Source organism: Heteronotia binoei, chromosome 7, assembly GCF_032191835.1.
Source record: "Heteronotia binoei isolate CCM8104 ecotype False Entrance Well chromosome 7, APGP_CSIRO_Hbin_v1, whole genome shotgun sequence".
NCBI classification, from domain to species: Eukaryota; Metazoa; Chordata; class Lepidosauria; order Squamata; family Gekkonidae; genus Heteronotia; species Heteronotia binoei.
In genome coordinates this window covers 52,536,137-52,608,225 of record NC_083229.1, presented here as the reverse complement: position 1 = coordinate 52,608,225, position 72,089 = coordinate 52,536,137, and positions in this window count along the sequence as shown.

Genomic DNA, 72,089 nt, shown 5'->3' with positions numbered 1-72,089 from the left:
TGATACTTTAAGTACCGTCTAAGCCGCCCAGCCATGGGCCCAGATGACTCGAATGCTGTGCCAACTAATGCAGCCAGCAAACTCAACTCCAACACATAACTGAGAGGGAAATTTAACTGCATGACTTGGGCATTGCTAGGTTTTGGAGCCATGCCAGCTGTCTGGCCAGTGAAAACCCAAGGTGTCCTGGTTGCCCTTTCCAAAGCATCAATCTACTTTATCAATTCATTGACAGTCTCCTCTTTCTCATCAGAAGACAACAGGATAGCAGGCTGTTTAAGAGGTGGTTGTTTGGCCAAGCCTCCCTTCTTCTGTTGAACCTTCTTTGGTGCCATAACCTACAAAAGACTTGACTACTTAAAAAAGGTAAAGGTAATCCCCTGTGCAAGTACCAGTCATTTCCGACTGGGGTGACATTGCTTTCACGTTTTCATGGCAAACTTTTTATGGGGTGGTTTGCCATTGCCTTTCCAGTCATTTACAATTTACCCCCAGCGAGCTGAGTACTATTTTACCAATCTTGGAAGGATGGAAGGCTGAGTCAACCATGAGCCGGCTACCTGAACCCAGCTTCCACTGGAATCAAACTCAGGTCATGAGCAGAGCTTGGACTGTAGTACTGCAGCTTACCACTCTGCTAAACAACATGTTAAACTACATGTTTCTAAACACCATGTTAAACTCCTCAAATCTCTCTCTCTCATTTATTAATATATAGAATATAAAATAATAAAATCAATTCTATATTAATCGAAACAATTATTTACGTAATTATTTACGCAATTATTTATTTATTTATTACTTTAAATTTCTATCCCGCCCTCTCCACAAGCGGACTAGTCTTAAATCCTTCTCTAAATCCTTCTTTAAAAATTTAATTAGTTAATATTACATTTATATCAGTCAATATATATTCAGAATAATATGTATGTATAATTTGAACAGACTCCTTCAATAATCTTATAAACAGGGGAGGGCAGAGCAACTGCAAAAGTCAAATCACTGACAAAATGGCCATCACTCTATCTGATCAAAATGGCAACTGATCCTCCTTGCAAACTGGTGACTGCATGCCAAAGTGAGGACTCTTGTAAGCCTCCTGCAACTGATTCTTTAAGTAATTGCAGAGAAAACTTGCTGTGATAGGGCAAAAGCCTCAACAAAGTCAGGAGCTGCTCTCTCTCTCTTTTTAAACGATGCTGACAACCAGCAATTTTGAAGCAAAATAAAAGGGCGAGGGGATGGAGAAAGGTGGACTGATAACAAATTGGAGTGGGGTTCCTAAAACTAACTTTTTTGAACAAGGTACTTTTAAAAACAGTCTTTCTATTCAACTATCCATCCATCTGATGATATAAACTGATCTTAAAAGATGAGTAGTGAAACAGGATGGCTTCTTCTTATATGGCATTGTCTGTAGTAGAGCCAGGAGATCCTAAGATTGCCTGGCAGCCAAAACTTCTAGCTCAAGGTGGCAAGCTAGACTTGTTTTTTTAAGGTAAGAGATGTTTCAGAGGTTGTTTGCCATTGCCTGCCTCTGCATTACAACTCTGGTATTCCTGGTGGTCACCCTTTCAAATGCTATCCAAGGCCGACCCTGCCTAGCTTTCGAGATCTGATGAGATCAGTCTAGCTTGGGCTATCCAGGACAGGGCAACAGAACAGCTGTGCAAATGCTAAGCCAATGGCAAACACAGAGCCCATGGGGAGAGAGACCAAATGTCCTCGTTAACAAAGGGTGTAAAAGCCAAGAGATGGTGGAGGTGGGAAAGGGAAATGTGTGGTGTCCATATGTGTATGTGGGGAGTGGTGGTCCCTCGTGTTATACCCATGTCTAAACCCTCCTAACATGGGCCCTTTTCACACTTACCAATGGAAACCAGAAGGGAATTGGTATTGTGCCGCTCTGGAGTAATCCGGGACAGGGATGGGAGTTTTCAGACACATTTTTTTTCCCCCAGTAGGGTTCCATGATTGAAGCGAGCCATTTCACACTATTCCGTTTTTATCTCACTTCCAAGAGCACTGGCCGTTTTCGTGCCCTTTTTTGTCCACCAGAGTGTGATCTCCGGCTTTTTTTTGGGGGGGGGGACATCGGGCTAAGATGTTTCAAAACAGCAACACCATTGGGATGCTTGGGCTCTATTGAGATGCCAGAGATTGCTGCCACTGACACTTTCTAACAATAGAACAACAGAACTAATAGAACAGTAGCCTTCCACACAAACCACTCACCAACTACAACCCACAGAAATCTGTGGCTTCCCCCCCCCCCCGACATTTATACCTGCTGCAGCTTGGCACAAATCACTTTCCAGCTAATAGCCTGTGGGAATGGATGGGTGCACATCAGGCTGGTCTAGCAACATCTGTCTCCCACCAAAACCTGCTGCCCTATGGGCAACTCTTCTCCAGGTGGCAACAGCCGCCCCCCCAAAAATGTGCCTCAGAGTCACCTACAAACAAATCACATTCCCCTGCCTCCAGTGTGGGCATGGAAATGATAACAACAGGTGACAGACCAATGCCTGGTGCCCTGATCTCCTGCTTGAACTGTGTATCCAATGGGGCACTTGTTACCAAGTGTCAGCGGCCACAATCTCAGGCATCTCAGTGGAGCCCAGGCATCCCAATGGTGGTGCTGTTTTGAGACATCACTATAGCGCTATAGCGCTATGGCAATCTTAGCCTGACATTCAAAAAAAAAGCCGGAGATCACACGCCCGCTGGCAAAAATGGCATGAAAACAGCACTAATGAAATCACTGCGGGACATTTCACATAGCGTCCCATAGCGATTTCAACCTGGAAGGAGGGGTTGGAAACTGGAGGAAGCTACTCTTTGTTAATAATGACTCAGGCACTCCTCACTGCCGGGACAGCCGTGGGACTGTGTGAAAAGGTAACAGTATTCCTGTAGCAGCCAGTTACTGAGTCGGGTCTGTCTGAAATGACAGCAGAAACTCATTGCTGCTCAGTAACTGACCAGCTACCATACCGGAATACTTAGACTGTGTGAAAAAGATCATGGTAAACCAGTACAATTTTGCTCCACTCTCTTTCCCTCTCTATCACACCCACTTTTCCCATTCACTGCCCAGCAGGGACAAAAGGGAATCCCCTCCCCTGGCTTTCAAAGCAATCTCACTTTCATTCTCCCCTGAGAGAATGGCCACAGTCTCTCAAAGGACACTAATTCAAGCCCTTGACCCACAATCTCACGCACAGTGACTACCAAGCTCCTATCAATAGGCTCCGAGCAGCAACTCAAAAAATAACCATCTTCCTTAGTAGCTGGCAGAAAAGACTGTGTAGTGGAGGCATGGTCAGAAGATATCAGGCCAAATCACTCCTCCTGATTAGCTGCTTCAACAACCCAGTAAGATCTTGTGCCTTCCTTTTGCCCCCCCAGTCGGAATAAAGAGGCTGACACAGTATGTTGGATAAACCGGGCTGCTTTATTAAAGAGAACTTAATCAATTAGAATGGCAAGGGGTATAGGTCTAACAGGACAAGCCCTGGGGTCAACCACAGGACCCCGCCTTGTCCTTAGAGTGTGAGCCACCCTGTCCCCAACATTCTGGCTGATGCTGAGCGGCCAGGCGCAAACTCCACCTCCACCTAGGCCAGCATCAATCCCTCTGGAAAGATCTGCCCCGGTGAGGCTTTGCCATGATCTGCACTCCCCGCATTGAGCCGTACAGCCCATCTGCAGTTCATACAGACCACCTGCACCTACTGGTGCAGGGCCATAGCTGCTCCCCTGAACAAACACTGTAGCCCATACCTCATCCTGCCCAGCGACCAAACTAATAACTCCATCACAACATCCTAACACTATCAGGCAGTACAAGGTAGGTGAAAAAAAAATTCACATAGGCCAATTCTGTGAAAATGAAAAATTCCTACCTTGCCCCTAATAAGGTGACTGGTGATGACCTGTACTGCCACAGGGTGGGTGGGCGGGCCTAGAGCCGAATACCAACTGTGTGGAGTTGGGCGGGTCCGGGGCCCTTATAGCCCTGACCCACGCTCAACAGCCTACCCGGATGACAGGAAACTATGGGGGCCAGCCTTCCCTCCTTCCGGGAGGGCAACAGCGGCCCCCAGGCTCTAGCCGGCAAAGCCGGTCTGGCTGGGAAGGGGCCGATCTTGCCCCCCCAGTCAGAATAAAGAGGCTGACACAGTATATTGAATAAACTGGGCCGCTTTATTAAAGATAACTTAATCAACTAGAACAGCAAGGGGTATAGACATAACAGGACAAGCCCTGGGGTCAACCACAGGACCTTGTCATTAGAGGGCGAGCCACCCTGCCCCCAGCATGAGCCCAACATTCTGGCTGGTGCTGAGAGGCCAGGCCCAAACTCCACCTCCACCTAGGCCAGCATCAATCCCTCTGGAAAGATCTGCCCCGGTGAGGCTTTGCCGTGATCTGCACTCCCCGCATTGAGCTGTACAGCCCATCTGCAGTTCATACAGACCACCTGCATCTACTGGTGCAGGGTCATAGGTGCTCCCCTGAACAAACACTGTAGCCCATACCTCATCCTGCCACCGCCAATGCCAAGCCTCTGCTTAGGCATTAGTGCCCACCGGACGGCCCAGAGCCAACTGCAACCCCCACCTAATCTCTTCCAAAAAGACCCAGTTACCCAATTCAGACAAATGCACCCTATCCAGCCTATACAAGGTGGCATCCTCGACATGTATGGCCGGATGGGGGAGGAATATTCCTATGCCCCCCTCCACGACTTTCTGCAAGGCCCTATTGGCCTTGCGCCTGGCATGTTCTATTCCAGCAGGGGACAAAGCATACCGCCAGACTCTGCGTGGCAGAATTGCTGATCATACCAACAGAACTCCTGGTCATCTCTGCTTAATGGCCCACATATCATCCCGCACCTGCAACAAAAGGGCTTTCCCCTTCATAAACCCAAGGTCATTACCACTGAGGTGGATGACCAAAATGTGCGGAGGAGGCGCACTCCTCCCACAGAACAACAGTGGCATGATCCCTGGCCAACGCAGGCTGCGGCGACCCAGTCACTCCACAGTCACCCACTCACTGAGACCCAGCTGGGTGCCAACCAGCGATCTCATGGCCTGGTGGGCAGCCCAGAAAATCATACTGTGCCTGCAGATGAGGATTCAACGCCTCTCCCTATGATCCATAGCACCTGAAAAACAGAAAAGAGTCACAACCCATAAAATACATGCCAACAGGCAACATAGCAACAACCTGCCCGCCACCCGCAATCTCACTGAAAGGCCAAAGGGCGAACTTATGACCGGTAGGCAGCAGACCCCCAATGCCCCAACTGCTGTATGGTCCGAGGGGTGTAACCCATAGCAGCAGCAGTGGATGCGGCACCAATTCGGAACAAATGTGTAGCGAATTTAACCCCCCCTAACCCCAACTTCACCAGTGCCTTGCTGGTCACTGCCCAAAATTGGTATTTAGTTAGGAGGGAACCCCCACTATGGCAAAACAAGGCGCCATCGTGTCAAGTCTGGCTTTAACTCTGGCTCAAACATAGAGCATGCAGGGTAGAACCAAAGTGTAACCAAATGCTGCTAGCAAACCCTCTCCTGTTCCCCCCCTCCTCTTAGAGACTATCCCTGCTTTGAAATGGTGATGTGTGAAAAGTCTTATCTGAGCCTTCTCAGCCCAGGCTCGGGGGAGAGGAAGGAGCCTGAGAGCATCAAGGCCAACTGGCCTCTAATCAACATGAGAATGTATTTGTAACATCTATGTGTGAATGTCCTCTGCACAATTCCCCTACCCGTAGGAATCCCTTTGAAGTATACCTTATATGCAATGTATCTACTGTATGTCCTTTAGTCTTTTCAAGCCTTGGCTTAGGCCACAAGTATTCAGTATCAATAAAATAGTTTCTTTGTACCTACATGGACTCATCAGTGAATCTGCAGACTTGACATTTTGAAAAGATTCCCTTTCGGAGCTCAACCGCCCTGGCAACTTTGTAACCTGATGGCCGAAAAGATTCCAGGAGACGGAGAACTCCCCAACCTGGAGGAAGAGCTGGCGGCACCTTGGCATGTCTTAGACACCAGGCGAGCCGTGGTTTCCCCTCCACAGTTCCAGCTCATGGTCACCCCTCGGCAGTGGCAACTGCGAACCTCAACCACCACAATGGATGAGGCACCCGCTCGCAGGGAAGCGATCATGACCCGCCACATGAGGAGAGTGCGGATGACCAAGACGGAGCCCGACAACCCAGGTGCCCTAGAGCCGGGCGAGGCTGATGCCACCCTCGATGTCCGAGAGCAGGAGGAAAATCCCGAAGGTGAAGAGAAAGGGGGAGAAGAGCTGCTGCCTAAGGACATGCATGAGGAAGACGCCTGCATGTTTCGGGCCATGGTCCGAAAAGAAGTAGATGGGGTGATCAAGGGCCTGAAGGATGAGATGCAGGCTATGACTGCCCAGATCTCCCACGCCCTGGGGTTAGCTGGGCCACGGAGACCCCCTCAGCCCCCACCGGCACGACTACCCACGGTCCCGCCACAAGCCCCGGTGGCACTGCAAGTGGCGGGGCAAGCACCGCGGCAGGCAGCGCCGGCTGCCCCAAGGGATGGAGGTCGAGGCAGGGAGTTGGAAGCCACCTTTGACGGGAACCCGGACGAGGTGGAATACTTTGCCATCCAGGCGAACAGCTACATGTACTACTGGGGGAACACCTTCCCCGATGAGTTCAGCCGAGTAGACTACCTGTGGTCGAAACTGAAGGGAGCCACAAAGAGATGGTACGTAAGCCTGTATGAGGCAATGAGCCCGGAACTGGACTATGTGCAAACTTTCCTCCAGGCTCTGTTGGCCCAGTATGTGGACCCACTCCAGGAGACGCGAGCTCTAGCTGCCTTGCGGGACATGCAACAGGGTTCCCGAACCATCCGGGAATACGCCGTGGAGTTCTGAGCCAACGCGGCCAAGATGCGGGGATGGAGTGAGCTGATGAAGATTGAGCACTTCACCCGGGGGCTGGACGCAGGTGTTCTGGATCAGGCCCTCACCCAGGCCAGACCCACCACCTTGGTAGGGTGGATACAACTGGCAGGGGAGGTCGAGACCAACATGAAGTGAGTGGCAATGCAGCACCAGCACCAGTCCAGGAAGGGGCCGCAGAAAACTCCCCCCCCCAAGGCCGAGCCCAAGAAAGCCGCCGGGGGGCGCCTGCGGGACCCTGCAAGTGCTTCTGCTGTGCGACCCAAACCACCTCGCCTCCAGCTGCCCAGGTTCCCCCTAAGGTCCCACCGGGGGGGGCGAAGACAAGCACCCCAACTCCCAAGAAACCGACCGGCCGCCCTAAGGAAGCGGCGAAGAGCAGCCTCGCCACAGTGGAGGAGCCGGAGGAGGATGTGCTGCTGTCAGCGGAGCTGAGCAACCTGACTTGAGCATCCGAGCCGGCGGGAAACGAGAATGACCTGCTCTAAAAGGTGCCAACCAGCAGGTCGAGGAGGAGCTGGCACCACTGAGGGTGAGAGTAACTGGACGTTTGTATTTTGTAGTAGTGAGACTGCTGAGCACTAAACTGAAAAGGTTCATGCAGGTTCGGGCCCTAATAGACTCAGGGTGCAATTGGAAACTGATCACCCCCAACCTGGTGGAAGCCCTGGGGCTCGAGAGCTTGCCTTTACCCTGCCCGATGCAGTTCGAGCAGATGGATGGGTCGGTGATGCGAGGGGAGCTGTGCAGACTAGAGACCCAGTTTTTGCCAATGGGGATTGAGGAACACTGGGATCAGGAGTCCTTTGTCATCGCTCCCTCATGCTCCTACCCAGTAGTTCTGGGGGTGGGCTGGTTAGCAAAGCAAGAACCCCGCATAAGGTAGGGGGCACAGACTATCAGGTTTATAGACCCCCTTTGCAAGACACACTTCTGGGATCCGGCCTGGGGCCCGCGGGCTCCGGTGGCCAGGGAAAGGGCGTGCATGTCGGTGGAGGAGATCCACGCCATCCCTAAAGCATACCGGGACTTGATGGGAGTGTTTAGTGAACAAGGAGCGAACCAATTACCTCCCCACTGGGATACAGACTGTGCCATAGAATTGATCCCGGGGGAAACCCTGCCCAGAGCCAAACTGTACCCCATGGGCTGGGCGGAGAAGAAGGAGCTCCACAAATTCTTAGACCATAATTTGGAGAGAGGATTTATCAGACCAGCAATGCCCCCCATGCTGCTCCGGTCCTGTTTAGGAAGAGGAAGGATGGCTCGCTTAGGCTTTGCACGGACTTTCGCGGGATTAATGCCATTTCTACGACCAAAGCCTACCCCATCCCCCTCATCCGAGACTTGTTAAGCACAGTATCTGAGGGCAAGATCTTTACCAAGCTGGACTTGAGAGACGCATATTTCTAAGTGCGCATCAAAGAGGGGGACGAGTGGAAGACCGCGTTTAACACGCCTATGGGACAGTTTGAATACCTAGTCATGCCCTTTAGACTACAGGGGGCCCCGGGGGTATTCATGAACTTTATAAATGATGTAAAGGGGGTGGTGGTATACCTGGATGACATCATTATTTACTCACAAGACGAGAAGTCTCATGTGAAGTTAGTGAGAGAGGTGCTAAGCACCCTGCTGAAACATCAGCTGTATGCCAAGTTGTCTAAGTGTGAATTCCATAAGACCAAACTGGATTATTTGGGATCTCGGGTGTCTGAAAAGGGGTTGGCAATGGACCCAGCCAAGGTGCAGGCAGTGTTGGAATGGGCTCCCCCGAGGACACGTAGACAGCTCCAATCACTCCTCGGGTTCGCAAATTTTTATAGGACCTTCATAGAGGGGTTCGCCCAGATTGCCCTCCCCCTGAATGAGTTGCTAAAAACCAAGGGGAAAGGGCCAGAGGCCAAATGGCCGGGAGCCCGTCTCAATTGGAGTCCGAAGTGCCAGACAGCCTTTGATAAATTACAACGCTTGTTCACTAGTGAGCCGGTCCTGAGCCACCCCGATGAGCAGCGGCCCTTCATTGTACAATGTGACGCTTCCGATGTGGCCGTTGGAGCCATACTCATGCAGAGGGATGGGGAAGGGTGACTGAAACCTTGTGTCTATATCTCCAGAAAATTTTCAGGCAAACAAAGAAACTGGTCAGTCTGGGACAAGGAGGCTTTCGCAATAACTTTTGCCCTGAAAACGTGGCGGTCCTGGCTGGAGGGAGCCAAAGTGCCTTTTGAGAGTTGGACCGACCACAAAGCCCTCACGGGCAAGAGGAAGCTGAGCAAAAAACAAATTAGGTGGGCGGGATTCTTCTCCAAATTTGACATCACTCTAAGGCACATCCCGGGGGCGAAAAACTTCTTAGTGGACGCTCTATCTCGCCTCCCGCAACACAAGAGCCAGAGGGAGGAAGTGGTAGACTCCTTAGTTCCCCCCTCGCAGGTAGCTGCAGTAGTAACCACGCGGTCGCAGAAGAAAAGGGACTTGGGGGGACTAGGAACTGAGAAATTGGCCACGGAGACTGAAAGGGAGGGAGACGACCGCCCAGGAGACATTCAAAAAAGGGGGGACGGGCTGTGGTATAAAGGAGAGAAACTGTATGTCCCCAAGAGCTTAAGGGCGGAGGTATTGCAGTTCTGCCACTCTAACAAACTGGCAGGGCATTTTGGCTACATCAAAACGCTCCACTTAATCAGTAGACAATTCTGGTGGCCGTCCCTCAAAAAGGACGTGTCGGAATTCGTAGCCTCATGCCCCATCTGTATCATGGCAAAGAGAGGGGGTGGCAAAGCCCCGGGGCTACTCAAGCCCCTAGAAACAGCCAAGCGTCCATGGTCAGTAGTGTCAATGGACTTTATTGTGGAGCTGCCGCCCTCTCATGGAAAAACGGTGATATTGGTGGTAGTGGACACTTTTTCCAAACAAGCCCATTTCATTCCTTGTGCCCAACTGCCCACGGCTAAGAAGTTAGTCCTCCTCTTTTTCAATCACGTGGTCTGGCTTCACTCATTCCCCGACAGGGTTATTAGCGACTGCAGCCCGCAATTCGTTGCCAACTTCTGGTGGGAGTTTTGCAAACTAGCCGGAATAGAGCAGGGGTTGAGTTCCGCCTACCACCCTCAGACAGACGGACAGACTGAACATGTAAACAGACTTCTGGAACAATATTTACGTTGTTTCATTAACCATCAGCAGTCCGACTGGGTGGACCTGCTCCCCTTTGCTGAGTATGGGTACAACAACAGCATGCATAGCTCAACCAAGGCTTCTCCCTTTTCCACTGTAAACGGGTATGAGGGGAAGCCAATGCTGCTATTGCCAGGAGGGGACCCCTCCCCTGAATCAACTTCTTTCGAGCAATGGTGGCAAGGGCCGAGCGGAAGCTGGAAAGCAATCCAGGAGAATTTAGAAGCAGCCAAGGAAGCCTACAAAAAACAGTATGACAAGTCCCATGTTCCAGCTTGGGATTTTAAAGTAGGAGACTCAGTGTTTGTGTCCACTAAAAACTTGCCACTCAGTCAACCTTCTAAGAAACTGGCATATAAGTTTTTGGGCCCTTTCAAAATCTCGAGAGTTATTAATCAGGTAACTGTAAAGCTGGAGCTGCCAAAGATGTTTAGTAAAGTGCACCCTGTATTTCATTGCAGCTTACTCTGTCGGGACCCCGGGGCTTCAGTCTGGCACCCTCGATCACCAGCCCCACAACCTATCCTGATTGGGAACCAGAACCACCACGGAGTCCAAGAAATCCTGGACTCTAAAGTCAAAAGGGGGGTCTTGTACTATCTAATAAAATGGAAACATTTCCCCCCCAGCGAAAATGAGTGGGTGGCTGAGAAAGACATATCAGTCCCAGATCTGATCAAGAGGTTCCATCAAAAATGTTCCAACAGGGTGGTGGAGGAGGCTTAGGGGGGGCCAGTATGTCAAGTCTGGCTTTAACTCTGGCTCAAACATAGAGCATGCTGGGTAGAACCAAAGTGTAACCAAATGCTGCTAGCAAACCCTCTCCTGTCCCCCACCTCCTCTTAGAGAATATCCCTGCTTTGAAATGGTGATGTGTGAAAAGTTTTATCTGAGCCTTCTCAGCCCAGGCTCGAGGGAGAGGAAGGAGCCTGAGAGCATCAAGACCAACTGGCCTCTAATCAACATGAGAATGTATTTGTAACATCTATGTGTGAATGTCCTCTGCACAATTCCCCTACCCGTAGGAATCCCTTTGAAGTATACCTTATATGCAATGTATCTACTGTATGTCCTTTAGTCTTTTCAAGCCTTGGCTTAGGCCACAAGTATTCAGTATCAATAAAATAGTTTCTTTGTACCTACATCGACTCATCATTGATTCTGCAGACTTGACACATCGCCCTCTCCGCTGAGCGTTATATACCGCTCCAATGCAGTGACAGGGCACAGCTCCGGTGAAGAACATCGCCCAATTGTAATTACTGTGCCTCTCTGATGCTGGTCCGTCTTGGACCACCTTACTGTCACCCAAGCTTGCCCCCTTCGAATTTGACATCCTTAGCCTGAAGCACCCGTTCAGAGATATCCTTTTTTGACTGCACCACCAACTCACTGATCTGTAGTGTGCCGAAAAAGGCCACCAAAGAGGCAGCATGAAACAGTGCAGCCTCGAAGGAAGATAAACATACGTCAGGCCAAACCCTGTAAAGCCCCGTCAACACTGATGGAGATATGGTCTGTCGGGCATCCACCCGTGGCACGCGTTCCCTTGCCCAACCTTCCAGCATCTTCCTCACTCTGAAGTTGCCAGTGCCCTCAGCCAGGCCAGGCGATTTACTTATAAAGGAAAGTGCCACCAACTGTCCCTTGATTGACTTAAGCCCCAACCCTCTGCCCTTCTGGTGAATGCAGAATTGCAATATGTGCGCCACCAGGACCGGCCAGCTATCCGGAAGCCCAGCCCCACTCCTGAAAACCTCGGAATTGTGCCACCACCTTATCATAAGCCTTCCGAGTGCTTGGTGCTAGAGCTAAACGAATTGCCCTACCGGCTTCAGCTTCCCAAGCTGCCAAAGGTCCTGTGGCATTCGCGCTGGCTGCAGATCTGCTTCCAGAGCGAGCTGGCAAAAACGCTCGATCTGTTGACAAGATAGAGTGTCCGCCACCCCATTGCACACTCCCGGAACATGCCTTGCCAGGAACAGAATGTTCAAACGAAGGCATCGCAACGTGAATGCCCGCACAAGATTCATAACAACTGGAGACTTGGATGACAGGGAGTTAATAACATGTACAACAGCCATGTTATCACACCAGAAATGGACTGTATGGTTGGCCAGCTGCTCTCCCCAAAGTCAAACTGCCACTACAATGGGAAAAAACTCCAAAAAGGTGAGGTCCCAACAGAGACAACTGGCCAACCACGCTGCGGGCCACTGCTCAGCACACCAGTGTCTCCGGAAATATACTCCGAAACCAGTGGCACCAGCTGCATCAGAGGAAATTTGAAGCTCCGCTTCTATCTTCAATTTCTCCCGCCAAAATGAAATCCCATTAAAGAATTCCAAAAATTCTTCCCACACCTCCAGGTCCTTACGTATACCTGTGTTCATCCAAACTCTATGATGAGGAAGCCACAGGGACCCCATGGCATCACATAGCAACCTCAAGAAGGCCCTGCCAGGTGCAACAACCTTGCATGCAAAGTTGAGGTGCCCCACTAACTGCTGCAGCTTCAAAAGCAACACCTTGTGCTGCCTCTTAAGAGAAGCTAAATTATCCCTAAGACCCTCCACTTTATCTGCAGGCAGCCGTGAAGCTTGCCAAATAGTATCCAGCTCGATGCCCAAAAAGGTAATCACCGAGCTGGGCCCCTCAGTTTTTTCATGGGCCAACAGGACCCCTAGCTCCCCTGCCAGGTCCTCAAATGACCATAAAAACCTGGCACACTGCCCCGACCCCACCGGGCCCACAAAAAGATAGTCATCCAGGTAATGCACCATGTTGTTTAGCCCAGCCTTAATCCTAAGCGCCCATTCCACAAAGGAACTAAACCGCTCAAAAACGGCGCAAGATACCAAGCATCCCATGGGTAGTGCCCTATCCATGTAATACTTTCCATAAAAGGAGAAACCCAGGAGGTCAAAATCTTCTGGGTGCACTGGCAACAGGTGAAATGCTGACTTAATGTCGCATTTTGCCATTTCAGCCCCCACACCACAACCCTGCACCACTTTGACCATTTGGTCAAAGGAAGTATACCTGATTGAACATAGAACATCAGGAATGGAATCATTCACTGAGCCGCCCCTGGGGTATGACAAGTGGTGTATCAAACGGTATTCCCCCGGTGCCTTTTTTGGCACCACCCCCAAGGGAGACACCCTTAACGTAGGCACTGGCGGAGCATCAAAGGGGCCAAGAACCTCCCCTCCGAACACTCCTTGGCTATTTTTGCCCTAACCACGTGTTCCATCCCAACCACCAAATGAAGGTTGGGGGCCATACAAGGGACTCTAGGTCCCTGATACGGAATCCTAAATCCAAAACTAAATCCCTCCAGTAAATAGGCCCTATCGGCAACCAAGGGGTAATTATCCAACCATCGTCTAAGTACCTTCAGATGTATGGGGCTGGGTCCCTTTTCCAGGCGGCTGCGAATTGCTCCCACTGCCAGGCCGCTTGGCATTCCCCTTAGTTTTTGACCTGCTGCAAGCTGAGAAGGCATGTGATCCCCCACATAGCAGGCACTCGTGTTTAAATTTACAGGCTTTTCTAGCATACACGCCTTTGGAGGTAAATTCCCAGCATAGCAGCTGGGGTTGAACCGACTGTCCCGACGAACTGCGGGCACCAACCGTATTCTGCTGCCTATGCACCAAATGCCCACTATCTGTCAAGTCTGCTTCAGCTCTGGTCAAGCCTGTGTAACATCTTTGGTTCAGGGGAAAGCATTCTGGGTAAAAGCCATACTGTATGCCAAGGCTGCTAGCTCTATTCTTCCTCCTCCCCCCTTCCTGTCTTTTGTTATGAAGTTTTGCTCTGTAATGGATGCATGTGAAAGAGATAATGGTGCCTTCTCAAACTGGGCAATGGGGGAGAGGCAGCTTGCCCAAGGCCAGCCGGCCTGAGAACGATTTGTAACATCAATGTGTGAATGTGCCCTGCATAGTACCCCCTCCCTAAAGAATTCCTTTGAAGAATACCTTATATGATTATCCTTACTGTATGTTCCTCAGTCTCTCAATCTCTTAGCTGTTGGATACAATGATTTCAATAAACTAGAAACTTTTTATCAAAAGGTCTCATTATTGAATCAGCCGACTTGACACTATCCACCCTATCACCTGTATTAGGCTTTGCTGGGGACATTAACTGCAGCCAGAGCTGCTGATTAATTTGATCCCAGGGAAGACCAGGATTGACTGCAGCCCTCATTCTGAAAGCCTCATCATATTGCAGCCACGCAGCCCCAACCAAGTCTGTATATGTACGGTGGACTATGTCACAATATTGAAAAAGGGCTACAGCCCGTAAAGGTTGCGCCCTTGCTATCACCCCCACTTATATCAGGAAACTTGGCAGCCAATTGGCCCAAGTCCTGTCCACCTTTCTACGCTTCAGCTTCTCCTTCTCCTTGTCGTCTAGCTCCTCTTTATCCATCTTTTCTAGTTCTCTAAATAGGAGACTGAAAACATCCACATATTCACCCCGCAGTATTTTTTCTCGGGTGGCCATTGCCAAATGATCACCCAAGGGCAATGCGCTGTCACCATATGGCAAAACTTGAAACGGTATGGACCCATAAGGATTTGGTGGATAATGCCACACACCCCAAGGGTGCCCTGGCCATGCCCCTTGTTGCAGCAACTGCTGCTGCCCTCCCCATGGCAGCACACCCGGTGTGGAATGTGAAGTAGATGCGCCTTGCGACGCTGGCGTAGCCACTGACTGCAAGGGGGGCTGTGAGGTAGAACCCACCGTATTCTGGCTTTGAAGTGGGGAACCTGGTGCACCCCAAGTCAGGTCCCGCCTGACTGTAATGCCCAGAAGGGGCCACCTGCCCAGGTGGTGACCCCGCCATATACGGTGTATTGTGTATAACCGCTGGGGGAGGCCCCAAGGCCAAGTCGGAAGCTGCTGTTGCAATGGGAAATTACCCGCTACCCCTGAAGGGGTAACAGCAACTGCCACCACCGGGGTTGTTTCCACCACTGCCCCGCCTGCGCCAGGATCCACAGGCTCCCCGCCAGGGGCCTCTCTCATGTCCACCTCTACTTCCTGATCTGATTCCTGCTGCATATCCAAGCCGCCAACCACGCTCTGTAATGCAGAGAGATGAGCCAGCACCTCCTTTTCAAAAGTCAACTTGGACAAACGGCAAGTTGTCCAATGATGGCCTGCTGTAGCTGGGCCTCCTCACCCGAGTCACGAGGCGGCCTAGGTTGCTGCTTTCTCTTCTTAGTGGGCTGTTTTCCCTTAGAGGGGCCTTGACCCTTCCTGGGAGCCATCCCTCCCTTATTAACTACCCCTCGAGTAACCTAGCGCCCCGCTTATTGCCCTACCCCTGGGCAACCAACACTCTTTGACAAAGAGAAAAACCTTGGGCTGCTACTTCAACCCAGCTTCCCCTGGGATCAACTCAGCTCATGAGCAAAGTACAAGGCTGCAGCACTGCAGCTTCACCACTCAGCACCACAGGGCTGTTGTATACGTTGCTCTTTTTTGTTTGTTTGTTTGGGGGGGGCAGTCACTAAGACTAAGGTCCCCCAATACCCTATTAACCACAAGGGGGAGGGGGCGGGTGTGAGCCCACACTCCTGCACCCACGGGGAGAGGGGGTGAACAGGCGCCGGCCTGGCACTCGTGCCCCCACAAAAGCACTCCCATGTCTTCTGAAAAACACCCCCGACTTGCTGTTACAGCTGGACAAACCAGTGCCGCTAGCGCAAGAAGATCGCAGCACCCTGAAGGCCTCACATGCGCTGCCGCACCAAGAGCTGAGCCATGTGATCGCCGTCATCCCAGCTGCTCTCACACCAAGAGCCAAATACCAACTGCATGGAGTTGGGCAGGGCCGGGGCCTTTATAGCCCCTACCCACACCCAACAGCCTACCTGGATGACAGGAAACGACCGGGGGCCAGCCTTCCCTCCTTCTGGGAGGGCAACAGCAGCCCCCAGCTTCTAGCCAGTGAAGCCGGTCCGGCTGGGAAGGGGCCGATCATCTCTAGGAACAAGAGCCAGTTTGGTGTAGTGGTTAAGTGTGCGGACTCTTATTTGGGAGAACCCGATTTGATTTCCACTCCTCCACTTGCACCTGCTGGAATGGCCTTGGGTCAGCCATAGCTCTGGCAGAGGTTGTCCTTGAAAGGGCAGCTGCTGTGAGAATCCCCTCAGCCCCACCCACCTCACAGGGTGCCTGTTGTGGGGGAGAAAGATAAAGGAGATTGTGAGTCACTCTAAGATTTTGATATTCAGAGTGGAGGGAGGGATATAAATCCAATATCTTCTTCTGCTGCTGCTTCTAGGGGGCCAAGGCACACTGATCCTTTCGAACCTAGAATCCTAATCTGACCCTCTAACCACTACAGTGCCAATCCATTAACTGGCTGTCTGATCAGCACTAGTGAACTGGCAGTCTGATCAGACACAAGTGAGGGTACTATGAGGAAAGGGGAAAAAAAGCATAATTCAAAAGGAATCATTTTACAAACATTTCTGGAAGTGAATGATGTGAATTCTTTCATATATTTTCATGTAGAAGTATTTTTTTTCCTTTATAGAGCTTTGGAGCTTCTTGAAGAACTTAATAGAAAATTATGTCTTCATTTAAGAATGAACAGGTCAAAAAGTCTACAGACAATTTCTCTCTTACTATCAAGAGTGGTAGTCTTTTGGAATGGCCTTTGGAAATTCTATTGGATTTCTGTAGAATTTGACTACTGCATCTACTGTACAAGGCTTTCTAAAGGCAAAAACATATTTCTTGCAGTTTCTATTTTATTGCCTGGTAGATGCTAATTCAGTCTCATGGAGAAAGAGAAGGATCACCAGGCCTTGGATTCAGTGGGAGCTCACAGGAGCACAGCTCCTGAACCTTTCTGACAGTTCCGTCTCCTTCTTCCCACTTTGTCCATTGAATAGTAGGTGCAGCTGCATAACAATCTCTGGGTGAGCTCCACCACCTTTTTGTCCACAAAACGACCCCTGCTTAAAGCCAAACTTGTTTCTGTCAGCTATCATTGTTCACTGGGGGAGTAATCATTTGTAACCATCATAAGATTTTAACTGTAACCATAATATGTTCCTTTATTCAATTCACATGTAAGTCCTGGTCATAAATTCTCTCCCCCAACCCTATAAGTGTTTGACGGGGAGACTGAGTTGTTGCCCCCATGCACGTTACATCTTTACCCAGAGGCTGATCAGAGACTGCATGCATACAAAGATTCACAAAAGCTCTGTTCAGTTCTCTGGGTTTGGGGTGAATGAGCGGGACTAATTAGACTGGGGAGGGTAGGGGGAAGGTAGGGACCTCATCACAGTATAATGCCATAGAGTCTACCCTCCAAAGCAGCCATTTTCTCCAGTGTAACTGATTTCTGTTGCCTGGGGATCAGTTGTAATTCCAGGAGATCTCCAGGCCCCACCTAGAGGCTTACAACCCAAGCAGTGATCCATCTGGAAATTTAATGTTAGTTGTACAAAGCTGCAAACGTATTTCTAGAGAAGGAATTTCCAGCAGCCAGCTACATCGCGGTTCAGCGGCTGGGAATCTATTTGCCACCCTGGAGGGAAGGGAGGACTTATCGGGCCTGTTTAGGAGTGCTTTAGAGGGGGCGGAGCTTGGGCATTGTAACGGCCAGGCCTCCGCCCCCATTGTTCAGTCCCTCTGGAAAGCTCGGCCCTACCGCCTGCCCTGTTTGTTATGTAGGCAAGTGCTGGTTGCCTCATAGTTGGGGGGCCAGGTAGGAATTTTTAACTTCCCAGCTGATTGGCTGATGACTGGGGTGTGTTTTTTGCCTACCCTGCATAGCAGATCAGTGGATTGTGGATTTGGCCACAGGTAGGTGCCTTTAAATAGGTCGATCACTTTTGTTGGCAGGTTTTACTGGGTTTGTGGCTAGGGAAGGACCGGAAAGCCTCCCATTTTTGGGGAGTTAGGAGTCTTGCAGGATCAACATTTGGATGTTCATTACCTGGGGTGGGTGAATGCAGACCGACCTGGAGGCGCAACCAGAGGGTGCCTTCCATTGAGACGTGCGTCTGGTGGTTGGGCCCTCTGGGGCGTGCCTCCTCGCTGGGCCGGCCTGGCGGGAGCTGTGACACACAGCTCCAGCTGGGGGGCCCGGGTCTCTCACCCGCTAATGGCAGGGGAGCGGTCTGTTGAGACCCCTGGCCCTGACCAGGACGCAGTTTTTGTTGCCCTTGCTGTTTTGTGTATTCATATAATAAAGTGGCCCTTAGTTTTACCAATACCTTGTGTCCGACTCTTCATTCCGACTTGGGGAGCAAAGGAAAGGCCTATTGGACTTCTTGCATGTCGCTTTTTCACTCCTAACATATATAACCCAGCATTCCTCCCAGGAGTTCAGGATAGCATACCTTGAATGAACCTGTGAGGTGGGGAGGGTTGAGGAAATTACTGCCCTAAGTTTATCATGTGAGCTTCATGTGCCCAGTGGACACCCAGTGCTAGATTTCCCTAATCTAATCTCTTTAGCTGCCCTACTAGACTGGCTCTATATACTTCCTGAAAATTCGATTTTCATTCTCTCTCTCTGACTGCTGAGAAGCTGTCCATTTTTCTCAGCCAGAAGCGTTATGCTCTTAAACAGAATATCTTCTTTGACTAGAATGTGTGTCCCAGTTTATTGTAAATTTGCAGAAGTGTTTAACCTAGTAATAGAAAGGAAGTTTACCATGCTAGTGTACAATTTAAAAATCGGAAATACAAATATATCAATGCATACTGTCTAAAAAAACAGCAAGTTTTGGGTATCTTGAAGATATTTCTGAGTAAGTTTTGATTATGCAGCTTATTTTGGGGTGGGAGCAGGGGGAAATCCCCTGTTCCTTTTCTTAATATGCTGTTCTTTGATTTCTTTAGATGCCCTGTTGTATGCGGAAAGTGAAGCCACATGCCTGCAGTGGTAATGGATAATATGGGCTGTATCTTCCATTGCTGGTAGTGTACAAAATCAATACATAAAACTTATGAGCATTCACTCTGCCCAATTTAATAGAAAATATGTCCTACTTCTACTGCTTTTGCAGCCATGTTTGAGCATCTAGGGCATCAAAGTCTGGATATACCTTTTATTGAATCATATCTTCAACAATGTCTTCATATATATTCTGTGGTGGGGGAGTGAAGTTCCACACTGAAATAAACAGAAAAGAGCATATAAAGTCAGTGTTTTGACTGTTAAAACAGCAGTGGAATATGTGGTCAGACATCTGTGTGAATGTTGAACAGCTGTGTTTCTTTCTGAAAGGGACGTTAATTCCTAATATGAAGCCAGTTTATATCTTTTCTATCAGCTCCATGGAACTTGGTGACAATGTAATTGGCCTAGCTTGCAATAAAGACAATACTACATTGTTAATCCAGACAACAGCTTTTAAGAGATCCTATCAATGCATATTACTTATTTTACTTTCTATTAAAATAGGTCAATGGTGCAAAGATTTTATCTGATTTTTTCTCTCCCTCATTTTCTGGTTGCATTTTTACTAGAGATAATCTTTAAAAACACATCCCATTTTTTAAAAAAATAAGCAAGTTCAATTTGGGTCTGTTTAAAAATTAATGGGCATTCTTGTTCCAAAGTCTATAAGAGTTACGATCAAAACAGCTGTCATTCTGGAGAACTATGCAGAGGAATTTCAGTTAAACAATGGATTTCTATCCCTGATTGCTCCAACATAGGATGATAACCGTCATCATAATTAACATGTCTACAGCCCTTGTAGAAGAAGAAGAAGACGACATTGGATTTATATTCCACCCTCCACTCAGAGTCTCAGAGCATCTCACAATCTCCTTTATCTTCCTCCTCCACAACAAACACCCTATGAGGTGGGTGGGGCTGAGAGGACTCTCACACCAGCTGCCTTTTCAAGGACAACCTCTGCCAGAGCTATGGCTGACCCAAGGCCATTCCAGCAGGTGCAAGTGGAGGAGTGGGGAATCAAACCCGGTTCTCCCAGATAAGAGTCCACGCACTTAACCACTACACCAAACTGGCTCTCAAATGTTCAAAGTGTTTCTTGTGCATTGTTCCCTAATCCTTACAACAGCCCCATAGACCAGTTTTATTATCTCCTTATTACTGAATTCATGTGTGGGTGTGGAAGGGGATGAAGCAGAAAAAATTGGCTTGACCAAGGCTATGTAATGAGTTTGTGGCAGAGACAGTGTTTGACCTGATTCTTTTTTCATTTACACTATACCAAATTAGGCAGCATGAACTATTTAATTTTGCTGCTTCTCTCAACAAGTCTGTATATGTTTGCATCGTCATTATTATATCATTGATGGTCTCCTGAAATGGGAAACTTAATTTGTAATTCACATTCACAAGAAAAAAAATATGCAAAATCTCATGTGCACCCCAGATATCCACCCCCACAGAAAACTGTGTACTCTTCTCTCTGCATTAGATGCTGTCCTGGATTTCCAATCTACTAGAGACAGTGAGTAATTCTCTCATGTCTCTGCATAAGGTTCCACTGATCTTTCAGTCACTCCTAGATACACAGCAGAATTACCTACTCTAATGGAAGGCTACCCATTGTGTGTCTGCATGAGTTCCCTGCTCAGAACATACCTTCCTCTAATCAGAACAGGAGGACTCATGCAGAGATGCATGCCAGTCTTGTCTGATGGCAAGTAAGCCTTTTAAAGTGAGAGAATGAAGCACAAATCTAGTTTTTATTTAGAAATGATATGTGGCAGAATTAGAGTTTTCTGCATTTTTCCCATTAAGAGATTAATCTGATTGTCATCCCTGGCAAGTTATCCATTGATCAGATTGTTCTGTGTATATAATTCAGGAGTGCTTTCTAAGTTACCCCAGAATTGGTTTCTGAATGGAAAAAATGCATGCACAATATCACTTATGAAAGGTACCCACCATGTATAAATCACACAAATGTAGATGTATTTCAAAATGGCAGTTTGAGTTATATATTTTCTACTCTCATCATATCTCGGTGTGTGTGTAGGGGGGAGGTAGATGTGAATTTCCAGCATTGTGTAGGGGGATGGACTAGATCACTGATTCCCATTTGCAGGATTGAGACCCGGTACCGGGCCACGGAAGCCTCACTACCAGGTCACTGGAAAGCAAAAGCTAGCCCCGCCCCCAGCAAAGCATGGCTGCTGCTCTGCTTCCTTCCTTCCACCATCTCTCTGTTGTGCAGAGAAAAGCTAGCCTTGAAGACTGGCACAGGCTGCAAAGCCTGAGTTCCATTTGGCTTCCCTCCTTCCCCCAACTCTGTGTTGTGCAGAGAAAAGCTAGCCTTGAAGACTGACACAGGCTGCAAAACCTGAGCTCTGTTTGGCTTCCTTCCTTCCCCCATCTCTGTGTTGTGCAGAGAGGAGCTGGGCTGTCTCTCCTTCCTTCTCCCCCTCTCCCAGTGTTTGAGAGAAAGGCTGGTGTCCACTGACACTTTAGATCCATTAAGTGTTCTTCACGGTATGAGCTTTCATGTACCTTGCAGTATGTTCTTTTGGGGAGATTTTCCAGGAGGCCTGGGCGGCAAAGAAGAGGTGTGTGTTTTTTTCAACTGGGAGGGGTGGGGAGTTGGCGTTCCAGTATTTTGTTTTTATTTTACCAAACGAAACCCTGAGCAGAATTGTTGCTGGCTCCGGTAATCTGATGGTGAGTAAGGCTTTTTTCCCCTTTGTCCCCCCTTCTTTCTTTTTCCGTCTGCAAGGGAAAAAGTTACTTACTGCAAGTTACTTCAGAAGAAGAGGCAGGTTTGGGGGAGTGCCCTGGAAGCGAGGAAAGGAAAGGTCCCCTGTGCAAGCACCAGTCATTTCTGACTCTGGGGTGACGTTGCTTTCACAACATTTTCACGGCAGACTTTTTTACGGGGTGGTTTGCCATTGCCTTCACCAGTCATCTACACTTTCATCCCAGCAAGCTGGGTACTCATTTTACTGACCTCGGAAGGATGGAAGGCTGAGTCAGCCTAGAGCCGGCTACCTGAAAACCCAGCTTCCGCTGGGGATCGAACTGAGGTCGTGAGCAGAGCTTAGGACTGCAGCACTGCAGCTTTAACACTCTGCACCATGGGGCCCTGAAGTGACATCACAGGAAATGTGGAGTTTTGGTTCAATGTGCCCTGGAAGTGACATCACTTGGCCCTTGACCTGGAAGTGACACCACAGGAAATGACATAATTCCTGTCTCCCAGCTCCTCCCCCGAAGTCTCCTGGCTCCACCCCCAAAATTTAGTGGGCCACAAAGGAGAAGTGTAAAATAATCGGGCTACGGGAAAGAAAAGTTTAGGAAAACCTGGACTAGATGACCAGAGGTTCCTTTCAACTCTTTTATTCTACTCTTGGAATTCTTACCTTACTCTGATGTGGCAAGGGTGCATTTAATGGCAAAAATCACAGTATTTTTAATTAGATATCTGCTCTACAGCACATCTAGTTATTTTAAGCAAGACCTCCAGTGAGTCAGAGTTCTCTTCTTAATATATTTTAAAGAGGAAATCTTTTCCCACAATTTTATAAGGAAGATTGCAGGAGGGGAAAGGAGGACTTAGAGCAACTTCTGTAGCTTTTTTCTTTAAAATGAGGACTTCATAGCATCTGACGAAGTGAATTCTAACTCATGAAAATTGATGTTGGAATAAATGTGGCTAGTCTTTAAGGTGCAACTGGATTTCTGTTTTATTTTGCTATAGTAGACTAAAACAGCTACCCTTCTAAAATGCTTCACAGCACATGAGAGAAACCAGGTCTTCAGCTGGTCACTGTGCAGGCAACTCCACTCAAGTTTAGAACAGTAATATCACTGTTCCTTGGCTTCACAGTCCACACATTTTAATGGCCTTTGGTAGAGGTGGCTTAATCAGTGCATAGAGGGTCAATGAATCCTTCCATGGAGAAGAGATGGCTCCCAATTTCATGCTCCATGAATACTGAGGTTGGTTGGTTTCGATAACCTGCTCCCTTTTCACCATTCTGTTATCTTTGGATGGTCACCAGTTTATATTTCTTCTGAATCAGCCACTCAGGAAAGGCTAACCTTGATTAGTATTCCCACCTCACTTAAAGACTGTAATGCACAATAGTCAGAGGTTTTCAGTGCTGTGTTCTCCTAAATACCCAGAAGATAAGCTAAGTGATAGCAAGACTGCACCCATTTGGAGGTTCCCCACATGCTTGCACGAATCAGGAAAAACAACTGTTATTCATTTTAGATTGCCTGCAGTGGGGAACAAGTGGATTATCTTCTGCTTCCCAACCAGTCATCATCATAAATCTTAAAGCATATAACTACTCAAGCATTAAACTGGAATAACACCACTCATGGTACCACTGAAATACTGTAATGCATTAAATTTCCCATCTGGGACCTAATGAATAAAAAACTATCCTCAAGGGATAACTGGCATTGAAATCAAGCCTCTGGATCTCCATGGTCACCAGCCTTGCAGGTGTTCCAGTGCCTCTCTACTGAATGAGGACTGAAGTTCCTGGACCCCATGCCTGTAGTGTAAAACACAGCTCAGCTACCAGCCAAATAGAGACAAAGCCACCAACAAGGACTAACATGCAATGAAAGCAATCATGCAGTGTTCAGACTATTTCTGTATCACATTCCAGTTGCCATACATACTGTCTCTGAGCTGTGTGTAACTCTTGAATGTGCATATGACTTCTATTTGTTGGTCTTCTGGCTTTTCAGTTCATTTTCTTAGCAAAAATCGTGGTGTAATTTCTACAGCCAAAAGAAGGTGTAGTTACCTTATGGGTGGCTATCCCTGCTCAGAAGCCTACTCTCATATCCCACCTTTGTGTCACCCCTCACTCCTCAAAGAGGAAAAAGAGCTGGAGAAGGAGGAGCAAGAGGAGGCTAACCTATCTCCAGCACAAAATGTGCTAGGAAGAACTGTTCTTCAATGAGACTAGATACAGCTTCCAAGGCTTCTGATCCCAGTGCCACAGGGAAAAAAAATTACTGTTCATTACTGAAATTTATTCATCACATTTGGAAACTGTCAAGATTTAAGTGAAATACCTGATATGTCCTGGGAAGGTGTTGATGCATGAGAAAAAGGTGAAAACTCTCTTTCCCAAGTAAATAATAAGAGAACAAGAAAAGCTCAGCGCTGCAGTTGCCAAGATCATCAAGTGTAGGATTCTTACAGGCATGAGCATTGTCAAAGTTGCCAACTCAAAGCAGCATCTGACTGAATCCACAAGAACATAATCATTCCAGAGTGAGTTGTGTTATATGCTGATTCCATGCATGAGTTATTCAGAGCAGAAATTAGAGGCAGCCCTGAAATGCTTTATAATTGATTTAGGCAACTTTGAAAAGCATTTCCAAAACTTACTGAGGTGTTACATTGTTTTCATGTTTAATGCATTATTTTAGAAGACTGAAAGAACTTCAGAACTGGAAATGCAAATGTAAGTATCAAATAATTCATATGAAAAAATATATTTGGGCTTCTACTGATGTCATTGGGAGACATATAGTCACAACCAGTGTGAATCTGATGTTTCAAAGTATTCACAGGGCTTAGGTCAAGCTACGGTCCCTGATTATTTTGAATTGTTCATATATTCAAATAGCTCCCAGTCCTGAACCTTGTCACTGGCACAGGCAAGAGAGATGCCATCTGAAAGCTGAAAAGGACGGAGGCAGTGATAAGTAGATGATGAGCACATTCTCTTCTGTTTCCACTGTAATGGGTTGCAAATGTCCTCCAACTCACTTTTTATCATTTGAAGCTAATAATATTGTGCTTAGACAAATCCTTGGGTGGACAGCTGCGATGGTCTCTTGGGAACTGTGTTTAGAGAAGGCTTAATGTTGCAGAAGGCAATGTTTTTGTTTATATTCTGCATCATGACATCTTGTTCATGGTTAGCTTTTGGCTAATATTTATTATACTTACTATCAATGTTAACATTCTCATTTGTGATGCCTCTTTTACCCCTGCCTTAGGGAAAGGCAATGGCAAACCACCCCATAACAAAAAGTCTGCCAAGAGAATGCCGTGATGTGATGTCAGTAATGACTCGGTACTTGCACAGGGGACTACCTCTAACTTTACCTTTAGGTAGATACATAGCTTTCCAAGCAATTCAAGCATGGTTCCACAGCAGCAAGTGGGTGGTGCTTGCAACAATGACATTGTTTATTTATTTATTTTATTTATATCTAGTTGAAAAGGCAGAGTCTCATTTTCAATTGTCACTGTATTGGGAATTTGAGATTATGGGACATTATGAACAGGGGAATTCCATTTTCAGGTTTGTAGCATTAATTGTAAAAACAGTGAGCCAAGCATGCTCCCTCACCCAATCGCCAAAGGAACACATGATCAGAGTTCTATTAAAGCAAGAATTGTTTATGTAAGGCTTATCGATATGCCTGGGGAAACACTTCACACTCTCTCTGTATACCAATATCTTATGTGTTCCTGTATTTCTCAAAGAATCAGGTCCATTACAGCAGTTTATATACATTTTGATAAAATATCCACCATGAGACAGATTAATTATAATTGGTTTATCGAAACATGACCCAATAGTTTATCTCTGTTCTCATTGGCCAGTTTCCCCTCGGGTTACTTGAGCCCTTGCGAAAAGCTGCTGGTGCTGTTGTTAAAAGTGTATACCTTAGTATATTAAAAAAAAATGCTAGCCAAGGCCAGTTTGTGGGTTGCTAGAAGTTCAGTTACTAGAGCAACACTAGATTATTCTGATACACCCTGGGCTCTTCCTGATATGCCTAGATCAGCTTGCTTTGTCCCATCTGCAGCTGTATGGAATGTGGAAGTTTTCTTTGAGAATGTTCCTCTTTGTTTAATATTTTCACTGAGATAAAGACCTTTGTTTTGGAACACAGTCTCCTCTCTCTCTTGCTAATACCTGCTGGCTTAAAGTTAGAAAAATAAGGTTTCAGTATAAAATGCTTTAGGTTTAATCAATATATCCCATATTCAAGTATGATTCTCAGTGTAAAGCATAGCTTCTAATTAATCCCTGAAGTGTTAGTGCTAGTTTAATGTGCAAACAGGTTGATTTGTCCGTCAAGCCATTGGTCATCATTCTCCTATCCCCATTTTGTCTTCACAACCGCTTGAAGTAGATTTGGTCGAGAATGTGTGACTAGCCCACAATTGGTCAGCAAGCATGTTTCGTGGCAGAGTGAAGATTTGAACCTGGATCTCCCAGGGCAACACTATAACTACTATATCATGCTGGCTGGTTACATTCTTCCTTGTTTTCTAGAGTACAAAGAAATTCAGTCATGGCCATTAGAGCCGTAGGTGCTGTTGTGCCAGTTAATTCTGTTTAAATGAGACTTGAGGATAATTGGCAGGACTGGAGATTTTCTAGCCTATAGGAATGGTTGCTGCCATACCTTATATAATGTTCCTTCCTGGTGCACACATTAGCCATGTGGTCACCTCCAGGGCTAAGTGAGAATTTTTGGATCTCCTACAATTGGATCATGGACTATCTATCTATCTATCTATCTATCTATCTATCTATCTATCTATCTATCTATCTATCTATCTATCTATCTATCTATCTATCTATCTATCTATCTATCTATCTATAATTTCAAATAGATAGATATTACCTAAATCCCCTTTCCAACTGGATTTTGCCAGTTCTCACAGTAAAGTCCAGTTGAAAAATGCATTGAGAATGGATTGAAAGTCAATTATTTAGTGTGTGTGATTACAGCCTAAATCAGCACTTTGCCTCCCTAGACCTCTGGTAGCTGCACAGAATCTAGCAACTTTATCTGAGGAACTTTGATGAGGTTGTAAATGATTGCTAGTAGTGGGGTAATATTCATGACCTTCAGTGTCTACCATTGAATGACTGTTGGATCCAACCCACTGATTACTTACTAAGATGCTTTGATTAACAATCTAATAGCCAGAGAATGGGCATGGGAGCTTCTCTCTGACAGTCTATTCAACTCCAGTTAGTGTGATTAAGTACATCCAGTCCTACTCACGTAGCTTTTGCCAAAATAGTGGCCAGAAACTGAGAAATATGGAAGCTTGGTGTCAACATATTTCAAAGTCAAACTATTCTCAAACACCAGCCACTTTGGATTGTGTCCTGATTGCCAGTTGTGATCAGGTAGTCAATTTTTCAATAATTGGTTTGCCTCCTTGTGGCTCATAGGCAGATGTCCAAAGGGTTGCTGTACTGCTTCCCAGCACAGCAAAGCATGATTAGCTTTCACTCATGCACAATCACACAGCCAGATGGAGCTCTCTTCATGCCCCCTGACTCACCAATCTGTACTGCTTCACTTCACAGCCAAAATACAGAGTTAAATCAACCATCAAGCAGATAAACTGCTAGGAAATCAACACACTGTTGTTGTTTTTAATCCTACCATTTGCTGTCCCTTTCTGTGTTTCTTAGTGCTAGTAACAGTTGCTGATCTGTTTGGATCAGGAGGATTTTCACATGTGTGTTATTTACAAAGCACTATGGGAGCTGTTGTTTCCCTTATAATGTCCATTTCCTCACATCTTAACAAAATAAAAAGTTTAAAAACAAAATTGTGCAGGACAGTGAAAACCCAGGTTAAAAAAAACTGCCATGAGATTTGTGCAGTGGAGATTTGTGCCATTTGTGCCAAATCTCATTTGTGCCATGAGATTTGTGCCTGTTCCAGAAAAGTTCTTCCTTGCACTTTCTACTGGTCAGTCTGGTGCATTATAAGCAAAGACTGCTCTGATTGGTTGGCTTCATTGCATACAAGCAAATGTAGCTCATATGCAGACACAACCCTGTTCATAAGTTACTTGAGAAGGTTGCTGCCAAACCAAACAAATCTGAGTATCAACTCACCTTGATCTCAGCTGTTGAAACAGATAAAATTGATTGAAGTATTCACCATGAAACATGCAAACCAGAGTTCTACTTTGACTAATTTGTCCTTTTTGGCAACTTTTTAATTTCAACATGGCTTAAATTGATTAGAAACCTTCTTACTGGCTTCAAATTGTACAGCTCTGATAAAATGAAAGGATGCTTATTTGAAATAGTTGTTTGATTTCAATAAACTATTACCTAAATCAATGTTAATAAATTCTATTACACAGTTTTCTTTTATATAGATAAAACAGTTACATAGATAAAACAGTTTTCTTTTATATAGATAAAATAGTGTTTGGGAGAATTTCTTTATCCAACAAGTTCAGTTTACTTTTTTAAAAATCTGAGAGAAATATTCCCCTCACATATATATATTCTTTAGATTTTATGCTAATGTTGCTTTCCAACAATTTCTAAGCATTAGGCTGAACTGATCACTGAAGATGTGTAAAGTTGTGCAAAAACAAAATAGTAATTTGCAAGGAAAATATCTCCCCTTTTCTCCATCTTACTGCAACTTGTCTCTCTTCTTTCAAGGTATTACTTTGATCCTTTTACAGCAGACTATTGTTTGCAATGAACAAGATCATAGTCTTTTAATTTTGCATGCAGAAGACCACAGATAGGTTTTAATGGTGCATTAGTTCTAATGAGTTCATATATATATGGTTGGTGATACACAAGCAATTCTCTGTCTCAGACCAACAGAGATGATTGTTTACACTTCAGAAAGTAGCATACAACTTGAAGTAATGGGTTGCTTTTTCTAACTCGGAGGCATCCTGCTTTTATTTGGTAAATGGAGAGGGCCATCTTCAAGCACAGCCTCTGCAGTCATGTTACCTAATTGATTTGAGAATTTTTCATTTCAATAATGACCTTGAAGCCAGTGATGCCTGGAATGCCCCCAGACCATGTCATGGGTGCTCCAGTAAAAGATGTATCGTCAGATCAATTACTAAAAGCAATGGAACATCTGATCCTACCCTTGAAATTAACCAGGAAAAGTAGGTCAGCACACCTTCAGCTGACACAATGAAGTATTATGCTCTCAATGACCCAGGAAGGAAAGCACTAATGATTGATGGGTAGGGATATTTAAATGAGAAAGTTGAAGCACAATGGAATTAAGTGTATAGAAATGATCAAGCAGCCCTTGGAAGCCACTCTTTAAAGAGCAGAAATTGCAACCAATGCTCACGAAAATTTCTTTGGAAAAAATCACAGGTCAAGATTTCTAGTTGTTGCCATAATAAATGAAAATCTTGCTCCAGTATCCTTGCAAGTACTGTATTGAATAAATTCAACTTTAAGAAAAATTAAGTTCATGTCATTTGATCTCTGTATGATCTTGCAGTAGACAATGCAGCATACATAGCTTTGAAGTAGTTAAACACATTTAATACAATGCACAAATGAATTGTCAAGGGTACCACAGGGTTTCTGTAAACTGCATTTTAAGTGTACTTTTAGATGCATTTTCTCAAGCGAAAAAGGATATGGAGAAAATTAACATGGATTATTTGACAACAAAAAGCTGCATCAAAGCACTGTGCCGAACTTTTAACATTATTTTATGGCCAAGAGAATAATATTATTTAGAAAGGGTTTTAGTGGGTTCAAAGTACTTCATGTGTATTATTCTAGTAATCATGCCAATTGTTTAAGGTTGTGCAATACTATTATTGGCCATATATCCCAGGTGGCAGACCAAGAAAGAAAAGTGGGGCAGGTCTACCATACACAGCAAAATGAAATGGAACAATGGATGGTACCACCTCACACAGCAGGGCGTGGGGTTACTCTTTTTAAATGTTCCTTTTCATATAAAAAATGCAAGAAGGAAACTAGCAGAGCAGAAGCTATACTACAACTTTTCTCACCCATATGTTAGTATTGCTGGAAGCCTTCTTAAGTAAGGGAACATTTGAAAATGGCAGCTCAGAGCTGTACTTGAAAATTCACTCTTTCTGTTCATTCTGCTGGGCATGTAGCTTAGGCATAGTAAGTCCATGGCAAAGATAATAACATCTGAACCAAGTACACACTGGTTCAGAAAGTAGGACTGCCAACTCTGGACTGGAAATTTGGGCACACAGCCTGGGATTATTTGACAACAAAAAGCTGCATCAAAGCAGGTGGGTGTATAACTCAATGGAGCACCTCAGTGGTGTATAACTCAATGGAGTCCATCCTCCAAAGATTTCACTGTCTCCAGGGGAGCTGATCTCTGCAGTCTACTGTGCTATGGAGCAGATGGTCTCAGAACCTACCAGGGGTGGGGCGATCCTAGATTTGGTCCTAAGTAATGCCCAAGACTTGGTGAGAGATGTAAAAGTGATTGCGCCGCTTGGGAGCAGTGACCATAATGTTATTGATTTCACCGTTTGTATAAATAGGGAGTTGTCCAAAAAGACCGCCACAACCACGTTTAACTTTAAAAGGGGTAAATACACTGAGATGAGGAGGCATGTGAGGAGGAAACTGAAAGGAAAGGTACATACGGTCAAAACCCTTGGGGAAGCTTGGACGCTATTTAAAACTATAATCCTAGAAGCTCAGATAAAATACATACCACAAGTTAGGAAAGGCACAAACAGGCATAAGAAAAGGCCTGCATGGTTAACAAACAAAGTAATGGAAGCTGTAAAAGGTAAGAAGGACTCCTTTAAGCGGTGGAAAACCAGTCCAAGTGAGATTAGTAAAAGGGAACACAGGCTGTGGCAAATCAAATGCAAGACTGTGATCAGGCAGGCAAAAAGGGACTATGAGGAGCATATTGCAAAAAACATAAAGACCAACAATAAAACTTTCTTCAAATATATTAGAAGTAGGAAACCAGCCAGGGAGGCAGTGGGGCCCTTGGATGACCATGGGGTAAAAGGATTACTGAAGGAGGATAGGGAAATGGCTGAGAAGCTAAATGAATTTTTTGCCTCCGTCTTCACTGTGGAAGATGAAAACTTTTTGCCCGCCCCAGAACCACTAATTTTGGAAGGGGTGTTGAAAGACCTGAGTCAGATTGAGGTGACAAAAGAGGAGGTCCTACAACTGATAGACAAATTAAAAACTAATAAGTCACCGGGTCCGGATGGCATACATCCGAGAGTTCTGAAAGAACTCAAAGTTGAACTTGTGGATCTTCTAACAAAAATCTGTAATCTTTCATTGAAATCTGCCTCCGTTCCTGAGGACTGGAAGGTAGCAAATGTCACCCCCATCTTTAAAAAGGGTTCCAGAGGAGATCCGGGAAATTACAGGCCAGTCAGTTTGACTTCAATACCGGGAAAGTTGGTAGAAACCATTATCAAGGACAGAATGAGTAGGCACATTGATGAACACGGGTTATTGAGGAAGACTCAGCATGGGTTCTGCAAGGGAAGATCTTGCCTCACTAACCTGTTACATTTCTTTGAGGGGGTGAACAAACATGTGGACAAAGGCGACCCGATAGATGTGGTTTACCTTGACTTCCAGAAAGCTTTTGATAAAGTTCCTCATCAAATGCTCCTTAGAAAACTTGAGAGTCATGGAGTAAAAGGACAGGTCCTCTTGTGGATCAAAAACTGGCTTAGTAATAGGAAGCAGAGAGTCAGTATAAATGGGCAGTCTTCGCAGTGGAGGACGGTAAGCAGTGGGGTGCCACAGGGCTCAGTACTGGGTCCCATGCTCTTTAACTTGTTCATAAATGATTTAGAGTTGGGAGTGAGCAGTGAAGTGGCCAAGTTTGCGGATGACACTAAATTGTTCAGGGTGGTGAGAACCAGAGAGGATTGTGAGGAACTCCAAAGGGATCTGTTGAGGCTGGGTGAATGGGCGTCAACGTGGCAGATGCGGTTCAATGTGGCCAAGTGCAAAGTAATGCACATTGGGGCCAAGAATCCCAGCTACAAATACAAGTTGATGGGGTGTGAACTGCCAGAGACTGACCAAGAGAGAGATCTTGGGGTCGTGGTAGATAACTCACTGAAAATGTCAAGACAGTGTGCGTCTGCAATAAAAAAGGCCAATGCCATGCTGGGAATTATTAGGAAGGGAATTGAAAACAAATCAGCCAGTATCATAATGCCCCTGTATAAATTGATGGTGCAGTCTCATTTGGAGTACTGTGTGCAGTTTAGTCGCCGCACCTCAAAAAGGATATTATAGCATTGGAGAAAGTCCAGAGAAGGGCAACTAGAATGATTAAAGGGCTGGAGCACTTTCCCTATGAAGAAAGGTTGAAACGCTTGGGACTCTTTAGCTTGGAGAAATGTCAACTGCGGGGTGACATGATAGAGGTTTACAAGATAATGCATGGGATGGAGAAAGTAGAGAAAGAAGTACTTTTCTCCCTTTCTCACAATACAAGAACTCGTGGGCATTCGATGAAATTGCTGAGCAGAAAGGTTAAAACGGATAAAAGGAAGTACTTCTTCACCCAAAGGGTGATTAACATGTGGAATTCACTCCCACAGGAGGTGGTGGCGGCCACAAGTATAGCCACCTTCAAGAGGGGTTTAGATAAAAATATGGAGCACAGGTCCATCAGTGGCTATTAGCCACAGTGTATGTGTGTATATAAAATTTTTTGCCACTGTGTGACACAGAGTGTTGGACTTGATGGGCCGTTGGCCTGATCCAACATGGCTTCTCTTATGTTCTTATGCAGTCTGGAGATCAGTTGTAATTTAGGGAGATTTCTATACTCAGGCTTCAGTCCTGTGTGCCCTTGGGAAACTTATCTCCAAGTAACCAGGCACAGTATTGTGTTAATATTTTCACAGCTAGAGATTAAATAAAAAGGCCTTTTAAACATTTTTATATAGAATAAATTTCCTGCAGCCGGCGGCATCGTGACTAGGTTGCGGGAAATCAATTTGCCTCCCTGGAGGGTAAGGAAGGACTTTTATGGCCTGTTTAGGCATGCTTTTGAGGGGATGGGGCTTGGTCGTAGTAATGGCTGGACCTCCGCCCCCTTGCTTCAGTCCCTCTGTGAAGCTTGGTCCTCCCGCCCGCCCTGTTTGTTATGTAGGCAAGTGCTGGTCACCTCATAGTTGGGGGTCCGAGTAGGAATTTTTTACTCTCCAACTGATTGGCTAATGGCTAGGGCTAGCCGCCCTGAGCCTGCCTTGGCGGGGAGGGCAGGATATAAATAGAAATTTATTATTATTATTTTTTCGCCTACCCTGCATAGCAAATCAGAGGATTGTGGATTTGGCTATGGGAAGGTGCCTTTAAATAGGTTGGTCACTTTAATTTGGCAGGTTTTACTGGGTTTATGGTGTTATGCAGCTAGGGGAGGACTGGAAAGCATCCCCCTTTAGGGGAGTTAGGGGTCTTGCAGGATCAACCTTTGGGTTTTCATGACCCGGGGTGGGTGAATGCAGACCGTCCTGGAGGCTCGACTACAGGGTGCCTTCCATTGAGACGTACGTCTGGTGGTTGGGCCCTCTGGGGTGTGCCTCCTTGCTGGGCCGGCCTCACAGGAGCTGTGATACACAGCTCCGGCTGGGGGGCTGGGTCTTTCACCCACTAATGGCAGGGGAGCGGTCTGTTGAGACCCCTGGCCCTGACCAGGCCGCAGTTCTAGTTGCCCTTGCCATTTTTTCTATTCAAATTTAATAAAGTGGTCCTTAGTTATACCAATACCTTGTGTCTGACTCTTCATTCTGACTTGGGGGGCAAGGAGTCTGTAGATTGATCTGGTAGACTTCTGGGCATCTTCATATTGGTTTGCATATGGGTTCAGGGTGAGATTGTACTTCCTCACATGAAAAGCTTCCTGAAAGTAGTAAATGATTGATTTACTACTCAGAGAAAGATTGACATCACAAAGTTGATGTCATCAGGCCCCAGCTGAAACTTGCAGTCTGGCAGAAGGCCCATGACTGACACCTGTCTTCTCTTCTAAAGGAAGAAATTCTTGGTAGTAGTGGAGGAAACAGACCCAGTCTGCTATTATTCCAAGCACCACTTCCCATGAAAAATGAGAGATCACCTCAGATGTCCATGAGAAACAGATCATTCCATAATCTCTCAAAGCCCACCCATTTCCTGTGACATCACAAAGGTCTCTAAACTAATCTCCCATTCCTTAGTGGTAGGAGCACTGCAGGGAGAAAAACATAATTCTTCTCAGGGTTTAGGATTTTTAAAAAATTCCTCTTGGTGCCAGCAAGGCTACAGGGTGCATGAAACTACTCTGCTCCACTCCCTTTAGTTCTCACACCATGAAGGAGCTTCTTAGGTGACTCACTGAGGTGCAAGTCTTTCTTGATCTTTTGTTTGTTTGTTTCATTGAATTTATATATCTTGCCCTTCCCACAAAGTGGGCTCAGAGCAGGTTTCATCAGAAATTCAACATTAAAACAATATTAAAAATTTACAGTATAAAAACAGCTAAAATACACAACTTGCAAAACAATCCCGCAACAGTTGACCAGATCAGGTCCAGTTGGGCCATCAGATCCACAAAGTCTCTCGGAGGGGGGAGGCCTAATAGAAGATGACACCTGCTACCTCAGCTGAAGGCCTGGTAGAATAGGTCTATTTCACAGGCCCTGTGGAGCTGTAACAGGTCCTGCAGGGCCCTGATATTCAATGGAAGCTCATTGCGCCAGGCAGGGGCCAGGGTTGAAAAATCCCTGAACCTAGTTGGGGCAAGTCAGACATCTCTGGGGCTGGGACCACCAGGAAGTGTTGAGTTCCCAATCTTAAAGTCCTACAGGGCTCTTAAAGGAAGAGGCAGCCTTGAAGGTATGCTGGCCCCTAGCTGTACAAGGCTTTAAAGGTAAGTACCAGCACCTTGAAACAGATCCAGTACTCAGTGGGCAGCCAGTGCAATTCACACAGTACAGAGTGGATCTGTGTCTGCATAGATGGTGAGGTCAACATCCATGCTGTTGTGTTCTGCACCAGCTGGAGTTTCTGGAGCAGAGTCAAGGGCAGCCCCATGTAGAGAGAGTTACAATAATCCAATCTGATACTGACTGTTGCATGGGTCACTGTAACCAGGCCATAGAGGGTGAGATACAGGACCAACTGCCTGATCCATCTCAGATGGAAAAAGGCAGACCTGCTATAGGCAGTTACCTGGACCTCCATAGTCAAGGAGGCATCCAGGAGCACCCCCAGGCTCTTTATTGATGCTGGCATCAATGGAGCCCCACTGAAAGATAGGAGCCTGATTCCCAATTACCCTTGCTGATTCTGGTAGGTCTTGGAGATGCATGAGCATTATGCTCCACTGCTAGCAGTCAGCATCTCCATCAAGAAATGAAATATTATTTCATATGCTCCTGTGGGATAACAGAGACTTGGGATATCATCTCCCATTTCCAGATGGAACCAGTTTGGCTGAGTACATCTTGTTGGTGTGTTCATTTTAGATCCATTGAGCTGAAGAAGGTAATAGGCGTGCAGGAAGTATTATGTTCCATCCCCCCTGGAGAAGTTACTTTAGAGTTTGAAGAAGAAGGGAGTTCAAAATGATGGGGGGATGAAGAAGAGAACTGTAATGGGGGTCTAAAACTCTGACTGAGCTATCCCTATATCAGTGCAAAAACAAAATGTGTCTCTCCAACAATTTACTACATGTATGGAGGCTCTTTCCCATATTTACTACATGTATGGAGGCTCTTTCCCATATGACAAACATTCTAGGTATGACCTCCTACCTGAAGCCTGACATGGCAGAGTTCAGAATTCTGCCTTCTCATTCTACCCCATCAAACTCTGTGATAGATCTGAATAATGGTTTTAAGGCTGTATTTGTATTTCCAGATCAGCTGCAACAGCTGCTTTGGTTATACGTAAGGCATCAGGGTATCCAAATAATACCTGAGAATCTCAGAAAAGCCAATATGTAGTTTCTTTCTCTTCAATCAATTGTAAATTAAAATGGACTACACTTGTTAGAAGTGGACTTCTGAGGAAGATACTAGTGCTGTTGAAATTACTGTTTAAAGACTGTGAAAACTGCTTGCCTGCAATGGCCAGAGGATCGCTTTTTAGATCAATAGTGAGATAAATATTGTGTTTTCCCCACTTCTGAAGTATATAATAGGTTATGTAATACTTGTTCAAGCTTTCCAGGAGCAAAGCATAATCAAGGAAAGAGAGGGAAATCTTGACAGACTAGGACTGTGTTGACGATGGCGCATTATCAATATCTGGAAATGAGACTGAATTTGCACAGGCCTCTTTAACTGCAAATGTCAAAAATCCTTCAAACACTACAGTACAATAGTCTTGGTTGTCAAATATCCACACAATGCAATACAAAAAGTTGTTTGTGTTTCAAGTTGTTATATTTAGATATCTAAATTTTTGTATTGATGTGAAAGCTAGGACTGATTTTAAATGTTTCACTCTTCCTGTTTCAAACTGAAAACCTTCCCAATGATTTCACATCTACCTTGTACAAATTAAAGCTTAGGATTCTTTTTATTCTTTATATGTTTTACTGTGTTCTGTTTCCTTGCACCAAAATTTCCCATAAATGTATTCATATTCCAATAAACATATGCATATTCAGGTTTAGACTGGAGAAGTTCTGCACAGGATTGCACTGAAAGTAGGTAATGGCTTATTATATTTAATGCCAGGCCAACAAGTATGAAAATATTGGTTTTTTAAACTCATGCTGACATGTCAAGTGCATGCAGAAGTCATGGACAACTTTGGACAAAGCTGTACAAGTCTCTGCTCCTTTGACCAAGGAATGCAAGAACCCACTGGAATCCCTTTCCCAGCTCCACCTTGCTCTGATGGCATTGTGCATGAGATTGCACTCAGATATTTGCACTTGGAGAGAACGAGAAATTTCAGATGAGCAGTGATTATTTTTGTATTATGCACTTTATTGTAGTGCTTTCTTTTGAGAAAAAAGGGAAAAGAAGAGAAGATCTTTCAAACATAAATGTAATTAAGGATGGTGTCTTTTGAGTACTGATTAATTTCAGGTAATGATTTTCCGGTACACTAGAGACACAGGGCAGTTTTTAGTATAATTAGACTTTGAATGCCTAGGTTGTGATCAATAAGAGTTAAGAGACCATTTGCAAAAGCTGCATTTATGGAATTTAAATAGTCAGATTTCTCCTTTTTGTGAAATACGTCAAGCCTCTAGCTTTAAATTAAAAGTCATCTGAGGCTTTTCTACTAATACTACTATATGATTATTTTTTATAAAGCATTTACAAGACAAGGAGAAATGACTTTAATATTCTGCATAAAGTAAAGATTGGCTGTCTTTAATTTGGCAGGTGTCAATTTAATTAATAATCATCCAAAGGACATTCTAGACTTGCCTCAGATAGCACTTCAGTGCTTTCTATTGATTTTGTATTATTGGTCTAGATGTTGTCATCATTATTATCATTTGGTGACATTCAGGTAGGATTTAAATTAACTAGTCACATATTAGTGTAGGATTTTACTTCATCAAAATTGGTTTAATGGTTCCAAAAGGAGTTTAAAAAATGTTCTCCTGATCAATGTATGAAGTGTGAACAAGTCAAAACTGTGTTGCTCCAGCCTGGCCCCAAACTCGACCAGCAGCTACCAGCAGCCTCATTTATCCTTCCCTGCACATAAAGTGCTGAAAGTTCTCCAGCCCCTGCCCCCTACTATGATGAGTTGTAAAGCCACTACCAGGCTTAGGAAGATGTTGCTCCAGAGGCACTCCTTCCCTCACCCCATCCTGCCATCCAGCTAGTGACATCATCTTCAGGGTGCTCTCTGCTTATCTCTATCTAAATAAGCAACCCACCCTATTCCCCCTAAGAGCCACTTTTGTGTTGTGGTTAAGTGTGTGGACTCTAATCTGGGAGAACTGGGTTTGTGTTGTGGTTAAGTGTGTGGACTCTAATCTGGGAGAACTGGGTTTGATTCTTCACTCCTCCACATGCATCTGCTGAGTGATCTTGGGTCACTCACAGTTCTCAAAAGAGCTGTTATCTCAAGAGCTCTTTAAGCCCCACCTACCTCACAGGTTGTGGGGAGGGGAAGGGAAAGGAGATTGTAAGCCGCTCTGAGATTCCACGTGAAGGGTGGGGTATAAATTCAATTTCTTCTTTTTCTTCTAAGCTAGTTATGGCTTAAACAGTGTGAGACCAAGCCTAATTAATTTTATTTTTAAATTATTATTACCACCAGCCTGGACATCAAAGAATAAGTGAAAAAGGGTCCTGACCAAGTGCCAATATATGGAAAGCCTCGCCCCCAAATTCCCACTTGGCTTCAAAAGGCAACTGACTAATCCTGTGATATCAAGGGTGGGCAGTAAGTGGCAAAAGTTGTAGGTAGCACAAGGTGAGGCAAGAATCGTTAACTATCTACCTTCCCATTGGATGGCTTCTTTTCTAGCCAGTCAATCTGGTCTTGAGCATCATTTGAAACTAGACTGAGACAAATCAATCCACAGCTCTAACAGTTGTTAATTTGCCCCCCAAGTCGGAATAAAGAGACGGACACAATTAAATTGGTGAAAATATGGGCCACTTTTATTAAAATAACTAGCAACGGCAAGGGCAACCAAACTGCGGCCAGGTCAGGACCAGGGGTCTCCTCAGACCGCTCCCCTGCCTTTTTCAGCGGGCGAGAGACCCGGCTCCCCAGCCGGAGCTGTGAGCCACAGCTCCCGTTAGGCAGGCCCAGCAGGGAGGCTCGCACCGGAGGGCCCAAACACCAGACGCGAGTCTCAGCGAAAGGCACCCATCCAATCGAGTCTCCAGGACAGTCTGCATTCACAAACCTCAAGCCACACCCAAGGTTGATCCTGACAGACCCCTAACTCCCCAAAAGGGGGAGGCTAACCGGTCCTCCCCAGGCCGCATGGTGCCATAAACCCCGTAGAACCTGCCACCACTAAGGCCAAGTCTCTACTTAGGGCTTAGCACCCACAGAAAGACCCAAAACCAACAAAAGCCCTTGCCGCAAATCTCTCAGAAAAACCACATTACCCTTTTCTGAGAGATGCACACCATCCCCTCTGTAGAGGTCAGGACATTCCTTAGAAATATCCGGATGGGGCAAATAGTGGCCCAAACCACCCTCCAGAACCTTGCAAATTTCCTTATTCGCTCGGTAACGAGCCCTTTCTAACCCCGCTGGATTCCAGGCACTGCGCCACACCAAGCGCGGAATCATGGCCGACCAAACTATAATGGTACCAGGCCATCTGTTCCTTATGTACCTGAAATCATCTCGGGCCTGCAAGATCAACGCCTTGCCTTTAACCAGCCTGAGATCATTTCCTCCCAGGTGAATAATCAATACCTGCGGAGGAGGGCCCCCCGACCCATGAAACAAAAGGGGAAGCAAGCCAGGCCACTGAAGACCACGGCGCCCCCTCCACTCTATGGTGACATGCTTGCTGAGCCCCAGCTGAGAGCCAACAGCAGTTCTCCGAGCTTGATGTGCTGCCCAAAACACATAACTGTGCCCACAGATGAGAACTCTGCTCCTCCGGCCAGGAACCACAGCATCTAAAAAGAAGAAACACACAAGTTATAAACCAAACCTCAAAATACCCCAGCCCCTTACCAAAACTCATTAGCGGAGCAAAGGGTGAATATAGCCTTTGTAGGCCTGAGAACACCAACGGCCAAGGCGTTGAATGGCCGAAGTAGGATAACCCAAGGCAGCAGCCGTAGAGGCTGCCCCGATTCTGAAGGAATGGGTGCCAAACCTCATTCCCGACAAACCCAGCAAAGTTGAAGCCTTTGACGTCACGGTTCAAAACTGATGCTTTGTCAGAGGACTGCCTCCCGCATGACAAAACAGCAATCCCTCGCAGCCTCCCCGCAAAGCCAAATAGTCGGCCAATGCGGAAACTGGGCAAAGCTCCACCTCCAAACACGGACCCAACTCCAGCACTGTCCCCGTGCCCACTTGATCCGTTTTAGATCGCTGGACAGTAAGGACCACCTTACCCCCCAGCAACGTAACATCCTGCAATAACAACACCCTACCTGAAACATCACTCTTGGAGCTTGCCACCAGCTCACTAACCCTCAGAGCCCCCCAAAAGGCCACTAAAGAGGCTGCATGGAACAAAACTGCCTCAAAATGAGACGCACACACTGCGCTCCAAACCCCTTTTAAACCCTGAAGGATCTGAGGAGACAACGGGGCCCTAGTATCAGGCATAGGCCCAGCCTCCATGGACCACCCCTCCAGCATCTTTTGAATACGAAAATCTGCTGTGTTCTCCCTAAACCCCAAGGCCTTGCTAGCGAAGGCCAGCGCAGACATGCGTCCCCGAATTGATCGCACGGCCAATCCCTTACCTCTCAATGCAACACAGTAATGGAGCAGCTGCTCCACTGGGAGGGGCCAAACAATGCGATGCCCTACCTCAGCCCTAAAGTCCTCAAACTGCCGCACGGCACGCTCGTAAGACTTCCTGGTGCTGGGTGCAATGGCTAAGCCTATCGCTCTGCAGGCCTCGGCTCTCCAATCAGCCATAGCTCCTGGGGCATAGGCGCCGCATCCAGATCGGCGTCTGGGGCCAGCTGATGAAACCTCTCCATCTGTTTACGAGAGAGAGCGTCAGCTACCCCGTTATTCACCCCAGGAACATGCTTGGCCAAAAACAAAATGTTAAGCCGCAGGCAACGCAGAGTGAAGGCCCTCACCAACCTCATAACCCTCTGCGATTTGGAAGAGAGGGAATTAATAACATGAACAACCGCCATGTTATCGCACCAAAAATGAACAGTGCAATTAACCATATCATTCCCCCACAGCCAAACCGCCACTAGAATAGGGAAGAATTCCAAAAACGTAAGGTCCCTGCTCAAACCGGCCTGCACCCACGACTCCGGCCACTCTTCCATGCACCAATGTCCACGGAAGTAGACCCCAAAACCCAAGGACCCAGCAGCATCTGACATGACCTGAAGCTCAGCCTCAAGCCTCATGTCCTCTCTCCAAAAAGAAATCCCGTTAAAGGACTCCAAAAACTCCAGCCACATAAGGAGATCCTCCCTCATGCTGCTAGTAACCCTGGTCCTGTGCTGTGGCGAGCGAAGGCCTGCCATAGCGTCACAGAACCTGCGCAGAAAAGGCCTACCCGGGGCGACCACTTTGCAAGCAAAGTTAAGGTGCCCCACCAGCTGTTGCAGCTCGAGCAACGTAACCTTCTTTCTACACAGGAAGGAATTAATCCTCTCCTTCAAATCCAACAGCTTCTGATCAGGAATCCTAGATGACTGTTCCAAAGTATCTAGCTCAATCCCCAGAAACACAAGGCGTTGAGCCGGGCCCTCAGTTTTTTCCTCGGCCAATGGCACACCCAACTCCGCGGCCAATTCAATAAAGCCGGCTAACAACTGAGCGCAGCGGCCCGAGCCGGCAGGGCCCACAAACAGTAGTCGTCCAGATAATGAACGACCTCCTGCAAACCCACTTTTTCGCGCACAGCCCATTCCAAAAAGGTGCTGAAGCACTCAAAAGCGGCACATGAAACAGAGCAACCCATAGGCAATGCTCTGTCCATGTAAAATTGCCCTGCAAACGAAAAGCCCAGCAGCTCAAAATCATCCGGGTGGACAGGGAGAAGGCGAAATGCCAACTTGATATCGCATTTTGCCATCTCAGCTCCCTGACCACAGCGTCGCACGACGCCAACGGCCTGGTCAAATGAGGTATACTTAATGGAGCAGAGCTCCTCAGGTATGCCATCATTGACAGAGGAACCCCTGGGATAAGAAAGGTGGTGAATCAAACGAAATTCACCAGGTGCTTTCTTTGGTACGACTCCCAATGGGGAAACCCTAAAATTACACACAGGAGAACTGGCAAATGGGCCCAAAATCCTGCCCTCCGCCAACTCCTTAGCAATTTTTTGCTCAACTATATGTTCAAAACCCACAACTGAACTAAGGTTCCTGGACCAAGTTGGTACACGAGAACCTTGAAAAGGAATCCTAAAACCCAACGTGAAACCATTCAAAAGATAACAACTGTCCTCCCTGCGTGGGTACCTGCGAAGCCATTCACTAAGAGGCCCCACCCTTATCGGGCTGGGACCCTTTTCCAGGTTGGAAAGGACCTCCACCTGATTTTTTCTGACCTTTGCGTGGTCGAACTCTAGGGCAGTTGTTGAAGGCATGTGGGCCTGCACACAAGGGGCATTCGTGCTTAAAGTGGCAGTCTTTTCGACTGCATGCCCCCTGGGACCCAAACTCCCAGCAGAGCAGGCGGGGTTGAACCGCCTGCCCCGCAACACTGCAGGAGGAGGAGGATGTACTAGAAAGAGAAGCAGAACCCTTAGATACAAGGTGACCGCTGTCGGATCGGTCCCCCAAATTGGGCCGCGCCGGTGACATCACCTGCAGCCACAATTGTTGGTGAATCCGATCCCACGGAAGTGAAGGGTACAAAGCGGCCCTCATCCTGAACTCCTGGTCATACTGGATCCAGGCAGGGCCGCTGAACATCGTATACCCCTTGTATATGATGTCCAAATACTGAATCAAGGCAGCAGCCCGCCAGGGCTGTGCCCGCGCAATCACTCCCGCATATATCAAAAACTCAGGAAGCCAATTGGCCCAGGTCCGGTCAACCTTCTTTTTCCTAAGCTTCTCCTTCTCTTTGTCGTCCAACTCCTCTTTGTCCTTTTTTTCCAGCTCTCTATATAAAAGGGAGAATACATCCACATATTCTCCCTTTAAGATTTTTTCCCTAGTGGCAGGCAGCAGGTGATCACCTAAAGGTAAGGCGACCTCACCAAAAGGCATAGCACTGAACAGAACCGCCCCGTAAGGGGAAGGGAAACCCCAGGGGCCAGGCCAAGCCCCTGCTGACCCCTGCTGCCCTGCCCCGGGCCAATGTCCAAACGCACCCCACTGACCTTGGGGCCCCATCCAGTTACCTGGCTGCTCAAAGCCCACAGCTGAAGCGGCCCCTAGCGGAGAACCAACCCCACCAGGGCCAGCAGACCCCCATGCCCCCCACGGCCATACAGGCCCTGTTTGAGGCAGAGAGCCATCCCCAGACTTACTGGAAGGTATAGCAGGCACCAAAGCGGACCCAGCACCACCCGCACTGGACGATGGGCCAGCACCAACATCAGGGCCAACCAGCCCCACAGCTCCACCAGCAGCAGCTGTAGATCTGCTCTCTAAAAGAGACAAGCGGGTCAGTATATCAGCCTGTAGTGTCCTCTTAGAAACCCGCCCCTTGTTGGGCATCTGGGAAGGTGGCAACCCCGATGCCCGCTCCAAAGCCTGCAGTCGCTGAAAAATGACTGCATTAACATCGTCATCCCCTTCATCATCCGAAGATGAGGGCAGCGGTGGACGCTTCGGTGGTGGCTTAGGGGCCTTAGGGGCCGGCTGCCTCCCCTTGGATTTACCAGAACCCTTGCGGCCCGACATGCTATGCTGAAGAGTGCAGCACGAATTAAAACTCAAAGGGAGAAATGAACAACCCCAAGGCAGCTAGCCCTTCAAACAAACAGGCCAGAAACCGAACCAAGGGGGGGGGGTTGGAGAACAGGCCAACCTGCCTCTAAAATGGCCGCTGCCTCACCCTTCAGAAAATGGCCGCCAAGAGCCAAGAATAATAAAATCACCAGGGAGAACAGCACCTAAAATGGCTGCCCCAAGAGCAAAGGGTGTGGAGAAGAAGAAGCGAGGCCAAAATGGCCGCCAGCACCCGGGATAAGTGCAGCACCTCAAAATGGCCGCCCCAGCACACGGCTTGAGGAAGAAGAAGCAAAGCAAAAAATGGCCACCCAGCCTCAGGGATAAGGACTCCTACAGCACCCCTGAACTTCAGCCGCTCAAAAACGGCCGCCCCGCCCAGCTGTTCCCCACAGCCTTGGCCAAAATGACCACCCAGTCGAGAATAAGGCACCCAAAAAGGCTTCTGTGAAAACGTTGAGAAAACAATGTCACCCCAGAGTCAGAAACAATTAATGCTTACAGAGGAAACCTTTTGTTTTCTCCCCTCCAAGTGCCAACCAGGGCTGACCCTGCCCAGCTTCCAAAAAGGGGTAGTAAGGCAGCCAGAGGAAAATAGGCGGGGGAGGGGGGGATCGAAATGGACCGTTCTGTTTCCCTAAAGGTGATGTTCCTATGGCCCCAGGAGAACCCTGCAACAGCCCACAGCCCGCAAACCAATGTGCTCCAGGGCACACACAAGCCCTGACTATCAAACTTTAAAGGAAGGGTCCCTCGACGCGCTCAGCTCAGAGCCGATCCACCCGACGCTCCACTGACTGCCAGACAGCCCAGACGCGACCAGAGCGCACGCACACGCTCCAAGTCCTCCAAAAACGCCGGGAAGACTGCCACGGCGTCGAGCGGGGCTTCAGCAACAGTGCTGAAGCCTCGCCCACTCAGGACGCGCTCAAAAGCGCGCCGAAGATTCCGCTCTCCCTCCAAGGGGGGGGGGGAAACTTCCCCTTCGGCCACGCTGCGATGCAGCGGGCTTCAGGAGGCTTCTATCTCTTCTGTCAAATACTTTTTGCCATTCATGGACACCTTTTGCTGTAAGAAGATTGTACTCATAAATTTCTCCAGTTCCATAACTTGTAAGTGTAACTGTATTTATAATTAATTCTTTTACAACTGTATACATGTTGAAGACTGAATTTAGAAATAAATTTCACTGAACTCAATTACTTCCATTTGAGTAAGCACATGTGTGACTTAGATTGCAAAGCAACGTTAGAAATTTTTTGAAAGCAATTATGAAACACAACTAGATATAACCAACCATTGATTACACAACCATTGTAATCAATGGGGAATGATTTCATTTCAGAGAGTTTGGTATTTTTGGCATGAGAAATGAGAACTTGTAATGCAAATCCAGAAGCATTTCTTACACAAAATGTATGAGTAACCTAAATATATATTTACTTGTTTTGTATTTCAGGGTTATGGCAAATATGAGGGGCAGTGAAGAAACTAGATGATAGGCATTGACTACTCTATAACAGGGTTTCCCAAACTTTTCTTTCCCATGGCCCGGTTGTTTTTACGGTTCTCCTTCGTGACCCACTAAAATTTGGGGGGTGGAGCCAGGAGACTTTGGGGGTGGAGCTAAAAGACAGGAATTATGTCATTTCTTGTGGTGTCACTTTCAGGTCAATGGCCAAGTGATGTCACTTCCAGGGCACACTGAACCAAAACTCCACATTTTCCTGTGATGTCACTTCCAGGGCCCTGTGGCAAAGAGTGTTAAAGCTGCAGTACTGCAGTTCTAAGCTCTGCTCATGACCTGAGTTCGATCCCCGGCGGAAGCTGGGTTTTCAGATAGCTGGCTCAAGGCTGACTCAGCCTTCCATCCTTCTGAGGTCAGTAAAATGAGTACCCAGTTTTCTGGGGGGGGGGAAATGTAGATGACTGGGGGAGGCAACGGCAAACCACCCCATAAAAAAGTCTGCCGTGAAAATTTTGTGAAAGCAACGTCACCCCAGAGTTGGAAATAACTGGTGCTTGCACAGGAGAACTTTCTTTTCCTCACTTCCAGGGCACTCCCCCACACCTGCCTCTTCTTCTGAAGTAACTTTGTTTTTAGAAAAATCTTTCTGAAACTCATGCTGAGCCAAAATGGGGGTGGAAAGCTACAACCAAGTTTGCTTGGTTTCAAGAAAATCTTTTGACAGCAATTTTTCATACTTTTCCTTGGCTGGAATACTGGGAAATTGCTGTGAAAGGCAGCGAGAATTGTACTGCAATTAATTTCAAGTTATATGAAGTTCATACAAGCTTTTCTGCAGTTATCCCAAAAAAGGATATTTATGAGGGGTTTGCAGCTTTTTACTGGCTGTATTTCCTATGCCTTTAAAAGCAACCTGTTGTGCAGATATTTAGCTAGAGAACTTCTTTCATCCTTTTTAATATCTACAGGAGAAGTTTAATTTTGGTGTCAGACAGCTGTTAAAAGCAGGACCAGTAAAATGGTGCCAAGTTCATAGTACCATCACTTCCAGTGCTGTTGAGATATACAGCAATCTGTATATCTGTATAATCTCCAATAATCTCTTTCTGCCTCACACCTCTAACTCTCACTCACTCACTCACACAGAAAACTCATAGAAAGGCCAGCTCGCTACAACTGGGGGTGCCAATTTTTCATAGACAGAGCTCCTATGTCTGCAGCAACAGTATGATGAACAGAAAAGTTTCATCCAGTAAAAATGGAAGGAAAGAAAGAAAGGGAAAGAATGATATGGAAGAAAAGGAAATAAAGAACATAAGAGAAGCCATGTTGGATCAGACCAATGGACCATCCAGTCCAAAATTCTCTCATACAATGCCCAAAAGCACCAGAATGTCCACCTGTGGGGCCAGGTCACTAGAAGCCCTCCCACTGTTGCTTCTCCCCACCCCCAGCACCAAGAATACAGATAGAGCATCCCTTGCAGATGGAAAAAGAAAGAAGGGGGGACAAAGGGGAAAAAAGCCTTACTCACCATCAGATTACCCCAGCCAGCAACAATTCTGCCCAGGGTTCGTTTGGTAAAAAAAATAGCTACTGGAATGACCACTCCCAGCCCCTCCCTGTTGCGAAAAACACACACTCCTTCTTTGCCACCCAGGCCTCCCGGAAAATCTCCCCAAAAGAACATATTGCAAGGCACATGAAAGCTCATACCTTGAAGAACACTTCATGGATCTAAAGTGCCAGTAGACGCCAGCTTTTCTCTCAAACACTGGAGAGGGGGAGAAGGAAGGAGAGGCAGCCCAGCTCCTCTCTGCACAACACAGAGATGGGGGAAGGAAGGAAGCCAAACAGAGCTCAGGCTTTGCAGCCTGTGTCAGTCTTCAAGGCTAGCTTTTCTCTGCACAACACAAAGACAGGGGAAGGAAGGAAGCCAAATGGAGCTCAGACTTCGCAGCCTGTGTTAGTCTTCAAGGTTAGCTTTACTCTGCACAACACAGAGATGGGGAAAGGAAGGAAGCCAAATGGAGCTCAGGCTTTGCACCTGTGTCAGTCTTCAAGGCTAGCTTTTCTCTGCACAACAGAGAGATGGTGGAAGGAAGGAAGCAAAGCAGAGACCATGCTTTGCTGGGGGCAAGGCTAGCTTTTGCTATTCTTGTGACCCGGTAGTGAGGCTTCTGTGGCCTGGTACCAGGTTCCGACCCTGCAAATGGGAAACAGTGCTCTATAGCATATAGTAGAACTTACTTCATGCCATGATATTAAAACAGAAAAGGTAGTCCCCTGTGCAAGCACTAGTCTAGAGCCAGTTTGGTGTAGTGGTTAAGTGTGCGGACTCTTATCTGGGAGAACCGGGTTTGATTCCCCACTCCTCCACTTGCACCTGCTGGAATGGCCTTGGGTCAGCCATAGCCCTGGCAGAGGTTGTCCTTGAAAGGGCAGCTGCTGTGAGAGCCCTCTCCAGCCTCACCCACCTCACAGGGTGTCTGTTGTGGGGGAGGAAGGTAAAGGGGATTGTGAGCCGCTCTGAGACTCTTCGGAGTGGAGGGCGGGATATAAATCCAATATCTTCTTCTTCTTCTTCTTCTTCTTCTTCATTTCCAACTCTGGGGTGATGTCGCATCACAATGTTTTCACAGCAGACTTTTTACTGGGTGGTTTGCCATTGCCTTCCACAGTCATCTACACTTTACCCCCAGTAAGTTGGGTACTCATTTTACTGACCTTGGAAGGATGGAAGGCTGAGTTAACCTTGACCCAGCTACCTGAACCCAGCTTCTGCTGAAATTGAACTCAGGTCATGAACAGAGCTTGGACTGCAATACTGCAGTTTACCACTCTGTGCCACAATGTTCCATATTTCATGGAATGAAGGGAACAATCAATGCAATCCTAAACATAGTTACACCTTTCTAAGACCACCTATTTCAATTGACTGAGAAGGGGGCAATTCTGCTTAGGACTGCAATGAAAGTACACCATTTGGAGCTTGATGTGTGCTAGTTGTTTTAGTGGCAGCTGCACATTTACTATCTAATTTAGTCCTTCCTTCCAGGCTGATGTTAAGCATGTAATCAGTAGTAATTGCTACTGATAACAGTAAGATTAATTCCTTACTAGTTAACATAAGAATATAAGAGAAGCCATGTTGGATCAGGCCAATGGCCCATCCAGTCCAACACTCTGTGTCACACAGTGGCCAAAAAATTTATATATATATATACACACACACACACTATGGCTAATAGCCACTGATGGACCTCTGCTCCATATTTTTATCTAAACCCTATCTGAAGGTGGCCATGCTTGTGGCTGCCACCTCCTGTGGCAGTAAATTCCACATGTTAATCACTCTTTGGGTGGAATTGCTAGCTTGTAGGAAAGGAAATCCCACTCCAAGTTTTGCTTGGAATTGCTAGCTTGTAGGGAAGGAAATCCCACTCCAAAATCTGGGCTATTTAAATATTCCCATTGTTTGTCATCTGAAAAATTCTGGTTGTCTTTTGGTGTTTCTTCTTTAGAAAATTTGTTCTGGGTATTAGGGTACTGTCATCCTTTCTGATTATAAAGGAGTCTCCTTTCATGCTGCAAATTTTAGCTTACAGTGACAGTCAATGCCATAAGAAAAATCCATATAAAATGCCTATAAGGAAGATTTAAAAATAGCAATCTCAAAGCACACATAATTGCTTCCTGGACAAAACTCTTTCTAGATCCTGTTAACTGTTGAATATCAGAGCCCATAACAAATTTGCTGGTGATGCTAACAGGTTTTGTAAACATTACTGGTAACTATATAGTTTCTCCAGTGCTCAGATCTTAAGGTTTGAATATTGCTGAGTGATGGGTGACAGAACCAGAACAGACATACTTGCCCCTTCAACAATCAAGATGTCCAGCCCCATCTTATTCAGACCTACTTGCGAACTTAAGCCCATTGGACTCTACATAGGATGAGACTGTTCATGCATTTTTATTCTAATTCTCTGAAAAGAAAAGCTTCAAGTAATTTACAGAATTCTAATGCATAGTTATGCAGCCCAGGTATAAACCTCCATGTCTTCCTCGGCATAGAAGAGCTCATTTCACTAGCATTTCTGGTTCAGTTCTTTGCTAGTGGTAGTCAAGGTGGCAGTTGTCCCACAGAGTAATAATCATGATCTGGACATTCGTGCAAACGTTACATGTTATTAAACCATCATTAAGAAATCCTAGATGCAAAGTAAAATTATTTATTATACATAAATACGTATGCACATATTTTAACCCATGTGTTAAAAAATGTAAGTGCACATATATCTGTTCAAATGTTAGATGTATAACACAACCAGATGCCCTAAGTGTCACATCTAAAGATAGTTTCCCTATAAACTTTGCTTCCTTTGAGTTTTCCAGATTTGACATCTCATTTTGATAATACATCTGGTTATGTCAACATATCACATTATGCAACATTAATGAATCATGATGTGCAGCTGTATCTGAGCAAGACAAGTCATTTTGATGGCATGTCAAAACTGGCAAATTCCAACTTCATATTCCAGGTTGCTTTAAAATGTTATTGTTGAAGGCTATTTTTTAAAGCCAGTTTTCTCAACTTATAATGTTTTTAGTAGTTGAACATATGCCTGAAATAATGCAGCTTACCTTTTATGTGGAACAGTGGCTCTGTACCTCTTTCTTCATCCTAGATGTAATTCATTGGATAGTTGGCTCTAATTAAAACTAACCAAAGCAATAAAGAAAGGCTAACAAGGTAATACTGTTATAGAACTATCAAATTTGGTTCATTGAAACAAAAGAATAAAAATACATAGAAAATAAATTTATAGTTATGAATTAGAAATTTAACTCTTTGATTTATATAAATACTGATGAAAATGCAGTAATTGTAGTGATAATTTTAAAAGAGAATTTTAATAACACTTTAAAATTCTGAACTTGTTTTGATTATATATTTTAAGCCCTCCCCCTGCAAGGCAGCCAAACAACTTTTCCCATAGACAGATAATTCCTTTGAAAGATCAGAATATATTAATATATTTGGAAGCAGGCCCAGCACATCCCAGTAGGCTAGGTAGGTGGCCACCTACGGCACCAACTGGCCACAGCGGCAGGCATGGGCTCCCCTTTGCCTCGAGTGTATGCTTCTCAGAGCTTGCCTTCCCTTGCCACTGAAGTCTTCTGCAGCAATGGAGGACAGGCATCGAGTGCATGTGCCACCCCCACCCTGCCACCCTTGCCTTCCTGGGTCAGCCAGAGACAGGGGTGGGGGTGGGTGGGGCCTAAGGCACCAGAATCTCTATTTGAAAGCAGCAAAAATATTACCTATCTACTGTATTTTTATCACTCTTTCTTCAAGGAATTCAGAGCAGGCCACACATGAACTCTTTTCAGACTGTCAATTTTGAGATCCAACTATGCAGAACAATAGTGCATGGTCCATGTGATCCTTCTGATTTCTATGGTCAGCATTTTGTGTGAAGGGGCAACATGGATATTTTTCTATGCACATATCGGCCCCTTCCCAGCCGCACTGGCAACGCCAGTTATAGGCTGGGGGCCGCGCTTTGCTCTCCCGAAAGGAGGGAGTCTGACTCCGGCTTCCCGGCCATCCGGGAGTTAGAGGATGGGGCGTGGTGTTGGGGCTATAAAGCCCCGGCCCCCGCCCGTGTGGGGCAGTTCTTTCATGGCTCTCGGCAGGGAGAGCCACGTCTTCGGTTGTAGTGTCTGGGCCAAGGCTTTGGAGCGCGAGGTGGCGAGCAGATGCGGCACAGGCCTTTACAGCGCGGCAGCTGGTCGGGGCTGCGAGGAGCGGCTAGGGGCAGCTCAGGGCGATCACGCGAGTGGCGGCTGCAGGGTGGCACGAGTTTGGCCGGTTCGGAGCAGCGTGAGGACATGGAGTTGTATCGTGGGGGCGAAAAGAGCCTGAGTTGGGGGGGGGTGTAGGGCATGTGGTGAGGCCAGAGGGCCCCCTGCCCCCCTCCCCCCCTGGTGGCTGAGCTAGAGGGGTGGTCTGAGGACTGCGGGTTCCTTTTTGCCATCATTTGGAGTTGTGGGTAGGTGCCCCCCCCTCCGCTTGCGGTCTCGGAAAGGGGTGGTGGCTCGGTTGCAGGGCATCTGCTTGGTAAGCAGAAGGTCCCAGGTTTAATCCCCAGCATCTCCAACTAAAAAAGGGTTCAGGCAAATAGGCATGGAAAACCTCAGCTTGAGACCCTGGAGAGCTGCTGCCAGTCTACGTAGACAATACTGACTTTGATGGACCCAGGATCTGATTCAGTATAAGGCAGCTTCATATGGTCATATGCTAATTTACTGTTCCCCCTTTACCTTTAGGTAAGGAGGACTGATAATTTCCATTTCCTCATATCGGTAGTATTGTGTGTGCACACACAACTGGATATCTTGAACACAAAACCTTGTTGGTCTTAAAGGTGCCACTAGGTTCAAGCGTTCAGAGGGAAACAGCCTGCCAAGAGGTGGGCCCAGCAACCCAGTTCCCTGGGTGACTTGGGCACGGAAGCCCAGCTTTGGCAGGCCATTAGGGGCCAGAGGGATGATTAGGAGTGGCAGAGGGGGTGCAGCATGGGAAGGGCACCACAGGGCGACAGGCTGGTCATCCCAGCTAACTTTTGAAAGGGAGGTTCTGGCTCATCTTCGGGCGTTGCAGGGCAGAGCCGGGGACGCGGACAGGCGGCAAGAACGGTGATAATGGCAGACCTTCATGGGCCTGGGGTGTGCTTATGCATCGCCTCAAGGCCAGAGTTTTGTTTGGTCCACCACACAGTTCCCTCCACTGACAGTTGTTAAGGCGTTGTCGCAAGGCGCCTCTGCTTCTCAAGTAGCGCCGGGCGAGCAGCCATTGCGGGGGCAACACTAGTGGTTACAGCAGGGAGAGTGGCTGGGTTATCAGTGGGGTGCATGGAATTACCTTCTGAGTCCTTATGGGGCCATCCCCTTCCATGTCTTCCCATATGGTGATACGGCATTGCCCTTGGGGGACCACTTTGCAGTGGCTACCTGGGATTAGATTTTGTGGGGCAAATACGTGACGTATTCAGCCCCTCTTTGGAGAGGTGGAAAAGAAGGACAAAGGTGGACCTACATGACAAGGAGAATGAGAAGCTGAAACAGGGAAAGGTGGATAAGACTTGGTCCAATTGGCTGCCAGGTTTCCTGATCTATGTTGGGATAATAGCTAGGGTACAGCCTTTATGGGCCGCAGCTCTGTTTGATTTTGGGACATAGTGCACCGCATATATACGGACTTCACCAGTGCGACGTGGCTGCAATACGATGAGGCCTTTAGGATCAGGGCTGCGGTCAACCCAGGGCTCCCTTGGGACCCGATTATGCATCAGCTTTGGCTGTAGTTAATGTCCCCGGCAAAGCCCAATTCAGGTGATAGGGCTGATAGTGGGCACCTAGTGCATAAACAACAGATTAGCATGGGTGCCCGCAGTGCAGCGGGCCAGTTGGGTCAGCCCCGGCTGCTATGCGGGAATTTACGATTAAGGTCGTGTGTTCCTGGAAGGTATGAACATTTAAATATGAGCGCCCGCTATGTGAGGTGTCACACGCCTCCTCTGCTTAAGGTAAATCCAAAACAAGGGCTGGGTCAGGACACCTCTGTCAGACGTTGTAATTCAGTCTTAATGCTATAGTAGAAACATGCTTGCTTGACATGACTAACCCCATTTTGTAAACTGTTATATTCTGTGTCTTTTACTAACCCTGGAAACAGAGATGTGCATTTCATTCAAAGCAATCACTAACCGCAAGGGGAGGAATTTCTCACTTGGTACAAAGAATATCTGGGGCCTTTGAAGTTAGCAGGCCCCAAGGTAACCAGCAGGGTTCCTTCTCTGGGAAGGAGATAAGGGGACATGGGAAGCGTCGACTGTCTCTGAGAGTGTGAGAATTGTCTTATTGTTATGCATATCTGTAAAGTACAAAACCCCGAGGCATAACCTTGGAGAGTATCAAACTCAATCTGCTTCTGTACCAGACCACTTGTTCTCAAATAAATGGATTAATTTTGCAACAAAATGATTCATTCTTGTTTTGAAGTTCAACGTCTGACAACCTCGGTGGGGAAAGCAACCAGTAGCCACCGGGAAAAAGGGGACTCAGTCTAATATGACTGATGGTACTTACGTGGTTGTTGTGCAATTACCCCCTGATGGTGGATAGGGGCTATTAGATGGATGGTTTTACCCATGGGTTTAGGATCCCATATCAGGGACTTTGGGTCCCTTGTATGTTTCCTAACCTTTGTTCAGTAGGGGGGATTGAGCACATGGTTAGGGCTAAAATAACTAAGGAGTGTGCGGAGGGCAGGGTCCTCCACCAGTACTCACTTTACGGGTATCCCCCTTGGGGTTGGCGCCCAATAAAGCGCCAGGGGAATGGTGCCTGATACACCATTTGTCTTACCCCAGGGGCGGAGCAGTGAATGATTCCATTCCGGAGGTTCTTTGTTTGGTCAGGTACACCTCATTTGACCAATTGGTCAAAGTGGTTCTGGGTTGTGGTGTGTGGGCTGCAATGGCAAAATGCGACATTAAGTCAGTGTTTCACCTTTTGCCCGTGCACCCAGAAGATTTTGATCTTCCGGGTTTTGCCTTTGAAGGAAGTATTACATGAATAGGGCCCCATCCAGGGGATGCTCAGTGTCCAGTGCCGCTTGTGAGCAGTTAGTTCCTTTATAGAGTGGGCACTTCGGATCAAGTCTTGGTTGAGAGTTACTGTTCACTACCTGGATGCCTACCTTTCGTTGGCCCTGCCAGTTCAGGGCAATGTGCCAAGTTGTTGCGGTCATTTGAGGACCTGGTGCGGGAGCTTGGGGTTCCATGGGCCCACGAAAAGACAGAGTGCATGCAAAGTTGTGGCTCCTGGGAGGGCCTTCTTGCAACGCCTATGTGATGCTATGGGGCTCCTGTGGTTCCCTCGCCTAGAGTACGAATGACCGCAGGCATGCGGATGGATCTAGAGGTATGGGTGGAATTTGTGAATCCTTCAATGGAATCTCCTCTTGGAAGTTGGAAGCTGAGCTCCAGATATCTTCGGATGCGGCGGAGTATATTTTAGGGAACATTGTGCGCGGAGCAATAGCTCAACATGGGTTGTGCCGTGATCTTACCTTTTGGGAGTTTTTTCCTATTGCAGTAGCCATTTGGCTTTTGGGTGAGCAGCCGGCCATCCATACAGTCCATTTCTGGTGTTATAATATGCCTGTGGTACATAATAATAATAATAATAATAACTTTTATTTCTATCCCGCCCTCCCCGCCTAGGCGGCTCAGGGCGGCTAACAACAACTTAGACATTAACATAAATGATAAAACTTTAAATTTAACAATTAAAATTAAGCATAAAAACCAGTCAGTTAAGTTAAAATACATGATTTCCGTTAGCCTAGATATATATGAGTGTATCTGGCAGCGATTGAGCTGTTATGGCGCTGGTTCTGCCAGTTTAGGTAGTCTTATAGATGGCGGTTCTTACACCAGGCAACTCAGCAGTCAGTGTCGTTATAAGCTTGCCTAAAAAGGGCGGTCTTGCAGGCCCTGCGGAACTGGCCGAGGTCCCGCAGGGCCCGCACCTCCTCCGGAAGCTGGTTCCACAATGCCGGTGCAGTACATGTTATCAACTCCTTGTAATCCAGGTCACCGGTGGTGATGAACTTGGTGCAGTCATTTATTTTGTGATGCCTCCATTTGTTTCTGGCAAGGCATGTTCTGGGGGTGAGCAATGGGGTGGCGGACACTCTATCTCGTCAACAGATCGAGTGTTTTGGCCAGCTTGCTCTGGAAGCGGACCTGCAGCCAGCGCGAATGCCACCAGAACTTTGGCAGCTTGGGAGGCGGAAGCCGGTACGGCAATCTGACTAGCATGGGCATCAAGTAGCGAAAAGCATATTAAGGGGCGGAGTTGCAGTTCCGGGTTTTTAGGAGGGCTGCAGGGTCATGGACACCTGGCCGGCCTCAGTGGTATACATTATCCAATTTTGCATCTATCAGAAGGACAGAGGGTTAGGTATTAAGTCAATTAAAGGCCAATTGGCCACACTGGCTTTTATTAGTAAAGTGTAGGGCTTTTCAGAGGGCCCCGGCGATTTTAGAGGTAGGAAGATATTGGAGGGCTGGGCAAGAGAGCGGGGCCGAGGGCGGTTGCCCATCACCCAATACCCGCCCCCCCCTTAATGCTTAAGAGCTCATAGGATCTGGCCTGAGGTATGCTCGTCTTCCTTTGTGGCTGTTCTTTTTCACGCGGCCTCTTTGGTTGCCTTTTGTTTTAGGTGCACTTCGGATTAGCGAGTAGGTAGTGCAGTCGAAGACAGACAGTTCTGACTGGGCTTTGTATGCCAGGGATGTTAAATTTGTAAGGGGACAGGTTAGGCCAGCTGTACAGAGGTCAAAATCGGACCAGCAGCAGAGGGGTTCTGCCATTTTGACTGGTTAATGTGTAGTGGTGGAGCTGTGCCCAGTCAAGGCCTGGGAGCAGTATTTACTGCTCAGGGGTGAGGGTGTTGGCCCATTGTGTCGTTATGGCAATGCCCCCCCTTACAAAATATCAATTTTGGGCAGTGTCAGGTAAGGCACTGGCAGAGCTGGGATTGGGGTGTGTGTAAAATTTGGAACACATTCATTTTGAATTAGAGCCGCATCTACGGCGGCATCAAGGGGTACATCCCCCCTCACCACCATACGTCAAGTCAGATGGTGGCGGTCAGCAGCCTATAGGCTATGTTTGCATATTGGTCTTTCAGTGATTGCATTGGGGGCACATGAGCAATGGGCGGCCCATGGGCATGATTTTCTGGTTTTGACTGTTTTTTCTGTTTTTCAGGTGCTGGGGCTCGTAGAGAGAGGTGGTGAATTCTCATCTGCGGGCACAGCATGGTTTTGGGCAGCCCACTGGGCCAGGAGATCGCCAGTGGGCACCCAGCTTGGTCCCAGCGAGTGGGCGATGGTTGAGTGGCTGGGTCACCGTGGCCTACGCTGGCCGGGAATCATGCCTCTGTTGTTCCGTGGGAGGAGTGTGCCTCCTCCGCATGTCCTGGTCATCCATCTGGGGGGTAATGACCTGGGTTGTATGAAGGGGAAGCCCCCCTTTTTTTCTTTGCAGGTGCAGGAGGATCTGTGGGCCATTATACAAAGACAGCCAGGAGTCATCTTGGTTTGGGTGGCATTTTTGCCAATAGTGTATGGCGGTTTGTCCTGTATCCCGGGGGGATTGAACGTGCCAGACTTAAGGCCAACCGGGCCTTGCAAAAAGCTATGGAAAGGGGGGGTTGGACATATTTCTTCCCCACCCAGCCATACGGGTTGAGAATGCTGACCTGTATAGGTTGGATGGGTTTCAGTTATCTGAACTGGGTAACCGGGCCTTTTTTGAACGAGCTAAGGCAGGGGTTGTGGTCAGCTCTGGGCCATCCAGTGGGCGCTAATGCCTAAGCAGAGGCTTGGCATCGGCGGTGGCAGGATGAGGTATTGGCTACAGTCTTTTCAGGGGAGCACCTATGGCTCTGCACCAGTGGGTCCAGGTGGTCCATATGAACAGTAGATGGGCTTTACGGCTCAATGCTGGGAGTGCAGATCACGACAAAGCCTCACCAGGGAGGATCTTTTCCGAGTGACTGATGCCGACAGAGGTAGAGGTGGAGTTTGGGCCTGGCCGCTTAGCACCAGTCAGATGATATTGGGCTCGTGCTGGGGGCAGGGTGGCTCACCCTTCTAGGACAAGGCGGGGTGCTGTGTTTTGACCCCAGGGCTTGTTCTTGTAGGCCTATACCTCTTGCCACCTTATTCGTTCAAATTATGTTTCAATAAAGTGGCCCGGGTTTTTATCCAACACACTGTGTCAGCCTCTTCATTCCGACTGGGGGGGCAAATCGGCCCCTTCCCAGCCACACTGGCAACACCAGTTATAGGCTGGGGGCCGCACTTTGCTCTCCCAGAAGGAGGGAGGCTGACTCCGGCTTCCCGGCCGTCTGGAAGTTAGAGGATGGGGTGTGGTGTTGGGGCTATAAAGCCCTGGCCCCCGCCCGTGTGGCATAGTTCTTTCGTGGCTCTCGGCCCACCCACCCGCCCTATGCAGTACAGGTTTTACCAGTCGCCTTATTAGGGGCCAGGTAGGAATTTTTTTCATTTTCACAGAATTGGCCTGTGTGAATTTATTTTTTGCCTACCTTGTACTGCTTGATAGTGTAGGGAGTTTGGGGAGAAGTTTGGTAGATTTGGTCGCTTGGCAGGATGAGGTATTGGCTACAGTCTTTTCAGGGGAGCACCTGTGGCTCTGCACCAGTGGGTGCAGGTGGTCCATATGAACGGTAGATGGGCTTTACGGCTCAATGCTGGGAGTGCAGATCATGACAAAGCCTCACCAGGGAGGATCTTTCCCGAGTGATTGATGCCGACAGAGGTGGAGGTGGAGTTTGGGCCTGGCCACTCAGCACCAGTAAGATGATATTGGGCTCGTGCTGGGGGCAGGGTGGCTCGCCCTTCTAGGACAAGGCGGGGTCCTGTGTTTTGACCCTAGGGCTTGTTCTTGTAGGCCTATACCTCTTGCCATCCTTATTTGTTCAAGTTATGTTTCAATAAAGCGGCCCGGGTTTTTATCCAACACACTGTGTCAGCCTCTTCATTCCGACGGGGGGGGGGGGGGGCAATGGAGAATCTCAGATTTTTGAGGGAATGTATTCACAGGTACCAGGTCTATTCATGCACTGGCCCATTCACATCAAATGGAGACCATATATATTGGGAAGATCAACTGGGAATTCTCATTATGCATAATTAAATAAACAGTTATGGTGCTGTCATTCCCTAAAATATTATCATCACAACATCCCTGCGAGGTAGATTGGGTTGAGAGTTACCTAGGAAGTTTCATGGTGGAAGAGGGATTTGAATCCAGGTCTTTCAGATCCTAGTTAACATCTTAATCAACACACCACACTGGCTTAATACTAATGAGACAAATACAGCTGTAATATTAGAAAGAGGATTCAGAATTATTAAGAAGTACTTTTCTCCCTTTCTCACAATACAAGAACTCATGGACATTCAATGAAATTGCTAAGCAGTCAGGTTAGAATAGATAAAAGGAAGTACTTCTTCACCCAAAGGGTGATTAACATGCGGAATTCACTGCCACAAGCATAGCCAGCTTGAAGAGGGGATTGGATAAAAATATGGAGCAGAGGTCCATCAGTGGCTATTAGCCACAGCATATTATTGGAACTGTCTGGGGCAATGATGCTCTGTATTCTTGGTGCTTGGGGGGGGGGGCAAAGTGGAAGGGCTTCTAGCCCCACTTGTGAACCTCCTGATGGCAGTTGGGGGTTTTTTGGTCACTGTGTGACACAGAGTGTTGGACTGGATGGGCCATAGGCCTGATCCAACATGGCTTCTCTTATGTTCTTAAGGATGGTTTTAAATTTCTAATCTGTATACTTTGGACCCTAAAAACACCATTTAAATTTCACTTCTCTCTTGTGGAACTTGAATCCATAATCTGAGCCAGTGTATGTGTTCTTATATCATTTTTCTGTAAAATGTATGCATCTTCCAACTTTCTTCTGTGTCAGTAAGTCAGCATTATACATTACAAGAGGGAGACCCATGAGAACTGATGGTTAGGAAATATCCCATTGCCTCACCTTTGTTTCCTCCCTTCTTGCTCACTCTTGTTTATTTTTCTCAGTGGTCAGAGGCATGGGACAGTGTCCAAGATGCAGAGAGAAAAATGTACCCTGTATGCTGTTTGCTCCAAGGGACAACTACCATTGTTCTGGGTCAGCTCTTCAGGCTGGATTAGAGAGGGAAGAAGCTCAGACACAGACACCCAATCAACTTGATGAGTCAGCAAGAATGGGAGAGCATGTGTTTTGCATACAGATGGTCCCAGGTTCAATCCTCAACATCTCCAGTTAAAAAGATCAGGTAGTAGGAGATGTAAAACTTCTCCACTGCCACTCTGAGTAGACAATAGTGACCTTGATGGACCAATGATAAGATTCAGTATAAAGCAGCTATGTGTGTTCAAGAGACTTGGAAATGGGGAGGAACAGAAAAAGCAGCAATGGGTTGGGGATAGAGAACTTTTAACAATTTCTCACTAGCATTGCTCCACCCCCAGGCTTCTGTCCCCCTCCCCCCCCCAGCGCAAGTGACAATTTCCCACCAATTGCTCTGTGGGTGCATTTTGAGATTTGGTTCCCTCATAGTTTCTTCATCCTTAAAAGACAGCATCACAAAGCCAGGAAGGGAACTGGAGAGAGCCCATGTCAAAATGAGCCCATGGAGCAACTGGTGGGAAATTGATCCCTTGCACCAGGGGGAAACAGAAGCCTAGGATGGAGCAATGCTAGTGAGAAATCAGTTCTTGCTTTTCCCAAACCCTCCTAAATGTTTTAGAGTTGGGAGTGAGCAGTGAAGTGGCCAAGTTTGCGAATGACACTAAATTGTTCAGGGTGGTGAGAACCAGAGAGGATTGTGAGGAACTCCAAAGGGATCTGTTGAGGCTGGGTGAGTGGGCGTCAACGTGGCAGATGCGGTTCAATGTGGCCAAGTGCAAAGTAATGCACATTGGGGCCAAGAATCCCAGCTACAAATACAAGTTGATGGGGTGTGAACTGACAGAGACTGACCAAGAGAGAGATCTTGGGGTCATGGTAGATAACTCACTGAAAATGTCAAGACAGTGTGCGTTTGCAATAAAAAAGGCCAACACCATGCTGGGAATTATTAGGAAGGGAATTGAAAACAAATCAGCCAGTATCATAATGCCCCTCTATAAATCGATGGCACGGTCTCATTTGGAGTACTGTGTGCAGTTCTGGTCACCGCACCTCAAAAAGGATATTATAGCATTGGAGAAAGTCCAGAAAAGGGCAACTAGAATGATTAAAGGGCTGGAACACTTTCCCTATGAAGAAAGGTTGAAACGCTTGGGACTCTTTAGCTTGGAGAAACGTCGACTGCGGGGTGACATGATAGAGGTTTACAAGATAATGCATGGTATGGAGAAAGTAGAGAAAGAAGTACTTTTCTCCCTTTCTCACAATACAAGAACTCATGGGCATTCGATGAAATTGCTGAGCAGACAGGTTAAAACGGATAAAAGGAAGTACTTCTTCACCCAAAGGGTGATTAACATGTGGAATTCACTGCCACAGGAGGTGGTGGCGGCCACAAGCATGGCCACCTTCAAGAGGGGTTTAGATAAAAATATGGAGCAGAGGTCCATCACTGGCTATTAGCCACAGTGTGTGTGTGTGTGTGTGTGTATATATATAAATTGCCACTGTGTGACACAGAGTGTTGGACTGGATGGGCCATTGGCCTGATCTAACATGGCTTCTCTTATGTTCTCCTGCCATCTCCCATCTTGAGTAACGTCTCTCTGTCTCTTTCTCATTCACCATGCTCCCACTTACTCTGCTGCCTTCTCTATTGTCAACACAGTACCTTTCTTGTCTGTGTTTGTGTGTCCTTTTGTTGTCCCACTGCGACATTTCTTGTTTGGCAACTTATGTAATAGTGGCTGAAATCTCATGATATTATGTTATGGGATCTCCTTTTAAACATTTATATCCCCTTTTTAATTTTTAGATTTTTCTGCAAACATAGGATTTCCCTGGGTTGCTGAAAAATCCCTCTTTTCTGTACAAAGTCTTATTTTGTGGATTTTTTGAACTGTTCTAGGACTATGTTTAGAATTAGGTATAGTGATATTATATCATAGTATAGAATACATTGTACATATAAATACCATGGAAAACTATAGCATACATATGCAGTACAAATGGATTTACAAGATCAAACATGACAAGCAGAAAACAAAAACCTCTTAAAATATAAGCAAAAAATAAAATGAAACTGAACACAGAATATTTGCTCACATATTGGAATAGGCTTGCAGTGAGTCCAAATTCCTCCCACCTTCATGATTGCTTGGAAGCTTACCTTGCAAGTGTTTAATATTCATGCATATCACCAAGAGATGAAACCTTTCCTATGAAGGAGACCTGAGTCTAAGGAAAAACTGTGTGTCATGTTCCTTCAGCTTGAATATTTACACTGTGGCATTAAAAAAAATGTAGTTGTCTGCTTCATGAATAAGATGGGGGTTTTTGTTGTTGTTGCAGACCCAAAAACACAAGTATGCATCTCAGATTGAGATGCCTTCTGACTTTAAATCTACAACCATTAAATTAGAGCACTACTAATTTGTGAGTCAAAGGATTAAATGGAATGTTCCTGTGGACAGAAACCAATGAGGACACTGGCACAAATTTATATAGAAAGTGACCTAAAGGCCACAGCTTTATTGAATCAAACTTAAAGTAGATAAACTCATGGGGCAAAAGGTCCTGTCACTGGTTGAAGGTTGAAATTGATGGCACGCCTTGTCCTATAAGTTGTGTCTTGGGTTTTTATTCAGCGTTTTATACAAAACAGAGTTTTTCTGATTGTACACCATGAAACCTGTTTCTCTTTACTGCAGAATTGTAAACATTTACCAGTGAAGAAACTGGTACTTGCACATCTGATTTTTCCTGTGTGGTGCTATCAGACCAACTTGAATAATGAAAATGAAATCTTAAATTATCCATTTGTAAACGTATTTTTAAATAAAAGTTTATATGAAGGCATCTAAATGGTAAGGGGCTAAAAGGAGTTCTATAATACGATAGCAAGGCCCCACTCAGTAAAACTCTGTCAGCTAATTTACCTCATAAGCAGTCTTTATCCCAAATGAAACTCAGTCCTGAATCAGATTATAATAGTCATCATTACAGCCTCCCAAGGCATGTGGTGCATATTCCCATGAATACCAGGCACAGAATTCAATATTCTGAACATTCTGTGTTGCAGGCTCATGACTGTGGCATCTCTTTTGCAACATGTGTTCTGATTTAAATATTTGTGAGGTTTGAAAATATTTTCTGCTCTAATGTTTTCCCATTAAACTACTACAACAGTGTTCTTCACCACTCCACAGCTGTAATAGAAGTTGTCTATGAACTTTCACACGGAGATACTTTATGAAATGGAATGAATCACAATACATTAGACTACTTCAAAAGTTCTCATTTTTAAGTTTAGAGGTGATCAGATTTCTAAGACTGCATTGGACAGAATAATTTAAGATGTAGATCACTCCACATATTTTTAAAATCACCTAAAAAGGGGCAGCACATTAAGAGTTTGTGACATTATCAGATAGCTATAGAGTTCCAGTGTGCTGGTACTTGAGGGTCTTTGCTTACATATCACAGAGCTATTGAAATTTCACAGGCTACTTCAAATGCTATGTATTTTTGGAAGAGTGTTCTGTTTTCTTCCTCTAAACTGGATTTTGAATATAGTTCATTATCCTGTTTTACAATCTCATTTGAAAACTCCAAATATTTTATCTTAATTCCCATGAATTAGTTTCCCTGTTGTTCACCACTCCAACATATACACCCACACTTTGCATAGATGACATACTGGTAAGGGACAACCTGCATACAGATAAGTGGTACCAAATGTGCTGGCCCCACTGATGTGCAGTTGTCATATGTGTTCTCATTGCCTATGTCCTGTAAGAGCATAATTTCTTTTTGTCATGGGTATGACCAGAAATATGGGGGAACACTTGCTGGACTTGACAAAAAATAATACAAAATGTCTCTATGCACAGAAAGAGATCTAGCCTGGCCTCAAGTGAAGCATGCCAAAAAGAGAGTTTAGAGATCCAGAATAGAATTGCCTTGGAGAGGGATAAGAATCAACGAAGTAGTGACATAATTATATGGCCTTGTGTAGATTAGAAGCCAATTAATTCATCTCAATAGATACAGTTTGTTGAGGCCCAGGTGAAGAGAGTATCTAAGTATGACAAGAATGTCCAGCTCCAAAGGCGGAGATATAGTTCAAATATGGGTGTGTTGGGTGAGGCCAAAATATATTCATATGCATAAGAAACTTGTAATTGCTATTTTTTAATAGACTGAGTCAAAAATGAAGAAAGATTTAACAGTTTAGAATACTTTAAGAAGACATTTCAAGTATAGATAACCTTTTATGATGTTTAACGTAGTAAGATAATGAGTTCGTCAAGAAAGTGCACTCCTAACAAGTTGGACAATTAGTTATCATTGGGAGATGATGTTGAACTGATTGAGAGCTTCTTCACAGAAGGGGATCCTTGTCTGACTTGCTTACTTTTGGGGTAAAATACTTCTATGGACTCATGTAATTGCTCTCCATTAATTACCTATGTAACAATGATGGAAGGTATACTGTTTTGCAAACAAACTTAATAACACTCATTTTGGCTAGACCATATTACTTTGTAGGCTTTTTCACATGTCCTTAACCTGATGCATTCATACTGTGCTCCATTCTTGGTAGTATTACTTTTCATTCTCATCCAGCTCATTCACAGCACAGTATTTGGTAAAAACCACAGTGGGTAGATTTCTAAGCTGAATTTATTATCTGCATGAGAGAATCATAATAGTTCCTTATTTAAGGAGGGGAAAAACCTATAAAGGGTATCTGTCTGTAATGCATTGTTTTTGTATGTTGAATTTATGGCATAGAAGGAAATCACTTTGGATGTACAGAAATTCTGCTGTATGTATTTAAAAATTTAATTAATCTCATGTTGTGCTGTTTGTTTTGCTAAACTGCCATTGTGGTTTCTAATCTATATTTCCTTAGCTCATCGTCATCCTCAAATGCCTTGGTCCCAATATTTCTTTCTAAATTATCTCAGAAAAGCAGGAGTCTTTCTTTTTTGTTAACTTTTCATTTAAGTAATACTCACTGTGATAAATAGCTTAATTCCATAACAATAGTCTGTTTACTTATGTCATAATTATTTAGACAATTTGTTTTAGTCACAAAGTCTGGGTAGTACTAACAACGAAATAGTGTATTATAATCAGTACACTAAGCCATTACTGAATTAATGAAATTTTACAAATCAAGCATTTGTTATATGAATTTCCAGTCCACACATGTGATATATAATGGATATAGCCAGATGATGTAGTGGAATGACTTGTATCTAATGAAATGGTGAATAAAGAAAGCAATGTCTATGGTCATTCTACTTCCTCACCTTACTACAGAAGATGGTGGCACATAGGGCGGGGTCTCTAAAATAATAATTGTTGAACAGGTTCATAGGTGGTCAAGTGGCCCTTTGAGTACTGGGGCCTAAGCTTCTTTGGGCCTTCAGAAGTAGCAATGCTCAAACACCTGCTGATTTGGTTCACATAGTGTTTGCCAGTCACAAACAGGAAGCTGATTTTTCAATGCACCATTTGTCAACCAATTTGTGGCTGTTTGGCAGTTTGTGCCAGCTATTTCTTCCTCACTGTGTAGCATACTCAACTCTTTAGCACAAGAGTATTTTTACAGAGACTGAATACTACTTTCTGTGCTGCCACTCTACAGTGATTAATTTGGTAGTTAAATCAGTCACAAACCATATAAATCAGACATAAATAAACTGTTTTTAAAAAATCTACTGTTATTGTTCATCTAAGTAGTCCTTAGGCATGCTAATGGTAGTTGATCTGTCCAAAATCAGCAGTGTTTTCATGCATTTGCAGTTTTGCAAACCCCTGACAGAAACCTTTCCAACAGGCATTTGAAGCATTCAGTGCAGAACTAAACAGTGATCAGGTCACATCTGATTGACACAGTCAAGCATTATATGTAAAGTTTAAGGTAATCCTTATTACTTTATAATACTGGCAGCCAATTTATTCCTTGTGAGACTGGAGGGAGAATAAGCTCCCAACAACAAGCTAGCTGCCAGGTTTTGCACCAAATGAATAGTCTTCAAAGACACGGAGGGAAAACCTCTGCAGGCACACCAGGTGATATTGGGCAAAGGACCTAAGCTCTATGGAGAAGACCCCTGCCTCCATTTACTATCAAACTGCAAATCTGTCTCTTTAGGAAGAGCTCAACCTTCTATAGAATCTGGCTGGTCAGTCCCAGATATGTTGTATTACTGATGGACAGCACTGAAGTTGTGTCCAAATTAAGGTCTGGTTTACTGATCCTCATCCAGTCACTATTCCCTCCAGCACTTGATGGTGGAGAAAATTATACTTTAGATAAAAAAAACAGAATGGCAGGCAGATTTGGGAAAGAAAGAAAATACTAGCTTTAGATTAGAAAATAGCTTTACTTAAAGTTTTTCTTAAAGTTACTTCCAGGAACAATATATCACATGTAAACTCAGGTGTGATGCTCCAAAGTCAGTGAATTTCAAGGAGACTATGTAACTTCAAATATTTTAACCATCGAAAGTGCTTAAAGTTTAGCACTAAAAATGGAATAATTGGAATGCAGGACTACTGAGTTTTTCTTCTGACTTTGTCACTGATTTGCGATTTTGGTTTCAGATTATCTGACTTACTATACAGCTATACAGAATTGAGGTAAAGGATTTACGGGTCTTATGAGGACCTGCACGAGAAAAAACAGAGATTCATCTCTTGAGGGATACTAAATCTTGGAGGCAAACCAAGTTGAAAATGTCTTGAATTTATTAAAATGATGTGTTTCAAAGATAGAACAGATTTTCATTTTTACCTGTACCCCTGTGAGAATTGCTCTCTATAAATATATCAGATGGGTTAACACTACAGAGAGGCTGAGTTACTCAGACTGAAGATGACTTGAGATATAAGAATTAGTAGTTATAATAAATTTAAGCTGAAAATCAGAAGAAGGTTTCTGACTATTAGGGGTGTGTTTGAAACACCCTTCCAACTAGTGTGATGATAGTAGAATTCTCTTGTTTCAGAACTTCTTTCTGGATCACACAGTGATCTCTGATACAGGACACTTATTCATTCTGTTTTCATCCTAACTAGAATATTCTATATGTAAGGAGGAGGAGAGGCTTAAAGCCTGGGGAATGCATTGAAGAGCCTATTTTATAGCATAGTGATTGGCGAGAACTCTGCTTTACTTGCACACCCATGATCAGTACAAATCACTATGGCTAAAAGAATTTAGCTATGCTCTAGAAGGTTAAACATTGACTTAGTGGCCTTAGGCAAACTGTTTTCTCTCAGTCATTTGCAGCTGACCTACCTTACAAACCTAGTGTAAAGAACACTCATATAAGTGAAGCATTGTGAAAGTACTATAGCATACTAAATATTATTAATATAAAAGGCTTAATGTTCCCTATCAGGAAAATAATTGCCAGCTCTGTGCACACTTTGGTGAGGATCAACAGGAGCAATTGTCTCCTTTAATGCTATTGTGGCACTTGCTGCAATCCTGCACTGTGGTACTGGTGATGGTACAAGTACGATGATGTGTATAGTGAACTGGTGTGGTAAAATATTTAGAGTGTGTGTAACTTGGTTCAGGTCCTTACTCCACCATGGGTGGACTTTGGCCATATATACACTCTGTCCCTAACTTTACCTGGTGAGGATAAAAATAGGGAAGGGAGAATGAAACATAATGCCCCTATGTAAAACTAGCACTTGCTGAAGACTGTGTAGAACAGCAGATTCAGCATAATCATTAGAAACATAACTGCAGATTCACTGTCAGTGCAATCCTAAACAAAGTTACAGCCCTTCAAAATCTCTTCAAGTCAATGGGTTGAGAATGATCCAACTCTGTCAGGATTGTATTGGTGGTGGAAAGTGCTGTCAAACTGCTGCCAACTTGTGGCAACACCATAGTGCAGGGTTTCCCAAACTCCTCTCTTTCCACCCCCCCCCCCGTGGCCCGGTTCTTTCCCCATGGTCCAGGCAGAGGACACTCAGGGAGTGATACAGAGACTATGTGCTGGACAGGAGCTTTCTCCATCCTCACTGATGTTTCTGAACATCAGAGAGGGATGGGGAAGGGCTTCTGGTCAGTGCACAATCTCAGATTGGGCTATCCAGGTTAGGGCTGTATTGGATACATTCAAATACATATAACACTTTGAAAAGTTATGCCACATTTGTCTCTGAGGTGTCACATGACATTTTGACTTTTTTCTTTGGGGTGGGTTTTGGTGTTGGCTGCAGCAGCTGCAGTGGTTGCACAACACCACTGACTAGTCTGTGTCCTACAAAGATGTTTATATTTTACTTGGAAAATACATATTTGAAAACAAGACCAGTTTTCACTGTTTTAGATCATTCTTACACAAATAATTCATTCCCTGTGCTCTTCTGAAGCTTGTGATCTGCAGGGTTTCCTTCCATCTGTAAAGGACTCTTTCAGAAACTGCCATGCTTCCCCCCCCAGCAGATGAAAGGTGTTTTTTTTAAAAAACTTTTACAATGGCTACCTTTTAATACTCTTCCAGGAATGATCTTTATGCCATTCCTGTGAATATAAATAAATCTCTGTACCATCCAGCCACACACGAGATCAATCTAAGGAGGGAGAGCTGCCAGTTGGCCTTCTAGCACTCCATGGCCAAGAGCCAACCGGTTTTTCCTTGATTATTCACACCAGAACAGGAAACAAGCCTCTTGCTGCTAATACTTCTGCTAATTGCTAATGTTCAACACAATTCAGCCACTGTCCAGCATAATCTGTAAATCCTGGGAGCGGGTGGGGTGTAGAGAAGGTTATGAGGACAAATTGGCAGTTGACAGTTGGACTGGCCAGCTGGCTGCTGGTTGGTTATTTACACTAGGTTATTAAAGCATCCTGTATTTCATTCAATATCTTGCATTCACTCTGGTGAATGGCTCTATCCCGGCACTCATTCACAGATGCTGGGGGAGAAAGGTATTACACTCTCATGGCTTCTGGCTGCATATACTTCTCCTATAAGTAACATTTGCCTAGTTAATTTCCTGACATTCTTTGCAGAAAAACAAAGTATGTCAGGAGATAATGATTTTTTTGGAGTATAGATTTTTAGTTTTAGTTTGCATTTATCATGCAGAGTGCTGATGTCAGATAACTCGCTCTAGTTTAGGGTCTGTGTTGCTGCAAATCTCTAATTCAGTTTTTCTTTCTCTCACACCTTTAGACATGGAACCAGCTTCCCTCCTCTCTTTCATAGTATGGGCTGGTAAACTGTTTTAGGCTCATCATGATAAAAAAGACAGAAGAGCTGGCAGAGTGAGTCCGTAATCTTACACTTAAAGTAATATAAACCAAGAGTTGTTTTAGAGAGAATTATACTCACCAAAAGAAACCTACCATATTTTCCTCCTGCTTAGACTCCCTTTTCATATTAACAAGGCCAATATACATTTTCTGACCATTCCTCCTTCCCTCCCATCTTATTCACTTTTAGAATTCAGGTTCTGAGAACCAGGACCTTGTCTCTTATGACATGTCTAGCAGTGCGATCCTAAATATAGGTACATCCTTTAAGTCCAACAAAATCAATTGGTTTAAAAGACTGTAACCCTGGTTAGGATTGCATTGCTAATGGTAATAGTATTTCACAGACTAGACACCAATCAGATTGATACCTAGTATGTGGTTACTTTTCCATTAAGCTCAAGATGCTATGAGAAGGAAAGGTGGCTCTTATTATTAAGGATCCTTTCATATTCGTTCTGGGAATGTCTGGATCTAGCTGTATGCACAAATAGAACTGTCTCTCTGTGTGTATGTGTGCTTGTGTGTGTGTGTGTGTGTGAGAGAGAGAGATTAAAACCCATTCTTAATGTATTTTGTGAATGAAATAGGTTTCAATCTAAGGAAATTCTGCTGTTCCATGAGGCTGAACTCAATCTGCGTCTTGAGTTGGGAGATGGGTAACCCAAGGTTACAGCAGCCAGTAAAGTATCCTTCTCTGAGTGCCTCTGTGCTTCTCTTGGTCCCACTCACTTTCATCTGGCAATTGTCTGCTGCTCCTGAGAGCACTTAGCAACTAAGAGAGCTTTAATAAAATATATCTATGCACAAATGTCTGCACTCTGAACTCTCCAAATGCCCTTTTTAAAAGAAGTATTTTCCTTTTGCCACTCTTGTGCAGGGATAGTGGATGGAGATATGCTGTATTCTTAATCAGTTTTGAATCTGAAAGCATTATAAATAGGAGGACTAACTTCTGTTTTCCTTTAAAAAAAACTTTTAAATTTTTGTAATAGCTTCTTTTCCTTGCAGGTCCCCTTCTTTCCCTTGCTGGTTCACACAAGGTGCAGTTGAACCAAGATTACAGTGAGGGATGTTTTCATAAAATGAAAAACACAGATTGATACAAGTTAAGATTAATAATTTTTTGACTAGTGTAATCCTCTCTGTCTCTCTATCAAAATTCCTATTAACTGTGGGAAACTGGTTTGTATGTGTGTGTTGCTGTCAAGTTGCAGCCAGTTTATATTGAACCTGTAGGGTTTTCAAGGCAAGAGATGTTCAGACGTGATTTGTCATTGCTTGTCTCTGCATAGCAAACCTGGTATTCTTTGGTAGTCTCGCATCCAAACACTGGCCAGGGCCAACCCTGCTTAGCTTCTGAGATCTGAGGATCAGGCTAGCCTGGGCCATCCATACCCCCATACAAGTTTGAAATAGACCACTGAGGATAGCCTGGAAACAAAACCCTATGCAGCCCAACAAATTACCAGGGTAATGGAGCAACTATTTAAGGCAGTTATTACCTGGGTTGCCATTGGTTGGGCAAGGGGGTTCTCCTTGATACTGGAGTGAGGGAGAAGGTGAAGACCAGTCATTGCCCCCCCAGTCGGAATAAGAGGCTGACACAAAATGTTGGGAAATGGGCCACTTTATTAAATTAACAACTTAACACGGCAAGGGGAACCTGGAACTGGACCAGCCCTGGGGTCTTCCAACGACCCCGCCTAGTCCAAACTGGGCGAGCCACCCTGCCCCCAGAATGATCCACATGGATATGGCTCATGCCAGGCCGGCCACGCCAAACTGCCTTCCCCTCAAACTTCAGCCCCAATCACCAGAAAGAGGCAAATTGGGGGGCGGCCAAAACACGATTGGCATCATCTAGCATTGAGCTGTAAAGCCCATCTGCCGCCGATGTAGATTGACTGCACTAAACAGGTGCAGAGGCCTGAGTGCTCACCTGCAAGGTCTAAACCCCTTGCTCCTTCTGCCACCGACAATGTCAAGCCTCTGCTTAGGCATTTATGCCCCCCCCCCCGGGCGGCCTCATGCCACCCACAACCCTTGCCGCAGATTACTTAAAAAGGCCTGATTGCCCACGTCTGACAGATGGACTCCATCTGGCCGGTACAACTCTCCCATATCCACCCTAATACCCGGGTGAGGAAGGAAGGTACCCAGACCCCCTTCTAAGGCCTTCCGCAGAGCCCGATTCACCTTCCGTCTGGCCCGCTCGATTCCCACAGGATCCCAGGCGGTCCACCAAACCCTGCGCGGTAAGATGGCAGACCAAATAAGATGGACCCCCAGCCACCTCCTCATGATGGCCCGGAGATCAGCCACTGCCTGCAAGGAAAGGGCCTTCCCCTTCATGAGCCCCAAGTCATTCCCACCAAGGTGAATGACGAGTATCTGGGGCAGAGGACCGGCCCTTCCCGAAAACAACAATGGCAGGAGCCCTGGCCACCTCAGCCCCTGACGCCCCTTCCTTTCAACAACAGCCCACTCACTCAATCCCAACTGGGAACCGACTGGCGATCTCTTTGCATAATGAGCAGCCCAGAATATCATGCTGTGCCTGCAGATGAGGATCCGCAGCCTCGCCTGTATGGACACCGCACCTGAAATGAGAAAACAGTCAAACACAACGGAACTTCAACATGACACACCCCATCCCCACAACCACTTAGAGAAACACCAGTGGGTGAGTGTAGGCTTGATAAGCGGCCGTGCGCCAACGGCCCACCCATTGTATGGCCGTCCCTGTATAACCCATTGCAGCACCAGTCGATGTGACCCCAATTCGAAAGGAATGTGTCCCAAACTTAAACTTCCCTAAGTCTAACTTATCCAATGCCCGTGACGTAACCATCCAAAACTGATACTTAGTGAGCGGGGCCCCACCTTTATGACAAAACAGGGGCACGTGAGCATCCCCCCTGGCCGCCATGTACTGCTGCAGCGCCTGCACTGGACATAAGCCCATCTCTTCACAGGGGCCGAAAGTGACCTTGATGCCCCTACAACCTTGGTCTGTTTTGGACCGCTTCACTTGGAGCACAACCTGTTCACCCTCAAATTTCACGTCATTGCTCTACAAAGCCCAATCCGATTGGTCACTCCGCGATAACTGCACCAACTCACAGACCCTTAAGGCCCCCAAAAATGCTGTCAGTGCATCTGCGTGGAATAGAGCAATTTCGTAAGCGGAACTGCAAACTTCAGGCCAACCCCGGCCCAACCCCCGCGGTATGGAAGGAGATATGGGCTGCCAGGCATCTGCCCTCACCCCCCCGTTCCCTAGACCAGCCTTCAGGCATCACTAACAAGATGGCGGCGGCGGTAGAAGCCTAGACGCTAGGGCTCCCGCTGTTACTACCATTAAACTTAATTTAACAACTTAACAACAATACTACTGCAACGACCGTCTCCGCATTGAAACATCTAAGAGATACAGCAGTAGCAACAGCAGCAGTAACAAGCAATAACAGCTAAGAACAAACGCCAAACCCACCTGCAAACGAAGACCGAGATTGGGCCTGGTGCTGAGGCGGAGAGGAGAGCGACCGCGAGTTGCCGAGCGAGAGAGCCGGGTGGAACAGCGAGGGGTGAGCCGGGAGGAACAACGGAGGGAGTGGAGTTACGAGCTACGAAGACGTGGAGGCAGAGGACTGCGGAAAGTGCAGAGCTGCTAAGGCGCGGAGGCAGGAGCCAGATAACTCGGCGAGAACGCCGAGGACGAGTCGTGGGTGGCGGCCAGGGAGTTGCGGCGAGTAGAGGCTGGGAAGCGGCTGCGGCGTTGTGGAGAGGAGCAGCGCGAACAGTGAGCGGGCAATAGACCATCTTAGGGGTGTCTTGGACCCCCGCCCCTGCCTCCTCGCCCCCTCCTCCTCGCCCCCCTTCCGCCGCCCCCTCCACCTCCCTCCCACCTCCTTCCCATCTCCTTCCTCCCTCCTCCGTCGTGTACTGTGCTCCCTGCCCCGGCTCCCGTTACTCTCACCTGCACTTTACTTCACCTCACTTTCCACTACCTCCTCCATCTACGGACACTATCTAGAGGGGCTGACCCAACGG